At 53.4% G+C, this 69,887-nt stretch overlaps 2 protein-coding genes across 7 annotated transcripts in view; both read right to left on the minus strand.

The window, feature by feature from the left end:
• Positions 1–8,876, minus strand: part of HDHD5 (haloacid dehalogenase like hydrolase domain containing 5) — a 10,412-nt gene extending 1,536 nt beyond the window's left edge. The window contains exons 1-6 of one of the 3 annotated variants that reach the window (XM_061418426.1): positions 8,742–8,876; positions 5,049–5,252; positions 4,095–4,207; positions 3,144–3,237; positions 2,124–2,157; positions 81–255 (exon numbers count right to left, since the gene is read on the minus strand). In XM_061418426.1, the coding sequence (XP_061274410.1) occupies positions 81–255; positions 2,124–2,157; positions 3,144–3,237; positions 4,095–4,207; positions 5,049–5,252; positions 8,742–8,852 (731 nt within the window). In that variant the 5' untranslated portion in view covers positions 8,853–8,876. Of the gene's footprint in view, positions 1–80; positions 256–2,123; positions 2,158–3,143; positions 3,238–4,094; positions 4,208–5,048; positions 5,800–8,741 lie in introns of all 3 variants that reach the window. The other 2 variants (XM_061418428.1, XM_061418427.1) reach the window with 2 other exon arrangements.
• Positions 8,877–12,116: 3,240 nt separating this feature from the next.
• ADA2 (adenosine deaminase 2) lies at positions 12,117–37,636 on the minus strand. 4 transcript variants are annotated; one of them, XM_061418414.1, is made up of 10 exons: positions 37,542–37,636; positions 34,675–35,001; positions 32,916–33,141; positions 31,385–31,595; positions 21,241–21,368; positions 19,872–19,962; positions 19,049–19,157; positions 16,180–16,337; positions 15,534–15,736; positions 12,117–13,126 (listed from the first exon to the last, which is right to left on the minus strand). In XM_061418414.1, exons 1-10 carry the CDS (start codon positions 37,594–37,596, stop codon positions 13,066–13,068), a joined length of 1,569 nt encoding a protein of 522 aa, XP_061274398.1. In that variant the 5' UTR covers positions 37,597–37,636; the 3' UTR covers positions 12,117–13,065. The 4 variants fall into 4 exon arrangements, with proteins under 4 accessions (XP_061274398.1, XP_061274397.1, XP_061274400.1 ...); XM_061418413.1 differs by lacking the exon at positions 12,117–13,126 and adding an exon at positions 14,613–15,331; XM_061418416.1 differs by lacking the exons at positions 12,117–13,126; positions 37,542–37,636 and adding exons at positions 14,613–15,331; positions 37,298–37,401.
• Between the last annotated feature and the right edge of the window lie 32,251 nt (positions 37,637–69,887).

Below are 69,887 nucleotides of genomic sequence, written 5' to 3' on the forward strand. Positions count from 1 at the left end.
CAGAGCACTTGGATGGCTGAGGAGCCACCAGCAGTTGGAGGCGGGGACCCAGGGCTGAGGCGGGGACCCAGTGTCCTCACCTGGGCATCTTGGCTTCGGCCATCCAGAGGAGGTCCGTGTTGCTGGCCAGGACAGGGAGGTGGGGGTAGGGGGCCGTCGCCAGACCCGTGCCAGGGTTCCCGTCACTGAGAAGGACGTCCGTGATCAGCTGCAGGCTCGTCTCCCAGCGCACAGGCTCCCCCAGGAGGAGCACCCCTGCAGAGCACGGAGTTGTGAGCCAGGGCTCAGGGAGTCTCACCGTGCCTGGCCCCAGCCACTCCCCGGGGTGCACGGCCCTGCAGAGGGCACGGGTCCCAGGAGGTGGACAAAGCCGAGCCAGGAGGAGCTCCTGAGGGCTCCTTTGTGTGTCCACCGGGCCATCCCGAGGGTTAAAAGCAGAGGAGCAACAGCCCCTGCTGACCGACCCTTGCCCAGCACCTCAGCCACCCGGTCATGTCCCCCGAGCCCCAGGGCCAGTTGGCAACACGGTGGAGAGACAGGGTCACAGGGCTGACGCTGCCCACATCCCTCTGAGACTGTAGGCTAGTTCTCAGCATGTCTCAGCCTCAGCTTCCTCAACTACATAAGGACGACACTCACTGCTGTGCGGAGGATCAAACTGAGACCCGGCAGAGCACGCAGGCTGAGCTGCCCACAGGCTGCCAGCACCAGCTTCAAGACCAGGCACTGGCCAGTCCGCAGCCCGCTGGGCAGCACGCCCCGGGGAGCTGTCTTCACTGTCACAGGACTGACACTCGCAGTGAGGGCTGAGGGAGGGGCCAGGACGAGAGGGGCACAGGACAGCCCCCCAGGTCTACTGACAGCTGCCACACAGGAGAACAACCTGCTTATTGTGAGCTGTGCCTAAATCTTAATTCCATTCCCCACAACATACTTTTTGGTAGTAGGGTTTTCATAAACATGATTTTTTCCAAAAATGCAACTATCATGTTAGTCATGGGAAGACTGCACTTCATTTCTTCAAAACTTTACCAAGACTTATTCCCCAACTGGGAACAGCACATCACCAGTGATGACACTGCCCCTAACTCTGAGTCACACTGAGGCACACCTACACACCTGTGATCACACTGCGGTTGTCACGCCGAAGCACACCTACACCTGTGATCACACTGCGGTTGTCACGCCGAAGCACACCTACACACCTGTGAACACACTGCGTTTGGCACGCCGAAGCACACCTACACACCTGTGAACACACTGCGTTTGGCACGCCGAAGCACACCTACACACCTGTGAACACATTGTTTGTCACGCTGAAGCACACCTACACACCTGTGAACACACTGCGTTTGGCACATTGAAGCACACCTACACACCTGTGAACACACTGCGTTTGGCACGCTGAAGCACACTTACACACCTGTGAACACACTGCGTTTGTCACACCGAAGCACACCTACGTTACCTATGAACACACTGCGTTTATAGCTGTGACACTCCCGGGGATTCTACTTTTGCTATGATCGTTTTGCTATCATCATTTTGCTACGATCATTTTGCTACTTAACTATGTTCTCTTGGGTAATTATCACATACTGAAATGCAGATTACCTTACTAAAAACTGTTTATTTCTTCATACAATTCCGGCTTTAGAGTGAATTGACCTTTGTGTACAGTGGTGGTGGTGGTTTAGTCACTAAGTCGTGTCGGACTCTTGTGACCCCATGGACTGTAGCCCTGCCAGGCTCCTCTGTCCATGGGATTCTCCAGGCAAGAATACTGAAGTGGGTTGCCATTTCCTTCTCCATAACGTTTGTGTACAGGAAAGTTGTATTATCTATGAGATCACTTGGGATAGTAAGTGGGACCATACAATATTTCTGTTGCCCAGGCAAAACTGGGTTTAACAGGGCTGAGAAACACTGGGCCAGGTTACCTTAGGCACCTTTCCAGTTAGATTTTCTACCTTTACGGTTTTTCTGGAGTAACGAGGCAGGTGGCATGGGGAAGGAAAGATGAGCAGCAGCTAATGTCTGAGGTGGTGAATGGCAGATGGAGACCAGAGCCCAGCGTCCAGCACCCCGCCCACACTGCCCGCATCACGCAGGGACCTCATTACCTTCAATCGCAGGGAAGTCACTCCTTGGAAGCGGCTGCAAGAGACCAAGAAGAAGCCGTCAATGCCATGGTCACCTGGTTTCCAGGGGGTGGGACGCGTGATGACAGAGGGACCCTCGGTGTGGCCGAGGCAGAGGAGAAGGTCCTCAGGGAGAGGGTGACAGCACCCAGCGGGGGCGCCACGTGTGAAGGTCAGCCAGGGGTCAGCTGCTCCACTGTCTTCTTGCAGCAAGGATGGGAGGTGAGAGTCTGGAATCAGGCAGCCGAGAACGAGATGAGCCCAGGAGGGACAGGAGCCTGGCGTCACTCCGGGGGCGGGGCCCCACTGACTGCAATCTTGGGGCCCATTTCTTCCAGGAACAGCTGCCCAGGTCTCGGCTCTGCTAACGACCAGCTGAGACCTGGGCCGAGCACGTCCCTGGGGGCTGTCACTGCGCTGTCCTGAGAGCTGGGGCGACGCCTGGCTGAGGACACACTGCACATGGCTCAGAGGCGGGGCAGGACAGGAGCCATGCAGACCAACAAAAGCAGGCCTGTCTGCTCTGTAACAACTGTGTCATCACGCTGCAGAGTGGGAGACACAGAGCTCACACGGGGAAGGAGGGCGAAGGGCCGGCAGGAGACAGCAGTCACCCTAGAGGGTCAGCGACAGGCCCCATGACCACTGGCCAGGAGAGAAGGTTCAAGTATGAACCAAACCCAAAAGGAGCTGGGCACAGATGCTCAGAACTGCTTTCCCAGGAAGCTGTCCCACCAGGACAGCCCTCTGTAAGGGGCTCCAGGACCGCAGAGACGCGATCAACTCTACAAAGGCCAGGGTCCTCCCGGGCGACTCTGGAAGAGCTGGTAAAGCACAAAGCCGCCAGCTGGAAGGGACGAGAGGACTCTGGAAGGAGAGAGAACAGTCCTCACCCCGCGCATCTAGGGACTAAGTCCTTGGCCAGTCGTGTCCTGCGAGGAACCTGCTCTCTGGGGGCGGGGCTGCAGGGTCAGCGAGGGGGGCCCGAGCGTGTCCCGTTACCGTGGTCTTGGGCCGCCGCTGCAGATCCACCATATCCAGCACAGGGAAGGCAGCCCGCAGCTCGTCCACTGTGACCAAGTGCTTGAAACCCAGTCTGCAGCAAGGTCAGGAAGCAAAGTGGCCAGGGCAGGGTGTAGGGGGAGATGCCTTTGAAAGTGAAGGAAGCACCCCCGACCCGATCAAGCCCGCCTCAACCCTGGACAGAGCGCATGAGGCCAGCACACGCCAGGAGACACTGTATGCAGGCAGGGGGACTGGTGATGGATCCCCGAGCAGAGGCACGCAGGAAGCCCCATCCCCGAGCTCCAACTGGCCCAGAGCCCGGAGCAACAGCACTCTGAGGACAGCTGAGAGAAGACTCCTCGGTGACAGGGAGGCTGGCCAGAGCCTGGAGAAGCCAGGCCGGATGACATCTGGACGATGGACCGGCTTCAGTCCGGGGGACACACTGCAGCCTCACCCTCCAGCGCTCTCTGCTGTGGTCCTGTCCTAAGGCCTCTCTCGCCGCCTCCAGCAGGAGCCCTGATGAAGCAGCAGCCGTGTGCTGCTCTGGCCCCCAGGGCGCGGCTGCCCACAGCAGTGCTCAGCTCAGGTTTGCAGGAGCAGCAAGTGAACAGACTGCTTCAGAGCGGGGACTGACCCTTATGAGCACACTCCTGGGGGTGAGCACACGCTTGGGGGTGAGCTCCACGCAGACGCGCACCGAGCACAGGGAGCTGTGGGCCCCAAACTGAACCACAGAACTGCCTGGGCTCTCGGGCTACAGTGAGTCAGACTCTCCAGGGAGCTGCCCAGTGGGCTGAAGGCGGTGAGCTGGCTTTCAGGAACCCCCGGACGCCAGGGCTGGACACCTGGGAGCTGCCCTCCCTCCTCCCGTGGGCACCGAGCAAGCCGGGCCCCAGTTCCCTCAGCCAGGCGAGGACAGCAGAGCTGGAAGCAGCAGCAGGATACGCTCGAGCGTTTTCCACCAGGGGCCCCTGCCCAGACACCAGCATCCGCCTGTCATGCTGCTGCGAGAAGAGCTTCATGGGGCTGTGGGACAGGATCACCTGGTCAGGCTCCACCTGCAGGGCAGCCGAGAGAGGGAGAGCAGATGACACGCAGGCGAGGGCAGGCGAGGACAGCACCAGGAGCAGTGGGGACCCGGGAGGAGAAACTGGCCGAGGGGGCCCAACTCTTCCGGAGCTACCCCGACATGGGTGAGGGGCCCGGACAGCAGAGCTAGCAGGAGCTGTGGCCACCACAGGCCCCACCCGCCCCGCTCCCCACACCCGGATCTCTCAGCCCTGCTGGAGAACCACAGAGTTCGTGCACGACCTCAGTGTTCTTCGTCACTACCTTTGCCTCTGACAGTTTTCAATTCTCAATAAAACCTGGCTTCTCAGTATCTGTGCTAATGGTGACCTCAAAGCCCCACTGTCTGGACACCAGGGGAGGACCCGGCCTTGTCCCCAAGCAGTGTCCCAGCCACCCGGCAATGGCTCTACTCTCTAGGTTTCGTGAGGGCTCTTTCCAAACCCAGATCCACTGCCAACACACGCCACGTGGATGCCAGGGAGGTGGGAGCTGCCGGCGGGCGAGAGGCAAGAGCTCACGCAACTGTGCCATCCTACTCATGAGAAAAGAGAGCTGTCACCTCACCGTTCCCCTGACACATGGACACTTAGGAACACGTGACCCCGAGGCCCAGGAGGAAAGATGGAAATGGCCAAGTCCACAGTGCTCTTTTTCATAAAAGAGGACTCTGCCAATGGGGCTCTCCCCCTGAGTCTGGCCTCAAGCTTCGAGTTATTTTTCCAGCAGGTCTGGGAGGTTTACCCTGGCTCATCCACAATGTGCCCCACCCCGGGGAAAGGGCGCAGTCAGTGTTGGAGAGGGGGTTCCGTGGTGGGGGGAGGTCCTCACCTGGAAGCCGAGCTGGGCCGACAGCTCCTCAGCTTTACTGCACTGTGACATGTTCCCAGCATTTGTGACGAAGACCACAGGCACCCGCAGCTGCCCCTGGGGGTCCAGCAGCCGGCGGAAGGCCTCCTGCGCGGCGGGGATGACCTGGTGGCCCCTCACCAGTACCCCATCAATGTCCAACAGCAACCCAAAAGTGGGTGGACTCTGCACGGAGAGGAGACGAGAGCGGCCCAAGTCAGGCAGAGAGGTAGCGGGGTGGGGAGGCGTGGGGGGAGGCCTCATCCCCACCCTCGGGCCAGCCCGGGCCTTGGATTCCAGAGGACAACTTGGGGTTGCTGGCCGGGCAGATCCATCTGCAATAGAGAATTAGGCCTTTTCAGGTATTTTTAAGCATAGACTACTTGGTTAAAGTTAGCTTTGCATAACTGATATAAAGGATTACTTTCATTTGTTTATTTATGGCTGTGCTGGGTCTTTGTTGCTGCAAGCGCTTTCTCTAGTTGCAGCGAGAAAGCTAGTCGTGTGTTTCTCTAGTTGTGGTGCGTGGGCTTCTCACTGCAGTGGCTTCTCTTGTTGATGTGGTGGGTGGGCTCAGTAGCTGCAGCTCCCCGGCTCCAGAGCACAGGCTCAGCAGTTGTGGTGCACGGGTTTAGATGCTCCACAGGCTGTGGGATCTTCCCCGAGCAGGATCAAATCACTGTCTCCTGCGTTGGCAGGCAGATTCTTTACCACCGAGCCAGCAGGGAAGTCCCTAAAGGAAGTTTTTTAATTGGAAAATAGAGAAATTCAGAAATAAGCCCAGGACTTGAACACGACGGATCAGGATTTGTTTTAATCGCCGTTTTCTAGTCTTCTGTGTGTTACGTGGCTGAGACTGCACCTTATACGTATGATTTGTGTCTTGTTCTTTTGCTTGACATGAAACATTTTAATCTGTTACAACAGCCTTCATAACCACCTTTTAAGTTTTACCGTAACAACACACATAGAGCTTTTAAAAAACACTCAATTGCTACAGATGATATAGAGAAAAAATGTTGTTTCCTGCTTCCTCTTCCACCCAGGGCCAACCCCTCTCGGTATTTTCTGGAAACCCTTCCCGGATGGTGCTACTTTCTCATCTTTTCACCAACACACAATTGGCACTATGCTGTGCTTTTCTTCCCATCTTCTTTTCACTGGTCTCTCTTGGTTTTCTATTGGCATCAGTACATACAGCCTTACATCCTCCATGTTTCTGGCTACATAATATTCTGAGTGAATATTCCACTAATATAGGTTTCCCTTATCTCACTTAGGTTTTCCAATATTCTGCTGCTACAAATTACGTTATAAAGAACCTCCTCATGCTTACTGATTTTTCCATATTATGGACATTTCAAGCTAGATTCTTAAAAGCAAGAGTGGTAAGCCAAATGGGTACAGACATTTCAATGACAGAACACCAACTAACAAGATGTATCAGCTCACATGGACCCTGGAGCCCTTGCCAAAAAGGTTTTCACAATATCAAAGAGTTTGTTAAGAATCAAATGTCTTGTTAATTTCAAAGCTAAAAAAAAAATCTCCTCTCAATCTGCATTTCTTGGATTTACAAAGTTGAACACTATCCTCTTTTTAAAAATTCATCCCACCTTTTATTTTATGAACTATTAACATACAAGATGTTTTTAAATTGTCAGAAAAATCCAACCTAACCTGTTTGCCATTTTCCTTTTGTTTGCGTCAGCCAAGTCAAGCCACTCTCATCGCACACATATTGTGCTTATGTTCAGAATATCCTTATTTTCTTAGAAGTGCACAGAGAAGAATTTAGGGTTGAAATGACAAGAAATCACGGATTCATTTCAAACTCTTAGAGCCACAAAATAGAAGAGGGTGGAGGGAGATAAGCAAAGCAAGTACAGCCAAATGTTAGTAACTGCTGATTCTGGAAAATGCGCCTATGCAGTTCATAATACTGTTCTTAGATTTCTTTTTTAAATACACAGTTAAAATACAAGACAGCTTGTTTGATGACGGCAAAAGCTGACCATAGTTTCACTGCTCTTAGTGGCCATATTCTAAATAGTTACACCATTTGCTCTCTGAGACATAAGAATCCACAGACCCCACTACTGAGAACAAGAAGGTCTCAGGACAATTTAGCAATGACCGGACCCTGCCTCATCTATTCCTGTGGGTGTGTAACCTCTACCTACAACCATCGGGTGTGTGCAGTCACAGAAACAGGCATCCAGCCACCGACTGAGTCAAGGCCCCTCCATCATTAAGAGCAGGAGACGGGAGGATTGGGGTCTGGGGCTTCTCTATTCTTACTGCTCAGCTTCTCTGAAAACCTAAAACTGCTCTAAAAAATAACATCTATTAATTTTTGAAGTGAAGTTTCCTAGAGCAAAGGCAACAGGATTAGATTTTTTTCTTCTCATTCTTTTTTCTTTTCATTCTCTTCTGTATTTTTATTCTATATCACTTCATTTTTTTAAAATTAGTCCTGGGTATCAGGCTAGATTTTCTAATTAAAGTTCATATTTGTGGCAGTGCTAAAATGTGTGGATTTCTACTATACCTAAAATAAAGAAGGAACTGATATATAGCACAGGGAACTATACTTGATGGTCTGCCATAACCTATAATGGGAAAGACTCGGAAAAAACATACATATGTGTGTATATATGCATATATATAAGTACACACACACAACTAAACCACTTTGCTATATGCCTGAAATTAACACAATACTGTAAGTCAACTATACTTCAATTTTTAAAAGTGTGATTTTAAGATTAGTTTGAAATGAAGGGACAACTAAGATGCTCCTTTGTGTTTCTGCTTCTTATCTGGAACTGGTGGATGTGTTTTTCAACAGCAGCACAACCACCATTTGGGACACTGTCCACTCCAACTAGCTGCATCCCTGCAGTCCCTGTGACAGGTACTACATCACACAAAGTGCCCCTGGTAGCCTCTGTAAAAACAATACATGCTAAGGGCTAGCCCTGACGCCGACGTGCTGACTCTGCGAACCATGGACCGACTATATAGCCTGCCAGGCTCCTCTGTCCATGGGATTCTCCAGGCAAGAATACTGGAGTGGTTGGCCAGTTCCTTCTCCAAGGGATCTTCCTGACTCAGGGATTGAACCCATGTCTCCTGCATTCCAGGCAGATTCTTTACCACTGAACCACCAGGCAAGCCCTGGATTCAACCAACTGCTGATGACAAACCTCACACACCAAGTGGGTTGGTGGGTCCGCGGATGCGGGGTCCAGCTGTGGGATTCAAGCACGCGAGGGTTTCGGTGTCCGCTGTGAACACCAAGGGGCGGCGGTAACTTGCCGTAAGTCACACGGGGAGTGCGTGGCCCGGGCAGGGCTGACCCCGAAAGGAGCGGCATCACTTCCCCTCCTCCTACTCTTGCCACCAGGAAAGTGGAGAAAGTCAGGACGCGGGGGGCTGGGGTCCTGCCTGGGGTCCCGAGTCCCCAACCCCCAGGTCGCCCCCGCGAGCGACGGGGTCACGCAGCGCCCCCGGGGCTGTGCGCTTGGCACGACCGCAGGGGACGTGACGTCGGCACTCGCGGCCAAGGCGGGAGAGGTGGGAATGACATTCAGAGGTCGGGAACCCAGCTCCGAGTCCGGCACGGGAAGCCCCTCGGGCTCCCGCAGCCCACCCCGTATCCGCCGCCCTCACCTGCGTTCCGCCGCTCGCGAAACGCCGGCCCCGAAGCCACGCGACCGTGCACACCGCCCGCCGCCACAGCCCCGGCGCCCACCGCGCCGCCGCCTCGCCTAGCGCAGCCATGGGCCGCCGCCTGCGCGCTCCGCGCAGCCAATCAGAGGCCGGCGGCGCCCGAGGCACCACGGGAGTTGTAGTCTCGCCTCAGTGTCGGGGGCGTGGAGCTGGTGCGGGCCATCTCGGGAGCTGTAGTTCTGCCTGGGTCTCTGGGGACCGTGTCTGAGCTCGGACTTATTCATCAGATAATGGGAAGTTTATACCTCTTGACCGCCTCTCCCATTTCGCAACCCCACCCCGCCTCGGGCAATCACCAGTCTCTCTCTGGTTCTCTGGATCTGTGAGCTTGGTTATTCTGTTTCTTAGATTTCACATGTAAGTGAGCTCACACAGCATTTGGTTTTCGCTGATTTACATCACCGAGCTGATTTATTTTACCCTCAGGGTCCATCAACGTTGGAAGCCCTTACCTCGTGGGTCTCCCACTCTGCAGGGCTGTAGCCCATTTGGAACAGGAGCTCACAACCCTGCCACTTTCCCCCGGGGTCCCGGCCCCCTTAACCCTCTACTCTAGGCAGCTTTGTTCTATTTGGCCTTGTGTAAGTTATTGGGGTAAAGAAGGGTGGGTTTTTCTGGAAGAGCTCTGGGACCCCAGATACAGCTCCCAACATCACAGGATGGTTCGGGCGAGGGGGTCGGAAGAGGCCATTCCAGAAGCTCTTAGACCCAGACTGAACAAGGTGCTGATCCCCTCGGCCTCCAACTCCCCTCTGAGCAGTGTTGCAGAGTCTACAGAAAATTATGTCTGGTTTCTTAATTTTCCCTTCAAAATGTTGTCCATATACTTTCTTTTTTCCATTTCTACTTCTAACCTGCATGGACCCTCTAGCTTTGACATGTTAAGGAAGACGCTGCTTCCCACGAAGCACAGGTGACTGTGCACGTCCTCTGACCTGCGGAGGTGGTGGAGGTGCTGTCTATAAGCCCAGGAACTTGCCTTCAGGGCTTCTGTCACCTGGCTCTTTATTCGTTCATTGCATAAATTAGCTACTTATTATATCACAAGAGTTTTGGCGTTTTGAGTTTTTTTGTCTTATTTTTTTGGCCTGGCCAGACCTTGCAGCTTGAAGGATCTTAGCTCCTCCGCTACCAGGGATTGAACCTGCACCCACAGCAGTGAAAGCATGGAGTCCTGACCACTGGACGGGCGGGGAAGTTCCAAGAGTTTAGCCTAACATGTACTTGAAAAGAGAAGAGGGCATGGCAACCCACTCCAGTATTCTTGCCTGGAGAATCCCATGGACAAAGGAGCCTGGCAGGCTACAGTCCATGGAATCGAAGAGTCGGACACGACTGAGCAACTATCACACACACACACACACTTGAAAGAAAAGAACCCAGGTGTCAGCTAGAGGACCTTGTTTATTAAGCTCTGGTGTGTCTTCCCACTCCATCCCCAAACCCTGATTGAGACAGAGGCAGGAGGGGAGAGGTGGGAGGAAGACCCTCAACTAAAAGCAAAGCAAAGCTCCGGACAGGTGGGCAACGTGCGCGTTTCATCACAGAAAAGGAAACAGAGTTTACATGTGCATTTGTTTATTACGCAAAGAAGCACAAAAAACCTAATAAACGTGGTGGGAGAAATAGATGGAGTGGGAAAGGTCGGGGGGGGGGGGGGAGTAGAGGCGGGTCGAAACCTTTCAAAGTATCCCTTTTCGTGTTTTTTGAAATGTGATTCCATGTGTATTCGAACTTTTCATTTTAAATGTAACAAAATTTAAAAAAAAATTTTTTAATGTAACAAAATTTAACACTGCGATGGCCCTACCCTCTCCTCCCACTATGAGCTCTAAGCCGGTTCAAAGCGCAAGACGTCCACGGTAGGAGCCAGCCTTTCTTCCCGGAGTGGATGGGACGCGGGAACAAAGCAAGGGAGGCGGGCAGTGCAAGCGAGAAGGCCGAAGCCGGTGGCACGGACCCCAGGTGTGCTCGCTCACCTGCTCACCTGGAAGAAGGAAGCGCGCGGCAGCCGGCGGGTCTGAACCCGGGAGGGCGCTGGGAGCGAGCGGCGGCGCCTGCGCTACCTACGGCGGCCACGAGGGGTCAGCCGCGCGCCGCCCGCCGCGGGTGCTGCCAACGCAGGTGCAACAGGTGCGCGCCGCGCACAGCGCCTGCTTCTTCCTCGGGCCACTTCCCACCAAACAACAGTCCCTGGGGGCGGGGGAGCGGAGGACCCTGGACACAGGCTCCGGGCAAGAATCCGTTTCTCCCGGGCCACAGGAAGCGAAGACAGTTTCCGGGGCTGGGACACCGCCGAAGGCTAATCAGGGGCTATATCAAGAGTGGGTCAGGGGAAGGGTCAGACTGCCGCCTGAAGCCTGACGCGTCCTGGCCTCAGTGAACTAAGGAATGGAGCGACTGTGGGTGGGTTAGGAGCTGATTAGCCTGAACTCCACCCTCGATAAAGGAACCCCTGACAGGAGAGAAAATAGCTGCGTGTTGGAAAGTGATCACTGAGCCAGGGAAGCAGCTGTCACCCGCTGTGTGATCTGGGAGTTACTGGCCCTCTCTGGGCCCCAGTTGAGTCCCTGTCACTCAGGTTAGATAAAATGATCTTCGGACCGCTCCCAACTCTCATTCTGTGAATCTAAAACTTCCAGTCCCCTGACACTTACCCTCAAGAGGGGGCTTAGCCCCAGGGAGGTCTGGCTGGACCAAGCAGACCTATCCCCCTAACATGGTCTCCAGACAGTCCCCAGGAAAAGGCCCTTTGGAAGGTCGGATCCTGGCTATTGGCTGAAACGGCTGGACCCAGTGGAACCCAGCATCTCTGCCTGGGCCACACCATCCGGGTGAGAACTGGGAGCTATAGTTATTTCTCATCTGAAAGTGCTCGCCACCCCCACCATGCTGCCAGACCCCACACCGTGGAGGAACATGCTTCCAGACACAGAAGAAAGGACAAAGAAGGTTACATTGACTTTAGGATGACTGCTGGAGAAGGCGATGGCACCCCACTCCAGTACTCTTGCCTGGAAAATCCCATGGACGGAGGAGCCTGATGGGCTGCAGTCCATGGGGTCGCTAAGAGTTGGGCACGACTGAGTGACTTCACTTTCACTTTTCACTTTCATGCATTGGAGAAGGAAATGGCAACCCACCCCAGTGTTCTTGCCTGGAGAATCCCAGGGACGGGGGAGCCTGGTTGGCTGCCGTCTATGGGGTCACACAGAGTCGTACACAACTGAAGCGACTTAGCAGTAGCAGCAGCAGGATGACTGCTATTTAAAGTAACATATATGTGAAACATATGTAAAGTAATATATATGTGAAAATAACATTTCTAATCCAACAGTCTGATTTAATTCCACCAACAGATGCATCTACACATAGCCAGACCTCAAGGGGTCCAGCCTTGCAAGGGGCATGGCTCATATCAGTCATTCAAGCACCTCATCTGGGGAAGGGGACATTTGGGGATCTGTTCCAGGTGGGTGAGCCACCTATTTTACAGTGAGCTGTAAAAACTCAACAGGCAGGTCTTCCTGAGGAAGTTCCTGGCAGTGCCTCCCGACCGTAGAGGGTCGTTTGAGAGCCTCAGGCTCCCTTCCAGGCTGGAGGGCTGACCTCACTGTAACTTATCTCAGCTCTGCATCTGCCTCGTCCGGGATGAAAGCCCACCTGGACTGGGGCCCCTGAGGCTTCACGACGAGTTTGAAGGTCCCTCTTAGAGAAGATTTAAAATCACTAATACACAGTTTCTCTTACAAGGGGGTCAATGCCCCTGAGACAGAGCTTCAGTAACACCAGTAAATCTGTTCCCATGTTAAGTCACTCCTGAACACTGAAAGCCCATGGATTTCTCTTCTTCCAAACATTTCCCTTGTCCTCTCCCTTCCCTGGAGGCATTTGGGACCAGTGGGAAGGGCCAGTGGAAAAGGCTGCAGTGGAGGTCCAAGATGGACCACAAACAAGGGCATCAGCAAGTATCAAGATGCCTTGCAGATGCCTTGGAGGTCGTGGGTGCCAGGTTCTCACTGGTGGGGAACAGGCATATGGGAGGGCTGAGGCTGGAATCAACCCTATGGTCTTCAATAGAATTGGAGATGTGGATATAGACCCATGGTTTTTTTTTTAACTCAGATAAATTTGGAAACATAAAATGTATGTGTCTAAATATATATTGCATTCTAACATATATAAATTGGGCTTCTTCAACGGCTCAGTGAGTAAAGAATCTGCCTGCAATCTTGACACAGGAGACACGAGTTTGATCCCTGGGTCAGGAAGATCCCCTGAAGAAGCAATTGGCAATCCACTCCAGTATTCTTGCCTGGGAAATCCTGTGGACGGAAGAACCTAGTGGGCTACAGTCCATGGGGTCCCAAAGAGTTGGACACGACTAAGTGACTAAATACACACACATATATATAAATTGTATTTATATATTTCTGATTATTTTTACACACATCACTAGCAACAGGAACATCTAATGCCCAGATCAAGGCTTCTAAATATTATTCTCTATGAAAAAGAACCAGAGCTCTTTGGAGAAATGGTTGATCTTCAGCCACAGACATGGAAAGTGTAAAATGAACCTAAAACATTTTGTTGTGTCAGAAAGCAAATAAGTGCTCAAAGAATAATAGGAATTTATCCAAGAGTCTCAGGAGCCAGCTTAACAGAGTTCCCATGGCCACGTCTACAAAAGTTGGGCATCAAAATAAATAACAATAGTCTTAGATTATAATCCACTGATAGCCAGAATCCATGAGCCATACTGGTAATCAATCGATCAATGAGAAAAAGTTCTTCTTACAGAAGAATGGCAGCTAATAAATATAGAAGAAATGATAGAACCAGAAAAATCACTATGTGATGTTTTTATCTTCAGACATTTTCTATGTCACCTTTCGTGTCCTTCACTAACGTGACCTGGACCATCTTCCATCAGAAGGCAGGGTCCCTACCCTGTCCTCTTGAAACTGAGAGTGTTCAGCCTAGAGAGATTTGACCCAGGGTAGCCAAAATGATAATAAAAGAGTTTAAAAAAGGAATTTGACCTCAGTCTAAGAAATATAGACTCCTGGAGTTCAAATCAGAAAAAGGTGTTTTGTAAACAGGAGCTTCTGCTACAGATTTCCTGAAACAGCAAGCCCCCCTCCCACTGTGCACCTTGATTTTGTTTATAAGAATTCAATTAACACATATTAGAAGATCAGCATGTCAGGGCCCCTCAGGAAGTGCCAGGAGGTGTGTGTGAAACCAGCTTTCCCTTCTCTGCCAGCAGCAACCTGGTGAGTTCAGGTCTGGCCCTACTGGTGTTTCTGGTTCTCTGCTTGGACTCTGCCTGTTTAACAGGAATGAAGGCACCACAGCTGGTTTGTTTTCCCAAATCAGAGACCCTACACTCCTAGGAGACCCCCGTGACCATGGCAACGTGCTACCGAAGCCCATTCTGCTGCGTTCTGTTGTCACCATTCACTGAACCAAAGTCAGCTGAACTGGGACCTGTATGCCCCACCGTGGGACTGGTGAAGGCTGTGAATCAAAAGGTTTTCGAGAATATCTGACTCCCTCTGGGAACCAGCCTGTGGCTGAGGACCCCAGTCCACAGGCTGTCCAGCATCAGGAGCCCGAGCCCAGGGGGAGGTCCTGCAGGCTCCATGCAGGGGACGGGGGATAAGAAGAAGACTCACATCGCTGGGCCCATTGGTTCTCCTTCATACCCAGGGCCCAGCAAAGCCAGTCTGGCTCCTTGCCCTCTTTCTCCCAAGGGCCGGGCTGGGAGACGGAACTGACCCAGCTCAGCACGACAGGGCACAGGCATTCTTGCAAAACAATGTTTATTGAGGGCCGACCGGGCAAGGGGCAATCTAGGTTCCTGGCTTGCAGTGGACGTGAACTGGCTGTGAGTGCCTGTGCAGCTGAAGTTCTGGGGGAGGGAGGCCGCACAGAAATAAATCCATAATGACACATCGGGTGAAGTCAGGAGGGAGCGAGCAAGGTGCCCCAAGGGACAAGTCTTTCTGAGACTAGCCTGAGGGTGACAGGAGGCAGCAGACGGAAGTGGGGAGAAACAGCATTCCCAGCAGAGAGAGCCAGGAGGGGCCCAAGGCCAGAGGCCAGTGTGCTTGGGCGCCTGGGGTGGGATGACATGGGAGGGACCCCTGTTCATGCTGGGAGCCTGGTGGGGGCTTGGGGGGGGCGAGTTCTAAGTGCTCTGAATTGTCACAGTGGAGTACCCTGGTTTAATTTAACTTAAAACAGTCACTGCTCTGGGGAAAATGAACTGGAGAGGGCAAAGAGAAGACGGAGATAAGTTAGGGGCTCATGTGAGTCAGGCCAGAATCACAGCGGCCTGATGGACAAACAGAGGTGACTTCCCTGGATTCTGGACCATTGGGAGGAGGGAAGCAGAGGTGGAGGGTGACAGACAGCCGTCCCCTCACCTGGGGCCCCTGGCCAGCCCAGCTACAAACTTCTGCCACCTCTCCTCCCAGGTCTCCATGGCAGACTTCTTCTTGGTCTCCGACAGGGTGCTGTACCTGTGACGGGGGCAGGATGCCCAGGTCAGCCTGGGGAGGGGGCGGGAGGGGACCTAGGGTGTTAGCAGGGCTCCATGTCCCCAGTCCAAGAGCAGTAACGCCATAAGAGGCAGAGAAGCTCACAGGAACCTTCTGGACCTCTGCCCACACCTCAGAGCGGCGGACTCAGGCGGCGGTGGAGTGGACCACACAGCAGACTCACCTGATGGAGTTGATGGCCAGCTGTTTGAGCGTCCTCAGGTCAGCCGACATCCCGCCGATGCCCATGAAGGCCTCGTAGAAATCGTAGGACAGGCCTCTGGCCCCAAAGGCCGCAGGGTCGTCTGAGCTGATCACCATGGGGTACCCGGCGGCCATCATGACAGCGGCGGGGTGGTTTCTCAGGTCGGACACCAGCTTCAGGACCTGCTCGGGCAGAGACAAGCCTGGATCCTTGAGGAATCGTCATGAGGGAGGTGAGACCGTGAGCAGGATCAGGCCCTTCTCTCCCTGTGGCTGTTCCAACCATCAGGACAGCTCTGGGCAAAGTCCTGATGCAGGAAGAGCCAGTCCTATTCAAACATCTGGTCTCCCCTGGGCCAGCTTGAGCCTCTGTCCCAAGCACAGAGCCCTGAGGAGCCATGTGGCAGTGGGGGATCCCACATTCCCTGCTGCGTGCCCCCCAGGGCCCCGTTAGCTCTGTCTACAGCTTCACCCACAGTCCTGTCCCACTGGGGACCCTCGTTACTGGGAACAGTTTAGGCAAAGGCCATTCCTAAATAACTTCATGAATGCTAGTGAGAGAGAGAGAGCGGAAGGACACTGAGTCATGGAGCAACCACAGGGAGGGAGGCTGGGGAGGCCGGTACCTGGTTAGAGATGGGACAGACTTCGATGGGGATGTCCTTCTTCCAGGCTTCAGCCAAGACCGCCGGGTGCTTGCTCAAAGCAAACCCATGGCCGATCCGGGTCGAGTTCAGTATCACAGCATCCAGAAGATTTCTGTCTACGGAAGTTCCCTCCCAATCTGGGAATAGAGAGGGGTCTTCAGTAGGATGGATAGGACCCCAGACCTTTGGCAGGTGAAGGCTCCAGAGTTCCCAGGCAGGAAAAGGAAGAGAAATGAACATTAACACAAACGTGCACACACTTTTCCTTTTGACAACACTGCAGGAGGGCGTACGGCCCACCTGTGTGTACCTATGTGTGTGTGTATGTGTGTAACGGGTGAGGAAGCGGAAACCCACACAGGCTTTATAGGCTAAGGGAAGGTCCTCACGTACAGAGCAGAAAAAGTGGGTTTCAAGTCTTGGTCTGCTCAACCCATAGTCTGTATTCTTTTTTTTTTTTTTCCGGCCGAACCAGGTGGCACGTGGGATCTCCGTTCCCTGATCAAGGATCAAACCTGCAGTGGAAGCACATACCCCCCAACCACTGGACCACCCGGGAATTCCCTGCCCCTGTTTTCCCCAGATTCTTTCTTTCCATCTTATGTTTGTTTCTAGAAAGGGTTTTCTTGGAATTTTATGTGTAAGATCTTTACAGTGTGCTGCAGACTCTGTCATTGTAACGATTTGCCTTATCTGCACTTACTTTAATTTCCATCTTTAACAAAACTCCTGGGACAACCCAGGGCAAGGTAGCCACGGCCAGCAGGAACCAGCCACCCCACGGGACCTTCCCGCTGGCAGGGCCTCCTGGTTAGAGGTGAGAAGACTGTTCTGACTCCGCCAGCCTTCCCAGCAGCCTGGGGTGGGTGGAGGGCCCCTGCAGCTCCCGCCCCCTCATTCAGGGAGTTGCCCTGGAGGAAACAGCTGTTTTTTGGCTTCACTGGATGTGGTCACACCCGGATGTGACTTCACTATCTGTGACTGAATGGGGAGAGATCCCAGGCCCAGGAGGACGGCAAGGTTGATTACGGTGAACGATCACAGCAGACCTGAAAGCAGGGCCTACAGGGTGTGTGGGCGCCGAAAGCATCCTAACTGCCCCACATGTGAAATGTGAAAATTCCATGTTTCTCTTGGGAACGAAGCCCAAGAATTCCCAATGCTGGTAAGAGCATGTGCTTTAGAAGAATTTTCACTGGTTTCCTAGCAGTTTCTTTTCAAAGATGTTTTCCTTTTTTTTTTTTTTTTTTTAAGGTGCACACTAGGTCACTTCAGTCATGTCTGACTCTTTGCAACCTCATGGACTGTAGCCTACCAGGCTCCTCTGTCCGTGGGATTCTCCAGGCAAGAATACTGGAGTGGGCTGCCATGCCTTCCTCTAGGGGATCTTCCCTACCCAGGAATCGAACACTAGTTCTCCTGCATTGCAGGTGGATTTTTTACCTACTAAGCCACCTGGATTTTGTTCAGTTGCTCAGTTGTGTCCGACTCTTTGCAACCTCCATGGACTGCAGCATGCCAGGCTTCCCTGTCCTTCACTATTCCTGGACTTTGCTCAAACTCATGTCCATTGAGTCAGTGATGCCATCCAATGATCTCATCCTCTGTCATCCCCTTCTCTTCCTACCCTCAATCTTTCCCAGCATCAGGGTCTTTTCCAATGAGTCCACTCTTCACATCAGACAGCCAAAGTATTGGAGCCTCCTGGGAAGCCCATTAAATATTCAAGTCCTGGCAAAATCTTCTCCTAGGACCATGTCATGGCATTGAGTTTGTTTCAGAGATGACTATGGTTTCCCAACCAAACCTCAGGGCCTTCAAGGCTAATAACTGCCACGTCCCCTGCCCTGCCCTGACCCATCCCAGCTTCCCATCCCCCACAAACCCTTCTTTACATCTCCTAGAATAGCTTTGATCTAAATTGGCTCCAAATGGACTTAAAATGTCCAGAAAAAAGTGATAAATGCGCGGGAACCCTTGCTTTGGAGCCTGTGTGAGATGCCAGGTTTCAGCCTGGCTGTGAAATCCTGACTCTGCCCTTGGCTCCTTGGTCCTCTCAGGTGGCCGGAGCTGTGGATGCTCTGAGGGGTGGGGTGCAGCAGGTCTAAGCCCCGCAAATCTTCCCCGAGATGTGACGTTGCAGCTGTGACCTGCTGCTTCTGCTGAGGGTTTACATGTTTTGAGGAGCATCTGGAGGCTGAGCAATGACCAGTGAGCCCACGGACAGAGCTTTGAGGGGCAGAGACCTAGCCGTGCTGCTTGAGCAGAGCTGGGCCCCCTCATCCTGGTGGGTGCAGACTAAGGTCCCCCACCTCACCCTGATGGACGTGGACAGGCAGCCTCCCCTCAGCCTGGTGGGAGTCGACAGCACCCCCCACCCAGCCTGGTGGGGGGGTACAGTGCCTCCCAGTCACAGAACTGGCCTGCTGGTCCCTCTCCCCCAACCTCCCAGGGTGTGACTTTACACATGAGTCCACCTGGAAAGCAAGGTTTGCTCGTTATGAAATTGACATCATCAGAAAGGGTTCCCAGCTCCTTCTGGTTGACCAGTCACCCTGTTTGGCTGGAGCCTCGGGTTCCTTGCCTGGAGATTGGGGTGGGGTGCCCTCCTGGCAGGACCAGGTGAGAGCCACAGGTAAGGTGTGTGAAGCACAGCTGCCCCAGCACCACCATGCCCCCTTCTCTGGGCGCTGCTATCAGCATAGACTCAACAATGTGCGTGAAGCGGACACGCGCCGTGAGCCACCGTGGGGCTGTCACTCTACCGGCTGGGGTCCTATCTGCGGCCCCAGAGATGTTGAGGGGGCCCTGCCCATCAGCCCTGTGCCCAACGGTGTCGCAAGCTCACCAGTCTCTCCTGCGTGGAAGAAGTAAGGCAGGTGAACACCCCGCGAGGCTGGAATCATCAAAGCCTCCCTGTAGTCATACAGGGTGTAGCCCGTGTCCTCGCGCCCCACCTGCAGGACAGAGCAGGCACGTGGGGTGCCTGCCGGCCCCCTGCCTCACCTTGCTGGAGTGCCCGGGACCTGCCACCACTGCCAAGGCCTCTGTCACAGCTGTAGAGACCAGTAGCAGGACTGGGGAAGAAAAGAGAGCTGTGTGGCCCTGATATAACCACCTGCCTTATTTGAGGGAGGCTAGATCCTGTGAGCAGCCCCCAAGGACCCCAGGAGGACACCCTGGTCCAGAAAAAATAAGCCCTTGAGATCCACTCCGGGGCCCCAGTGGGTCTGAGAGCAAGAGCGTGAGTTCTCTTGGGTAAGATGTGCAGATTCCGGAAGGGGGGTCAGGTGTATCCAGCTGGTTATACTAACTTAGCTTCTTCATGAGATTTAAGAAATTGTGACCTGGAAGTATGGCCCGGCTGTTATTTAGGGGAGGGGGGAGTGGGAGGAGAGCAACACCACCCAAGGATGTGCTGGAATCACCCAGCCACACCTCAGCTTCCAGACACCCGCACTGGGCTGCGGGTTGAAGATCCAGGTGTCATGCCCAGTGTGGAGATCAGGGAGTGGGGACAGCCCTTCCTCGTGGCCCTTCCTGTTTGGGAACTACCCTTTCCAGCCTTCTTCTGACCTCTTCTGCTCTCCCTTCACCACCCAAGACCCCAAGGGAGGGTCTCAATGGTGCCTCCCAGCCCTTCCCTGGGGGCTTCACGCTGTGCCCATTACCAGGTCAAACCCCGCCACTATCCCAGGGAACTTGACTCGAAGATCCATGGCTGTCTGGATGGATTTCTTGATGAGGGACTCGTTTTTGGTTCTGCGGGAGAGACAGAGAGAAGCACAGGCATCAGCTCCCACGTGGATGGTCAACCACATCCGGGGCTCCCAGCTGCCACGTCTCAAACCCTCGGCACAACTGCACATAACCCTACTCCATCCAGGCTCCTGAGTCCTTCTTAAACACAGAAATTTTGCCCAAATCCATTCCTGTCGAGGAGTCTGGCTGCTCCAGAGGGACCTAAGTCTCTGGAAAGCCAGTGGGATAGAGGCCCACAGGACAAGTTTTACTTGTCTGCATTTGGATGAAGAAAAGTGGCCATGATCGAAACCTGTCCTGTGTCCCTGAGAGATGGTCCTGGAAGCATCCAGCTCTCTGCTCTCTGGGCACCTGTAAAATGCCATGGACACCCAGTCCCTGTGGGGCACATGGGCCTGGCCCCTGATTCAGTCAAAAAGGCCAGAGTGCTCTGGAAATCAGATGACCAGGCTGCCTCCTCTCCCCCAAAGCTCTCTCCTTACCAGCCCAGGGCACGGACCAGGCAAGAGCATCGCCATAGGAGCACCAAGAGAAAAGGTACAGGCCATGATGGGGGAAGGTGTTGGCCCACCCACTCTGATCCCTAGCTCTGCACCCCCACACCTGGCCGTCCCTCCCTGCACCCGCAGCAACTGGCACTGTAGCCCTGCCCTGGAGCTCCTGCCACCAGCCCCCAAGGAGCCTTCACGTCCACTACTGCCAATCCACCCTGGCCCACCAGCTCCAGCGGCCCCAGGTCTCAGCGGGAGGGGAGGGGCTCCAGGGAGGTCTGATTGCCCTCCCACCTTCCATGGCTTAGCAGGTGGGGCAGCTGCCCCTCCCCAGCCCTCTAGCTGGACATGGCACAGTCTATCCAGACTGACTGCCCCTCAGCAAGAGGGAGACCCTTCCTTGGTAAAGTCAAGTGAATTCCTATAGGCTTTCTGCATTTGCTTGGAGCAAGGGTGGGTCTGTCTTCGCAGTGAGTATTCCATACAGATGGGGCTGCTGTGAGGCAGGACCCGGCCACAGATTGAAACAAAACCATCAGAACATGCAGGGAAAAACACTAACCCCATAACTAACCACCCAGGCCAGGGTGGGTCACATCCTGGAATTCCATGGCACATGGAGCCCATGGTGCTTGGATCCTCAGCTGGGGGGGATCTCTGCCCCTGGCCACAGCCTCCCTGCCCCGCCTCACCCCTTTCTTCTCCTGTCCCATCCCCTCCCATCCCCATGGCTCTGCCCACAGCCTGTCTTCCCAGTTCCTTCAGGCTCAGCTTCACTCACTCTTACCTGTGATCCGAAAAAATGAGTTTGATTCCAATAAACCCAGGATGCGTTTTTGCAAAATTATGAGCCACTTCTTCGTAAGTCCTCACCAACCACTCTTGACTGTAGATCGTCCCATCCAGTTCATACACCTGTGAGGGAAGCAGGGTCCCAGCCAGATGTCAGAGGTGAGTAAGGCAGAACTCCATTCCCAACTGCCAACAATCTCCAAAGCCTGGTTGATGGCCTGTGAGGTTGACAGCCTCTGAGGTTGACCAGAAGTCCCAGCCCTGAATGAGATGATGCTCTTGGTGTTGTGAGGCTGGAATGTCTGTTTCTCATTCAGGCCTGGGTCCTTCCACCTAGAACAGTGTCTGGCAAGCAGTCAGTACTCAGGAAGTATTTGTGCAGCAAATGAGCAGCAGACCAGCTGAGGACAGGATGCCAGCCAGAAAGAGTGATCCGAGGACCCTCTTCATCTCCCCACTCTCCCACCCCCAGGCGGGGGATCCTGAAGTAGCCAAGCCACTTAGGGACACCAAGGTGACATGGCCAGAGGCAGAGTGGGAAGATCCAGGGATGCACAGTAGGTTTGACAGAGTAAAAAAAAACACAGTGGAGAAGAGCAGGCTTTTTGCTTCTCCATCTCTGGGGGTCCTGAAGGGTATCAGAATGTGCCACCCCCAAACCTGTCACTTTTTGCAGGACTATTTTGAGCTAAAGGCAAATAAGAAGCACAAAGGCAAACAGATCTCTGTGCCCGCCCGTCTGCCACAGAGCAAGACGTATGTTTCTGTCCAGAAGGCACCGCTTTCCAGCTCCTATTCCAGGAGGAGAGACACCCACCCTTACCAGCAGAGACAGAAACTAGGCACCAAGCTGGGTCTGAACAAACAAACCTAACTAAATAGCCCCTATCTTCTATCAATTCCCCCATACACTGACCATCCCACAAGTTCCTACTCCTAGAAGCCAAACCCCCTTTCCTTCGTCTTACTGCTTCTCCACAATTTATCACCGTTTGTTAAAATAGTATATGAGAACCTGGTCTACCCACTTCTTTGGGTCTTTACTTCTTTTCCATGAAGGTGTCCATGCACACAGTTAAAACATTAACATCCAATAAAATTGCTATGCCTATCCTTTTGCAAGTTGAATTTGCAGTCCCCAAGAACAGAACACTGTGGAGTGACTAAGCCCGTGTGCCACGACTCCTGAAGCCCGAATGCCTAGAGCCTGTGCTCTGCAACAAGAGCAGCCACCGCAATGAGAAGCCCACGTACCGCAACTAGAGAGTAACTCCCACTCTCAGCAACTAGAGAAAGGCCCTGCAACAAAGACCCAGCATCGCCAAAACTAAATAAATAAATACAATTTCTTGAAGTGATTTAGTAAAAGGGTTAAAAAAAGAAAAATATTGGCCTCTGGGACTTTCCTGGCAGTCTAGTGGTTAAGACTTCGTCTTCCAATGCAGAGTGTGAAGGGATGACGGATCCCTGGTCAGGGAACTAAGATCGCACGTGCCTTGTGGCCCCAAAACCAAACCAAAACATAAAACAAAAGCAATGTTGAAACAAATTCAATTAAAACTTTAAAAAACGGTCTACATCAAAAAAAAAAAAAAACACACATTGGATTCAATTCAGATTATCTCAAGCCTTAACTATAGTTTAATTGAGGAACTGTAAATTTATGGAGAAGTTATTCAAACTACATACAACTTTCATAAACCAGTGTAAGATTACGAATTTCTATCATCTATGAGATCATGGAATTAGAGAATATGAAGCTGAAGGAACAAAGGGACATTTGGGGTCAGAGTTGCTCAAGGTCACACAGTCCATTTGTGTCAAACCAGAAACTGGGGCCCAGAGGTTCTGACTAGAGACACAGGCAACTTTCACCTGGAGAGCCTGACTCTCTATACAAGCACCGATGGAGTTCTGCCTGTCACTGTCAGCTGGGTCTCATTCTAGAGACCAAGAACCCTGCTGGCTCAGGCGGTAAAGAATCTGCCTGCAATGCAGGAGATCCAAATTCAATCCCTAGAATTCAGCAATGGCATAAAACATGGTCACTACAAGAAATGGTATTTATTTATTTATTTCTGGCGGTGCTGGGTCTTTGTTGCTGCGCGGGCATTTCTCTAGTTGCTGAGAGTGGGAGTTACTCTCCAGTTGCGGTGCATGGGCTTCTCATGGTGGTGGCTTCTCTTGTTGCAGAGCACAGGCTCTAGGGATCAGAAGGGATCGAAAATTTGAATCCCTAGGGTCCGGAAGATCTTCTGGAGGAGGAAATGACAACACACTCCAGTATTCTTGCCGGAGAATCCCAGGGACAGAGGGGCCTAGCTGGCTACAGTCCGTGGAGTTGCAAAGAGTTGGACACGACTGCAGAGACTTAGTACACACACTCCCCTAGTAAACGTTTTAGAGATGAGGATTTTGAGGTTTAGAAAGGATAAGAAACTCGCACCTGCTCCCAGGCTGGAGTGGGGGGTTGGGGTGGCAGAGTTTACTTGGAGGCATGGTGGGGGGTGGTCTCAAAGTCTCCAGCCACCCAGGGAGAAGAAAATGCCTGAGTCCTACCCTAGGTTAATTAAATCAGATTCCCTGGGGTAGAAGCTGGTTTTTTAAAACCTTGTCCAGGTGATTCTCCTGTATCATGGGCCTCTAGGTTTCACAGTCTTGTGAGGAGCACAGTCACAGAATAACATCATAGAAGGAGCTGCCCTCAGGATTCCCCAGAGCAGCAGCAGTGATATGAAATACCGTCACTGCAGCAAAAGCCAGGTGGAGTTCCTAGGAAAGGAGTCTGCTGAGAATCCAGGACAAAACCCAGGGGGTGGATAGGGGGAGCGCTAGGACCGCTGGTCACACTGCTGACAGCATCCAAGCCATCTGGGAATGACCATCCTGGGCTCCCAGGCCTGTCCCCTCAACCGCAAGACCGCCCACGGGTCAGGGCCGAGGATAAACCCCTGGGAGCTCGGCTCAGAAGCCTGGCCCGATCCAGTCGGAGCCTCCAATTCCAGCCGTGGGGGTGGGGATGGGGCCCAGGGAGATCAGACCCGCCTAGCAACTGTTGCTAAGGACGAGTGGCCTTTGTGATGGAGCATTAGTGACACAATAGGAGGCTGGGCCGGCGGCCTGGTCCATCAAACCTCGTCCCAGGCCCTGAGTTAGCCCCACGAGCAGGGAGGGGAGGCCGGGGCTCAGCAGAGAATTCCAGGGCAGACGTCTGGGGTGGCAATGTGCTGATGGCTCCCCTACTCTGGGGAATGGGGGCGTCAGCCCGAGAGTCTCCACAGCAAGGGGCCTTTGTTCCGGGGTCAGGCCAGAACCTTGAGTAGATCCCACGCCCCTGGGCCTCCACCTTCTAGGAATCCTGGCTGGGTCCGGAGGGGGTTGGGAGAGAGGGGAGCTGGGCGGCTCCTCAGGGGACACCCTGGAGCCAGTTGTCCCCAGGGGGCGTGGCATGAGGGGGAGGGGGTGAGGAAGCCGACCCTCCATGCAATTCCTCAGCAACTTCCCCTGATGCCCTCCACAGGCTCAGACCCTCTCTCCCCGCCATCTCTCCCCTCTTCCCCTCCCCCTGGGGCCCAAGGCCCCTCCCTGTGTGGAGGCCTCCCTCCTAGTCCCTACTCTGAGAAAGCCGGCAGGATGTGACCACAGGAAGCGACCCCCAGGCCGGACCCCCTCAGGGAGCGCCTCTTGAGATGCCGTGTGGACCCGCAAGTCTCAAAGCCTAGTCCCTGCTCACTGCCCGTTTGGCCTGGGCCAGGCCCCTCGACCCTTCCCCACCTCATTCCCACGGCAGTAAGGGCTCAGATAAGACAGTGCAGATGAAGCGCTCGGAAAAGGTCTCAAAGTGTGGTCTGGGTCGGAGAGCTTGAATCAGAACCTCAGGGTGGGGGCTGGGGTGGCTGGCTAGTTAAATGGGCTGCTTCCTGGCCCCACTCAAGACCTCAGATTTGGGAGCCTGAGAGGTCAGGGACCAAAGAGCACCTCCAGATTAGTCCCATGTACACCCACCACTCCTGAGTGTGATGACCACTCCTGGGGCTTCTGGAGGACCTGGGTGGGGGAGGTGGTCTGGAGTGACTCATAGTCTAACTGGGGATCCAGAGCTGGGAGGAAGCCAGTTCCAGGAAGAGGGAGGGGGAGGCGGGGCTTAAGCCAGACTCCGGAGGAGGTGGACTGGAGGTGGGGAGCTGGGGCTAGGGGAAGAGATGGGGTTTCAGGACACACTGGGCATGATGGCTCTGGGAGCTGCCCTGTCCTCCGCCCTGCACAGGCCAGCTCACCTCTTTCCAAAATTCTTCTCCTAGTGGAAGGTGGACTGGACCCTCTCTTTTCTGTTGAAAGGAGCATTTGTACTTATTGACTGCTCACAAGGCTAGCAAAGGTTCTCCTGGGGGCAAGGTCAGTCCCACTCCCACTTCCCAAGAATCAGAAATAGGAACAAAAGTCTACTCAGCATTAAACCATCGAACAAACACCAGATTCTGGTAGAGATGCCCACCCTCACCTGGGATGGCCTGGAGGAGGATGAACATATTCAAGGGAAAGGGGGCCAGTCCAGGATGCACAGGAAGTAGAGACCTGGAGCGCGGGCCGGGGGGCGGGGGTGGGGGGGGTGCGGGGCGCGGGGGTGGGGGGGGCGGGGGGCGGCGGGGGGGAGGGGCCCTGACTCTGGAATGACTGGTTCTCAGGGCAGGATCAGCCTCCACGACAGGGCCTGCCAACTCAGCCAGTCACACTAGGGCAATAGAGTCCCTTTAGGGATTCCACCCAGGATTTAAAAATGTATCACATTCTGAAGGAGAAAAATATCAGATAGTTTGGCTTCAGTAGAAATTAAGATTTGCCTTCAGACTTCCCTGGTGGTCTAGTAGTTGAGAATCCGCCTGTCAATGCAGAGGACACGGGTTCGATCCCTGGTCTGGGAAGATTTCATGCTCCATGGGGCAACTAAGCCCTATGCCACAGCTACTGGGCCCAAACTCTAGAGGTCGTGCTCTGCAATAAGAGAACCCACCATGATGAGAGGCGCTTGCGTTGCAAATTAGAAGGTAGCAACTGCTCACCACACCTAGAGAAAGCCCACTTGTGGCAACAAAGACTTAGCATAACCAAAAATAAATTTAAAAAGTTTAAAAAGATTTGCCTTCAACCCAAGGCAATAGAAATAAAAATAAACAAATAGTACCTAATCAAACTTACAAGGTTTTCACAGCAAAGAAAACCATTAAAAAAAATGAAAAGACAACCTATGGAATGGGAGAAAATATTTGCAAACGATGCAATAGACAAGGGTTTAATTTCCAAAATATGCAAACGGCTCATACAATCCAGCAAGAAAAAAAACTATAGAAAAATAAGCAGATGACCTTAATAGACATTTCCCCAAAGAAGACATACAGATGGTCAGTAGGCACATGCAAAGATGCTCAACATCACTCGTTATTAGAGAAATGCAAATGAAAACCACAGTGAGGTATCACCTCACACCAGTCAGAAAGGCTGTCATTAAAAAGTCTACAAATAATAAACGCTGGAGAGGACATGGAGAAAAGGGAATATTCCTACACTATTGGTGGGAATGTAAGTTGGTACAGCCACTATGGAGAACAGCATGGAGGTTCCTCAAAACACTGAACATAGAGCTACCATATGATCCTTCAATCCCACTCCTGGGCATATATCCAGACAAAATGAATTCGGAAACATACATACACCCTTATGTTCATAGCAGCATTATTTACAATTGCCCAGATTGAAAGAAACCTAAATGCCCATAGACAGATGAATGGATAAAGATGTGGTGTATACATACAATGGAATATTGCTCAGCTGTTAAAAAGAATGAAATAATGCCATTTACAGCACATGGATATAACTAGAGATTATCATACTAAGTGAAGTGAGTCAGAAAGAGACACATCAGATGATACCACTTAGATGTAGAATCTAAAATATGACGCAAATGAACTATCTACAAAGCTAAACCAGACTCACAGACGTAGAGATTAGACTTGTGGTTGCTAAGGAGGGTTGGGAAGAAGAGCAAAGGGCTGGGACTTTGGGTTTAGCATATGTAAACTATTATATATAGGATGCATAAACAAGATCCTACTGTATAGCACGGGGAACTATATTCAATCTCCTAGGATAAACTATGGTGGAAATGAGTATTTTAAAAAGATTGTATGTGTGTAAAATGCTGTCACTTCACTGTACAACAGAGACCAGAACAACACTGTAAATCAACTATATTTCAATTTAAAAGAAACAGATTTGCCTTCAAGAGAGAATTTACCGATCAGGAAGCCTACGTGTCTGGTCTAATTGACAATTTTCTCCGAAAACTGTATTCTGACTTTATTGTGTATACATCTGTCACTTGTCACTTTGGTCAATGTGTGTCAGTCTCTGCAGCCCTTTTACTTCTGGGTGTACAAACAGTAGAATTTCTGAGCCTACAAAGACTCATTTGGTAACAAAACCGAAATACTGCCCTTGGAGTCAGTCCCCGAGCCCTTGGTTTACTCAGTAATTTGGAGGAATGGGGGCAGACAGTCTGGAAACTGTCAGCTGGACATCACAGCCGTTCCCATCAAACACTCGCTCCAACATTCTGACCTTTATAACCTTGTCTACCCTCACACCCCTAGTCAGCTCCACTAGTGGCTTTGGTGCCACAACTCATGGGGCCCCAGCTTTGAGGAGCTGGGGGAACTTCCTTCCACTAGTCTTTGCAAAAGGCTTTAGGTCCCTAGCCAGGGATCCAGCCCAGAGACCCAAGCCTTCCTGTCAATCTTTAACTTGGTTAAACAGCCTGTTGCCCCTGGTGATCACGGGTCAGCTTACTGGCTATCATCTCTGCATTCTGGCTTTTAAACTTCTCCAAACTGGGGTAAAGAGTGGGGAGGACTTGTTTGGGGCCCTTTCATGTTGGGGAAACTGGTAGAAGGTCCCTTTAGCCTGTCCAACCTAGGGAGTGCTGTATCAAAACCTGTTTTAATCCCATCAATGTCCACTGTTCTCATCCCATTTCTTAACAACCATCTGAAGTTTCCCAAGCTGCTGTGACCAGTCCTGTGGTCCCCTACCCCCGTGACCCTTTACAATTCTCCACCTTGTTGGGAAGAGTTCATAACAGCTCCCCTCTTCCCCTTTGCTTTCTCGAGGGCCCTTCTTCCCACTGGCTTGCTAATTAACAGAACGTCTTTATCAGCATCTGAAAGACCCATTCCATTCTGCTTCTCGAACCATTCTGTTTGTTTGAGTTAAGGTTACATTTCTTTGTATCCACCTTTTGGTCTTAACATTGGTACCAATAAGACAGGTGTTTACAAAGAGAGGTTGCTAAAAAATCTACCAATTTAGAAGTTTTTCCAGTTCAAAGTGTCCACCATGGACAGTAGGATCTTAACACCAACACACACCAATCAGGCTTTCTGTGGCTTAGCCGTGACCAAGAGCTTTCACAGGAGAGGGCAAAGAACACGGCTGCACCAGATCCAGAGAGTTCACTCCCCGAAGATGGTCTGAGAAAGCAAAGGCTGTAGTGAAGGCTGAGATGACAGAGTCCCACGTGGATGGAGACCCCTTGTGATAAACCCTCCTGGGAGCCGGCACGATTATGTGCTTCCCACCAGCAGTGACAGCCCAGAATCCCACTGGATCCGACTGGCCACCAAATGCCCTGGTGCCTGCACCTTCTGGATGGCAGGACCAGGGCGAATTTTCTCACTGGTCCTGAGGCTAAACTCTCAAAACAGAATGAGAAAAAAGGAAAAGGCATCCTGACAAAGGTTTTCCTCCTTATGACACAACAGACAGAGACACAGGAAAACAGACACCATCTCTGGGAGGAAAAGGATTAACAAGCCCAAAGCTCTACCAACTTCACGGGCCCAGAGGCTCTGAGCCCCAGGAACCAGCTCCACAAATATTTTCTCCTGCTGACCTAATTTTAGAAACAAGAAAAAAAACTCTTAGCACTCCTGCTTCCAAAAGCCCTGCAGACAGAGATCCGGGGACTGACTGATGGATAAGGGTCTCACCTTCTGCCAGGGTTTCTGAACTGGCAGCCTGGGGCCACCTAGGCAACTGGCCAGCTGTCAAGGAGGGTGGAGGGTGGAGGGCACATGGGGGTGGGGACTGGCGGGGGGTGGGGTAGATGGGGAGCGGGGGAGGCATTTCCCTCTACCCCTCTAGGTTCTTCTGGCTGGTCTAAGAATTAAGCTGACATAAGACAGATTAACAGGAGAAAATTAAGCACAAGCTTCATAACACCCGGAGAAGGCAATGGCACCCCACTCCAGTACTCTTGCCTGGAAAATCCCATAGACAGAGGAGCCTGGTAGGCTGCAGTCCATGAGGTCGCTAAGAGTCGGACACGACTGAGTGACTTCACTTTCACTTTTCACTTTCATGCATTGGAGAAGGAAATGGCAACCCACTCCAGTGTTCTTGCCTGGAGAATTCCAGAGACAGAGGAGCCTGGTAGGAGGCCGTCTATGGGGTCGCACAGAGTCGGACACGACTGAAGTGACTTAGCAGTAGCAGTTCATACTGCATACTTAGCAGTAGCAGTATGTGGGAGAGACCCAGGAAGAGGGAGCCACTCACCCAAATGGCTGAAGCCCTCGCCTTAAATATCGTCTTCAGCTCAAGACAAAGAGGATGTTGGGGGTGGGGGTTTGGGACTTCAAAGGGGAAGAAGGGGTGATAAACAGCAAGTGTTTGGTGAACACACGTTTTCTGGGCCCGCAGGGACAAGAGACAGAGAAGACTCTGGTCTCAGGCCCTGAAGTCTCTGTACCACACCTGCCGTATTCTCTGCAGAGACTGGTGACAGCTCTATTCTGGGCATGGGCCCTTCACCTAGGTTCTTTAAGAACTTAGAGGAGGACCCCCCTGGTGGTGCAGTGGATAAGACTCTTCTTGCCAGCGCAGAAGACATGGGTCTCTCTTCCCTGGTCTGGGAAGATTCCACATGCCGTGAAGCAACCAAGTCCATCCATCACAACTACTGAGCCTCTGCTCTAGAGCCCAGGAGCCCCAGCCGCTGACGCCTGCACACCTACAGCCTGTGTCCGCAACAAGAGAAGCCGCCGCAGTGAGAAGCCCTCATGCCACAATGAAAAATGGCTTCTGTTCACCGCAACGGGAGAAAAACCCGGCCAGCAGTGAAGACCCAGCGCAACCAAAAATAGGTAAATAAATAAAAGTGCTGTTTTTTACTTAGGGGGAAGGTCAAAGGCTCTTCCTGAGTCCTATGGGCCTTGACTATTTCTGATCAAAATAACCCACAGGCCGAGGGACAGCTTGAGGGGCGGCTCTCCCCTGCATATAAAGCGTTCACACTCCTGAGTCCCCCGGAGGGAGTCAGTCAGAAGCCAGGACACCCCAACCCCGCCTGCCCCCAGAAGTCCTCTTCAAAGACCCACCAGGAGCATTCTCGTGGCTGTACTTGGCTTCCCTGGGCTCCTCATGGGACGCCCACCCTGCCCCCAGCCTGGAGTCCGAGACCCCCCCGCAAAGCTGAGGTCGGCCCAGCTCGTGTACCTGAGACTGTCACCCTTTTCCACTGGCCAACATGCAAGGTCCTACTCAGCGAATTTTTTTTTTAATACTTTAACACTTTGGGATGTTTTGGGGCTTCTCTTAATCTTTTCCGTTCCTTTCCCTTTGACCTTCCTTCCTCAAAGTCAAATCAGACATCTTTATTGCCCACAGAAGAGACCAACCCCCAGGGACTTCCCAGCCCCCACTCTACACGCAACCAGACCCGTGTACCAGATGGCTCAGCGTCCCTGCACTGAGGTCATCATCCTGCAGCACGCTTTGACAAGAAAGCAGACGGTCGAGGACATCCAGGCTCGAGGCACTGCCCAGAGTCCAGGGGTAGGTGTCCAGGCACCAGGCCCCGAGTGTCTGTGGGGGTCACGGGGGAAGGGAGGTGACGGGCAGTGAGGGCCAGCCCAGCGCGTTCCAGGGCTCCACACTCACACGGCCCCTGGTCAGGCACCAGACCCCTGGGGGTGAAGCTGGTGCTTGGTGCTGCGGGGCACCAGGGTGGGGAGCCAGTGTCACCCTGTCACTCTGCAGGGTGCAGCAGAGCTTGGCCCAAGCAAAGGTGAGCAGAGGTGGCTCACCGGGTGCAGCGAGGCTCTGATCTCCAGGTGGAGCACGTTGTCCTGGTAGAACTCCTCCAGGCCCTGGGACAGGTAGTCCCGGAACACTGGTGCGTAGCTCACCAGGCCCCCCAGCACGAAGAAGATGGTCTCGAACTTGGCCCAGATCGCATCCTGGTCTGCGTAAGTCACGTGGGGGTTCTCGGTCATCAGAGTGAGATTTCTCAGCAGGCTGTCAGGACACAGAGGGTGGGTGTAGGCGTGCCACAGGCCATCACCCCAGCCCTGCAAGACCCTTGCCCCGGCACCCTAATGGAGGCCCCCCACCCCAGGACCTGCACTTGCTCCCCAGGAGACAGCAGGCAGGACACACACCCCCAGCCAGGCCCAACCTGTTGCCTTCCGCCTCTTAGCCAGGCTGACCCCACAGAACGAACATCCCAGGTCAAGCTCTCCTTCGAGGGTGTTGTGCACTGAATTGCATCCCCCAAATTCGTATGTTGAACCCTAATCCCCAGTGTAACTGTGTTTGGAGATGGGGCCTTTCAGGAGGTGGTGGTGGTGGCTTCCCAGGCGGCTCAGTGGTAAAGAATCTGCCTGCCAATCTAGGAGACACGGGAGTCGAGGGTTTGATCCCTGGGTCGGGAAGATCCCCTGGAGAAGGAAATGGCAACCCACTCCAGTATTCTTGCCCAGAGAATCCCATGGACAGAGGAGCCTGGCGGGCTGGAGTCCATGGGGTTGCACAGTCGGACACGACTGTGTGACTAGACCACCAGTACCAAAGGCAGAGACCTGCATGAACAGGGCCAGCATCCTAGACCCTAGGGTTGCAGAGAGAGTGAGAAGACGGCTGGCCACCAGCCCAGGACAGAGGCCTCAGAGAAACCTGCCCACACCTTGATCTCGGAGTTTCAGCTCCAAGAACTGTGAGAAAATACATTTCTCCCCTTTAAGTCACTGTCACTGGCATCCCACTGGGGCGGCCCCAGTAAGCTCACCCCGGGGGTCTGATGGAAATGACTGTGGACTTGGCAGCCCATGGCTCGGGTTACTTCCCTGTTCAGCCATTTGTTCATCGGCTGTGTGGCCTTGGGCAACCTCTTTGCCCAGGCTGAGCAGCATTATCTTACTCATAAAGGAAACAGTTCCAGAAAGCCCTCTGTAGATGGTTCTCTGATTAGAACAGTTATTATAGTAATTCTTTATAGGTCTGTTAGGAAGATGCTCCTTATGTTTTCAGGCTATCTCGTCCACCTGGGACCCTCTCGGCTCTGGGAATGGGGAATTTACTTGTCTCTACCCTTGCTGAGAGTCCAGACACAGCAGCAGTGTTGCTGATCAAATCAGGTCTACACGTACCAGGAGCTTGCCTTGGATGGGAAAGGCGTGGAACGCTGTAGTGAAGCAAAGTATCCCATACAGTTAAGAGAAAAAGACTCCTGATTTTTTTAAGGTCAGGTGTTTCTAGAAAGGTCCATAGCACAGGGACACTGCACGCCACCCCCACCTGTGCAGGTGCTAGACAAGCTCTTTGCAAATGAACACCCACCTGTTGTCAAACTCCGAGACGTTGCGCAGCCCCTTCCGAAACTTCTCCAGCAAAACCCACTGGGGACATTCTGCTGGCTTCGGGGTGGGGGTAGTCGGATGAGCAAATCTGAACTGCGGGGTCCCCCTCCGGGTGAAGCAAAAATAGCAGTGGGGCCTGTACGTGGCATTTTTCACCAGCCAGTCCGGGCTGGTGATGCTGAAGTCATGGACGTGAAGGGCGGCCCCTGAGGGAGAGAGTGGGTGGGCTGGGTTTCTACGGGGTGAAGTTCCTGGGAACCCAGGGCCCTTTCCCTCTGCAGCTCAGAGCTGGCCACAGCCTCCTGGTTCCCTGATTCCCTCCCTCACCAGGAGGGGCCCTGGGTGGTCTCATTCAGGAGGCAGCAGGCAGGCTCGGAGTTAGAAGACTGGCTTCCAGCTCCTGGCAGGAGCCTGACCTCCAAACAAGTCCTCAAGTGGCCCAGCGCTATGTGAGGGGGTTTAAGAAGAGGAGCCCCACCTGCCCCCTGGCCTGTCTGCCCAGGACCCTCAAGTCCCCCATCCGATTCCCCATCACCCCATCCGCTGCCTGCCGGCTCCCTGCTTCCTGCCAGCATCGAGCAGCTTCTTTCAGACCTCACCCCAACTCGAGGCTCAGTGTCTACCTCCTCTGCTCTCTGGTCTTGACGCTCACCCCGTGACAGGCGTCACACTGTATGAGCTCTGCCGTGTTCCCTCCCTAAACAGTGAGGCGACCTTACCGACCTCACAGTTTCTACATTTTTTAATCTCTACAAAAAAAAAAAAAAAAAGTACAGAGAAGTCCTTACAAGCTGCAAACTGCCATTTATGTGTGCGTTTTACTGTTCATAGTGACGACGCATTTCTGTGGTACTCTCAGCTACACATTGGCACTTGCCATCTACCTCTGCTGCTGCTGCTAAGTCATTTCAGTCGTGTCCGCTACAAGGATTAAATTATACGCTGCTGCAGCTGTTGGCCTTCAACACCCCTGAAAGGAGTTCAGGGCGAGGAGCAGAAAAGAGGCCCTCTGTGCTCTAGGAAAAACTGGCTGGACAGTTTTCTGATAGTTGGATATTTTCAGGAGATGAGCTTATGAACCCACTTCTTGCATCTCCTCATATCTAGAAAAGCACTGAAATCCTTCATGGTGACATCCGCTCCTCGTGACTAGCAGTGATCTACACACGACTAGCAGAAACCTGTAAAAAATGTGTGCGTGATTGCAGGAACTCCCCTTCACCAAAATCGCATATGGACTAACCTCCCCTCTCCCCCACCACCACCTCTTTGGAGCAGTTTCTCAGAATTATCTGAGATGCTATAGTCTTCATTTTGCCCCAAATAAAACTTAACTACAACTCTCAGGTTGTGCATTTTTTCCCAGTGGGTGGTTGCAATGAACTACGAGAAAGGTGTTTGTCTAGGATGTATCCTGTTCGGTAACTTGGCCCCTGGAAAGGCTAGAAGAGCATATGAAAGGAAGGATGAGGTTCTTGTGGGGGACAACTTGCAGGCCCACCAGGGATGCCCGGTGACACCCAGACCCCCTCCCTGTCTGACATTGAGTCCCCTCAGAGCCGGGATTTTGGTTTCCAGGGTGGACAGAAGCCATGTGGACCCCCGGCCACTGTCCACCAGTGAGAAGGAGCACACAGGGCCCCCATGGAGTTTGCGCTCCACTAGAAGAGAAACCGCCAGCTGCAATTTAGTTCCTCCAAGACCCCAGGGCCCCAGAACCCTCCCTTCCAGGCCCTTACCTTTAGGCATCTTCTTCAGGATGTTAAACACCTCGCTTTTCTCAATGAGGCTCTTGGCCTGGAAGAAGTGCATGCTGGGCAGGATGTTCCCCGTACTCAGGGCCTCATGCATCTCAGCCTCCTTGAGAGCCCTGAGCCTCTGGTTGGCCAGCTCCTCCTCCCATGTGAGCACCAACTGCCCCCCAACCCGCATCATCTTCTCTCTCGTCAACAGCTGGTTTCGTGTTTCATCTCCAGACCTGGACGTGGCCGGGCAGAAAGAAGACACGACCAGGGCCAGCAGCAGGGAGGGCGGGGCCAGCCGCCCCGACATTGATGCTAGGATGCCTGGAAGAGGAGATCACTCAGCTGTAGACTTGAGTGGGGAGGGGGCAGGAAACTACAGATCTAAGTGTTTAAGCCAGAGGAGGTTCAGTAGATTACCAGGAGGCAGCATACAAAAAACTCTTCTCCGAGACCCCAGAGAAGAGACCCCTGAAGACAGACAAGGACAGTATCCCCACACAAACACTTGTCATGACGCTCCCAGATGGGAGCTTATCCTTAACGAGCCCTGCTCACATTCAGAGGAAGACACCATAGACTGTTTGGGTTTTACTTTCAAATATAACCCTGGTGGCTCAGCTGGTAAAGAGTCTGCCTGCAATGCAGGAGACCCTGGTTCGATCCCTGGGTCAGGAAGATCCCCTGGAGAAGGGAAGAGTAGCCCACTCCAGTATTCTGGCCTGGAGAATTCCATGGAATGTACAGTCCATGGGGTCGCAAAGAGTCGGACACGACTGAGTGACTTTCACTTAATAACCAGAGAGCAGAAGGTCGCGAGGCTTATGAAGAAAGCCCACAACATGAGAAAGGAACTCAAAAAATAGCACGGAGAAGGAACTAGCACAGAAAAATGAAAGCAAGTCCAGAAGAACCACAATTAACCTCCTTACAAGAACGAGGAAGCATGCGTCTATGAAACAGGCAAAGCACAGTGTGAAAAATACACAAAACAGGAAAGAGCTTTCAGAAGTTAAAAGCCTGAGTGCTGAAATGTAAAGCGTTTACCAGCAATATTAAAAGATGAAACTGAAGAGAAGATTTTAAAAAGCAGGATAAAACAGGAGCAAAGAAAAGGAGGAGAATATTGGGTTCAGGAAACCCAACACCCCAAAAAACAGACATTTCAGAAGGAAAAAGAAAGAATAGATGGGAGGGAAAGGGGAATAAATAATAAAAGAAACTGTCCCAGGGGCTCGCCTGGCAGCCTAATGGTTAAGTCTTCGCTTCCCAATGCAGGGGTTGCAGGTTCAGTCTCTGGTCGGGGAGCTCAGATCCCACATGCCACCACACGGCCAAAAACCCAAAACATACAACAGAAAGAGTATTGTAACAAATTCAGTAAAGACCTTGAAAAAATATTTAAAAAAAAAGAAATCATTCCAGAAGTGAAGATCTGCCCCGCTGGGAGCGCTAGACTTGCTGAGCACGCAGCACAGTCACTCAACAGCAATATCTCAGAAACTGAGCGCTGAAGCTTCCGGCAGCTCCCAAAGAGCAGCTGGCCAGGGTGGCCAGTGAGCGGGGGCTTGTGGGCAGAATCAGGGAGCTCCCCGGTCGGGTCTGCCTGCAGCCCCTGAGCTGGGCTGACTCCTGGAACCACATAAATGTGAAATTCCTAATGCACACTTGAGGGTATGCTCCTTTCTCCCAGGAAGTATCAAGGCTGTAAATGAGGAGACCCCAGGCCCAGCCCCAAATGAGCACATCCTGGTGAGACGTCGGGCTCATCGCTTCATGTCTGCGGGCCTGTCTCCTCACTTGCAGCAAGGGTGAACTTGGTGAAACCAGTGCTTCTCAAAGCGGGAATCGTGTGTCAACCTTGTTCAGGTGGAATAAAACACTTATAAGAAGCCATGCTCCCCATGCAGGGGGCCTGGGTTCAATCCCTGGTCAGGGAACTAGATACCACAGGCTGCAAGTGAGAGTTTGCGTGCTGCAACTAAAGAACTGAGAGTTAAATGCAGCAATAAAGATCCCGGGTGCTGCAACTATGACCAGATGTAGCCAGACAAATAAATTAATTAAATAAATTTTTTTTTTTAATTAAAAGTTTGGTCATCATCAGGACGCCTTGTCCAAGATCCTTTCCGGGGCCGGCTTTCAATTATTGTAGGTGTTTATTCAGTGGTTAATCAGACTCCAGCGCGGCAGGGCTGGACCTCAAGTCTGAGAGCAGAGCTTTGGGAAAATCCCTGCTTCTTCACTAGGTCCTCAGATCTCTCCCCAGATAACAGTGTTTGCCGAACCTGAAGTCTCCAGGCAGGGGACAGTGACGCTGCCCCTCACACACCCCTCCCCATCACAGAGCCGTCTTATTCCACCCACGTCCTCCACCCAGGACCCCACCCCTCATCTCCTCTCCCCCAGTGACATTAAACAGGAGCCACCACCCCCAAACCTCCCACTCCATCCTCCCCACGGACCCCACAGCATCCATGTGGCCGGCACCCAGGGCTCCTCCCAGCCGGCCAGGCGGAAGTGTGTCCAGCGCTGGTCAGGAGCAGCCCAACGGAGCAGGACGAGAAGTCGTCCCGTCCAGGTGCTCACTCACCTCCTCCCTCTGGGGCCTGGCACTTACACTTTTAGAAGAAGTCGCAGAAAAATGCTACAAAAACAGCTTGTTCACAGACTAAGAAAGGAACTTGTGCATCTGTGAGCCTGAGTCACGAACTGGGGCCTTGGCAAGTGGCGCAACCCCAGCTGCCCTGCCCCTCCCACCCCCAGTATCACCCCAAGGGCAGACCCCCACCCAGATGAGTCCCTAGTGCCTCCAACCACCTACACGCCTCGGCCCCAGGCTCCACCCAAGGGACCCCAGTTACCTCGGGACAGCTCCAGAGACAAGTGACTGCGGGCTCCGTCCCCACAAAGGCCCATCGGAAGCTGGGGCTCACAGTCTTTCACTTCCCTGGGGCAGGGTTTCACTTCCCTGCAGCCTGGGGGTGGGGTGCGGCCTGCTGAGTCTGTGTGTGCACACATGTGTGTTTCTGTGTGTGTGTGAGCATCCATGTGAGAGCCACACAGGTATGTGCTATGTATGTGTGTCAGTGTGCAGGGGGGTCATGCTCATTTGTGGGTGGGGTATAAGTGGCTGTGCCCCCAGGCTGGAGGCACTCGAACTGGCTCATGAACGTTGGGAAGCGTTCCTCCTCAGAAATATGGGGTGAAGCATGGGCCAACCCACTGGACAGTGGGTGAAAAAGTAGAAGTGACAAAAGGTGGAGTGTGGGAATTCCCCTGTGGCCCAAAGGTTGGGACTCGGCGCTTTTACTGCCGAGGGCCTGGGGTCAGCCCCTGGATGGGGAACTAGGACCCCACAGATCTCCAGTGCAGCCAAAAAAATAAAGAAAAAGTAAATGCTTTCAGAGGAATCATGGGTATGGGGGCAGGACAGTGGAGGATGGGGGTGGGAGGTGGAGGGGCTGTGAGGAAGGGAGGTGGGAAGGGGCACCCTTTCAGGGAGGAAGGCAGAGTGGACACAGCACCGACGCCCCATGGCTGCAGCCAAGCCTAGATCCTCACCAGCCCGAACACTCACAGCCTTGTGGCCTCGGCGGGTCATTTCAACGCTCTGAAATCGGTTTCCTGGCCTGAGACTGGAGGTTGTAGAAACAGCGCTGCGCAGGGTGCCGTGGGGTCAGAGGGGAGGCCTGTGACGGGCCGGGAGTCCCGTGTGCTCCCGACACTGTCAGCGTCACTGTCGCCAGAGGCAGGGCTGCTTGGAGTGCTGCGGTTCCCAGGGTCTGCAGCAGGAGAACCCTCTGTGGACAGTGCCCAGGGGAAGTTCTCAGCTCAGACTAGACCGCCCAGGGCTGGTTCAAGCAGGTGGGCAGAGATGGGGAACAGGGCTGTCTCTGACTCAAAACAAAACCCAGAAAACGCTGAGAACAAATCCACAATGATGATTACTTCCCAAGACCCGCCAAAGAGCCCCTAGTGTGTCTGCTCAGCCTCTCAGTCAGCAGGGGGCCTAGGTGGGCTCCCAACTGGGGCATGGGGTGGTGTGCCCAATGTGCAGCACCCGTGCAGCACCCTCAGTTCAGTTCAGTCACTCAGTCACGTCCAACTTTTTGTGACTCCATGAACCGCAGCACACCAGGCCTCCCTGTCCATCACCAACTCCCGGAGCCTACTCAAACTCATGTCCATTGAGTCGGTGATGCCATCCAACCATCTCATCCTCTGTCGTCCCCTTCTTCTCCCACTTTCAATCTTTCCCAGCATCAGGGTCTTTTCCATTGAGTCAGTTCTTTGTTGCAGGTGGCCAAAGTATTGGAGTTTCAGCTTCAGCATCAGTCCTTCCAATGAATATTCAGGATTGATTTTCTTTAGAATTGACTGGTTGGATCTCCTTGCTGTCCAAAGGACTCTCAAGTGTCTTCTCCAACACCACAGTTCAAAAGCATCCATTCTTCGGTGTTCAGCTTTCTTTATAGTCCAACTCACATCCATACATGATTACTGGAAAAATCATAGCTTTGACTAGACGGACCTTTGTTGGTTAAGTAATGTCTCTGCTTTTTAATATGCTGTCTAGGTTGGTCATAGCTTTTCTTCCAAGGAGTGAGCATCTTTTAATTTCATGGCTCCAGTCACCATCTGCAGTGATTTCCGAGCTCCAAAAAATAAAGTCTGCCGCTGTTTCCACTGTTTTCCCATCTATTTGCCATGAAGTAATGAGACCGGATGCAATGATCTTCATTTTCTGAATGTTGAGCTTTAGCCTAACTTTTTCACTCTTCTCTTTCACTTTCATCAAGAGGCTCTTTAGTTCTTCACTTTCTGCCATAAGAGTGGTGTCATCTGCACATCTGAGGTTATTGATATTTGTCCCAGCAATCTTGATTCCAGCTTGTGCTTCATCCAGCCCGGCATTTAGCATGATGTGCTCTGCATATAAGTTAAATAGGCAGGGTGACGATATACAACCTTGACGTACTCCCTTTTCCTATTTGGAACCAGTCTGTTGTTCCATGTCCAGTTCTAACTGTTGCTTCTTGACCTGTATACAAATTTCTCAGGAGACAGGTCAGGTGGTCTGGTATTCCCATCTATTTAAGAATTTCCCACAGTTTGTTGTGATCCACGCAGTCAAAGGTTCTGGCATAGTCAACAAAGCAAAAGTAGATGTTTTTCTGGAACTCTCTTGTTTTTTCGATGATCCAGAGGATGCTGGCAATTTGATCTCTGGTTCCTCTGCCTTTTCTAAATCCAGTGCGCCACCCTGGCCACCCCCAACCTGCTGAGCACCTGCATTAGCATCTGGAGTTGCTCCTAGGTGTGCCCACGCCAGCGCCCCGCCAGGCTTCCTCTCCCTCAACGCAAATAGAAAGATTTGGGGTGACTCCACCACAAACACGGAACCTGGCGAGGCATGTATTAAAATGCAAATGCAGGTGTCTTAAATATTTTAAAGTTGCAACACCAGAAACAGTCTGCCCCGGGGCTACCGGGATTACCTTTTAAATGCAAACGACAATAATGAATCTTTAAGTGCAGTTATTGTCAGGGTGAAGAGCTGACGCAGGCTGGAGGGAAGGGACCGACTGGGTGGGCTAGCACTTTATTAAAAAAACAACAAAAAAAAATCCATCAGGGCTGAGAAGAAAGAGACCGAAAGGGGACGCAAGATCCCAGGAGAGGAGATGGAAAGTTCCCGGTACAAGCCAGGGCTTCGACCGAGGACAGGATCCCGGGGTCAGTAACTCAAGGTGACACGGAGGACTTATTTCACCAGAAAACTGGGGTGGGGGGGGGGTTGGGGGAGATCCATCAGGGATAGAAACGGGCACAGAACTGCAAGCTCGACCGAGGATAGGAACTCAGATTAAACAGGGGCATAGGGAGCACCCTCCCCACCAGAGTTCCCTCCCCATCAGAGGCCCTCTTTCCCCACCAGAGCCCCCCTTCCCCACCAGAACCCCTCCTTTCCCACCAGAGGCCCCCTCCCCAACAGAGCCCCCCCTTTCCCACCAGAGCCCTCTGCCCCACTGGAGCTCCCCTTCCCCACCAGCATCCCCCCCACCCCACCCCACAGGCTCCATGTGGGTCCTGACCGCAGGGACCCCGAGCAGAGTTTATTTTGATGTTCCCAGCATCTGGCTGGCTGAGTGCTCACTGATGAAGCAATGTTGAGCCTCTGAGTCTCTCCTGCTCTTCTGTTCATTCACCGAATTGTTCTGAGACCTGTTCCATGCCTGGCCCTGTGCCAGAGAGGCAGTCCTTCCCTCTGCAGCCTGTACAGAGAGGAGAGCACAGGTCAATGATTCATGACTTACACGTGTGGAAAAAATCGTATCTAGGGTCTGGAGGAATGAGACCAGTGTAGGAAGCAGAACCACCCAGGGCAGGGGAGCCGGGCAGTGTCCACAGGGAGTGACGTTTTAAATGAGACCGGGTAGGGGGGTAGAAGTGACAGAGGGAGGAGGAGCATCCTCACAGGGTGGGGGTTGTACCTGCAGAGACCTTGGGGAAGAGTGAGGAAGGGAGGGAAGGAGGGAAACAGAGGGTGTCTGGCTCCAGGCTGGACATGGCTGGGCATCCGGGGCCAACAACCCCGTTTCAGCCCAGCCTCTGTGGCTACCCAGCCCCACACCAGCTTGAAGAGCAGCCCTCGGCCTCCCTGGCGGTGCCCCCCTCACCCCCAGAGTCCCCAGGGGTGATAGTAGAGTTGTGTCACCAGATGATCTGTAGGAAGGGACAGCCCCCTCACCCCTTCAGGAGCCTGCAGGGCACTTGCGTCATTTCTGTGTAAGGAGGCCAAGGGGGCCGAGGTTGAGAAGGGCCTCAGGCTACAGGCTGATGTGTGCGCCCTGCTATAGGCTGAGCTGACCATTTTAGGTGAAGGGGAATCTGCCTGTGAACCTTCTCCAGGCAGCTGAGAACTCAGAAGAATCAGGAGAGGAGGGGGACCAGGCAGAAGTGGTCAGAGGCGGTGACCCCGTGAGTCAGAGTGTTATCGAGTGCAGAGTGCACGCTCACTCTGCTTACCGCATGACAGGCCAGGAATCCGAGAGACGAGGTGTTGAGGCAAGGAAGAGACTTTAATCAGGGAGCCGGCAGACCAAGAAGACAGCAGGCTAGAGCCTCAAAATAACCATCTTATTGGGGTCTGGATGCCAGGTTCTTTTTATAGATCAGAGAGAAAGAAGCAAGGAGGAACTAATGTCAAAAAGCAGAATAAAGAGGGAGATGCAGTGGGAAGGAAAGGGAAAGCGTTTTCAGTCTTGCAAAGCATCTCCAGGAGTATGTCCAGCCTTCAGAAGGGGTGTGTTAATCTCTTCTATTCACAGGTGGGCAGAGACAAAATATCTCTCCAGGAGCTGAACAAAAGCAGTTTGGTTTACAGTCAAGCAGAGGGGCAGGGTCCTCCAGGCAAGCCATTGAGGATGGTTATAATAGTAAAAGCAAGTCAAGGAAAACAGTTTCCAACATGGAGTCAGAACTGGCTTCCTCCCTGCAACAAGATCAGGGCACCACCTGGTTGGGAGGGGGTCAGGACTGCGGCTGAGCTGGGGCCTCCTTCTGGGGCTGGGGATTTGGCTGCAGCTCACACCACCCTGGGGTACATGGCTTGGAGGGCCTGGGGATGGGCAGAAGGGCGGGCTCCTACAGAAAATCCGAGAGCACTTTCAGAGGCGTTGGGACCATCTCTCAGTCCAGCTGTGAGTCAGCTTCAAAAATTCCAGCTCGAGCCTCCATACCTGGAATAGACTGTCACCCAGCCAGCTGGTCACTGGCCTTAGAGACGTTAGAACTGGAGAGGAATCAATGGTCACAGGCAGGAAATGACACCATGGGAAGCTGGTCACTGATGGCCATTGAGCACACGGCCGAATGTTGGAAAAGACCAGCAGGCCCCCAGCAGAGACAGGCTGGGTGCCTGATAGACTGTTCAGGGGGTGCTGTGCTTTATCCAGACCAGAAATCCTTCCTTCTCTGCAAACTTCATTCACATCAAGAGAAAAAAGAAGGGTGCAGAGAGGCATACTGGGCCACCCCAGGCTCAGAAAGGAAGAAGAAAGAGTAGAACATCTTTACGGCCATCTGCAGAAAGCCCCTCTGGGAGCACACCCAGGAAGCTGGTGGCCTGGCTCCATGGGCTGGATGCTCAGGATCAGGTGGGAAGGACAGGGCGTGAGAGCGGGATTTTTCTGAAAACACGTTCATGTTATTCTGACTCCTTTCAAGCATATGACTTTTTTGGGGGAGAACACAGATGTCCTTGGACCTGAGACTGTTCTGTGTTCTATAGCAGAGGGCACTCTGCCGATGTCACTAAGGTCACAGCAGGCCATGCAGGCTCGGTGTGTAGCTCTGCAGTCACAGGCCAGCCGAGAAAACACTGCTTTTTTTTTTTTTTTTTTAAGATTTATTCATTTTTAATTTTTGGCCACACCTTGCAGCATGTGAGATCTCAGTTCCCTGACCAGGGATCGAACCCACAATCCCTGCATTAGAAGGCTGAGTCTTAACCACTGGACCACCAGGGAAGTCCTGAAAACACCGTCCTTGATTGCACAAAAGGCCACCTGGTGAGCCGAGCGTGCCTGCAAGGATCCCTGCAGAATGTTTTTAAACACCGTAAAGGGGTTGTATGCTCAAGAACAGATCCTAAAGGGCTGGGCAAAGCTGGGCCAGGGTGACCGACACACAGCTGACCCTGGGCAGCGGGGACTCAGGTGAGTACACAGCCTCCCCAGGTGCTGGCAGGGGGAGATGGAAGAGCAGCCAGCAGACACAGGACGGCCTCGGGTTAAATAAATCATGGGGCGTATGCTCACCCACGGCCCAGGGCCCAGGCCTCAGCTGTATCTTATAAACAAATAGGTGATGGTCCACATGGCCTCCCCTGCCTCCCCTTGTAGCTGCCTTTCCGTTCTCTGCCTGCTCCTGTCTCCCTGTCTTTCCCCAGGACTTGTTTGGGTTCACGTCTCTGTGGCCACCCCCAGCTCCAAGTCACAGCTTCCTGGCTGGGGCCCAGGAGACGGCCTAAGCTGAAGGTGGTGACAGCTCGGCAGGTGGGCTGCCTGGCGCCATCCACCTGGCAGAGACCTGGGCCCTGGGAGGACATTCCTAAGACCCCCTTAGCCACAGTGTGAGGTGACACTCCAGGGTAGCTGGGTGCAACGTGGGGGTGCAGCGTGAGGGAGTAGGGGGGACGTGGGAGGCCTGGAGAGGGGAGGACTCTGATGGACACACAGGCATTTTGTCTGCAGGGGGAAACCCAGGACGCAGGTGGACCACAGCTCCTCGGAGAACCCTGCCCTCCGGGAACCCCACCTGCAGGCATAGGCCAGAGGCCATGGGGGATTTCCAGAAGGAGGGCACTGAATCTGTGACAACTTCCTTCTGAGGGTCTCAGGCTCTCTCTCTGCAGGAGCTTGCTGGCACTGCCATGACCAAATACCAAATGGGGGTGGGGGAGGGGTGTTACATGATGGAGATGCATTCCTCCCAGTTCCAGAGGCCGGAAGTCCAAGGTCAGGGTGTCAGAGGTTTGGTTCCTCCCTCCGCGGCTTGGAGGCGGCCACCTTCTCGCTGTGTCCTCACCTGGACCGCTGGTCTCTCTGTGTCCAAATGTTCTCTTCCTGTAAGGATGCCGGCCAGATTGGATCAGGACTCCCCCCAGGAGCCTCACTTACACTTAATCCCTCTCTGAAGGCCCTGCTCCATGTACAGCCCCTGACTCCACATACAGGAGACTCTCATCTCCATGTACAGCCCCATCTTGGGTCTCAGGGTACGAATCTGGGGACATGACCCAGCCTGGAGATGACACTATCTGGAATTCCAGCCCCAAACCTAAATGGGATGAGGAGACAGAAGTATCGACTGAGTTCGGAATGAAGCACCCTAGGCTTCCAGGAAGGGCTATCTCGTCCTCTGCTTACAGAAAGGGTCCCGTCCACGTGATGAACCCGGGCCCCTGGCAGGGCAGATGTGTCTGGTCTGAGCAGGAGGAGCTTCCTGGGAGTGGACGGTGGTCAGACACCTGGACCCCGGGCCTGAGGGAGCTCAGATTGTTGCTGGGGGCGGAGAGGCGGGGGAGGAACGAACGGACAAATTCGTAGAAAGCAACAGGAGCCTCCCGGCCATGAGTGACCCAGTTCCACTGGTGGCCAGACTTCAGGAGCTGCTGGAATCCGAAGGAGGTGGGCCACGAGGCCGGGGCTGAAGCAGCCAGGAGTCTCCAGCTGCTGCTCCTGCTATAGGTCTTTCTGTTCAAAACAGTGAAAGCTGTCAGAAGCCCTGTCACACAGATGACTCAAGATCTCAGAGTTTCATTTCAAGTTTCTAAAACCTCCAGAAAACTGCCGGGCTTTCTCTGCTCACCATCATCCCCCACTCCCCAATAACAGGTGTAAACTGACATTTTCCACCCCCAGTGTGGAGAAGAAAAGGGACTCCCTGCCACCCTGCCTTGTCTGCAGGACTCCGGAACTCATCCCTGTAGCCTACCCCAGCCCAGCCTGCCCCTGGCTTTTTTAGGGGCCCCAGGCTCCCTCCTGGCCACACTGGCTCTGGTCCACAGGATGAGGGCAGAGGGGAAGGAAGAGGCTACAGGATTCAGGAAGGACAAATGGAATCAGACAGACGGATGAGAACTAAGGGAACTGAGGACCAGCCAGGTGGGCTGACACAAGCTTCTTTCTCCCCTGCAGTTTCCAGGTCAAGGGTCTGACCTGGCCTGGTTCCCCCTGCCTGCCTTCAACCTCGCATACCCCATACTGCCCTCTGGAAGGCCCCTGTGTTCACTCCCAGTCACAAAGCCCCTCCTGGGTCCCCAGGTGTTCTTGGGCCCCTTGATCAGGATGGGGCCTCCCTCTTTGTGGCTGGGAGTCCAGGGCAGCAACCTGGCCCTGGCGGTGGCCAAGGTGCTTTCATTTCAGGAACTGCACAGTGAATATAGACCTGCCTGAACCAAGATTAGAATTCACCTTCACTGGGAAGGTGAGGGTCCCAGGGCCCTTTTAGGGGCCATGTTGGTGGGTGGACCTCAGATTAGTAGGGCAAAATCAGGCAGGGGTCGGGGGTGGAAGGAAGGGTGTGGGGAGGGGGGGTCGGGGAGAGTGGGGAAGCGTGGTGAGGGCAAGCTTCCCTGGGCCTGGGAATCCCAATGCACTGATGCTGGTGGGTCATAGCCTCCACACATAACGTCCCCTGCGTCTCTGACTGTGACTCCAGGGCACCGTCACTTCTGCAGACATCTATCTGGCTTTAACAGGAGCAGAAGGTATCCATCAACCCTTCTTATATTTCCAAAGAAAAGGAGCCTAAATCTGACTCCCAGGAAACACCTTCAACTCGCGCCCTTCCTCAGCTGTACCCACAACACCCAAGGCCCCACAAGGTCCACACCTAAACCTCTCTGTAATGAAACTCAGGCTGTAATCTGGAGAGCCTCTGGACCCCTAGCGGGTGGGGGAGCCCCCTCCTTGGGCGCAGTGGAGCTTAGTGATGGAGTTCTGGAGAGCGGGCAGAGGAAGGGGGCTCCCACTCTACAAGATGAGATCTCCCAGTGATAAATGTATAGTCCCCAAGGACTTCACTGTGAGGATATGTCACGTATCATCTCATTTAATCCTCCAGGAGCTATTCCCATCACAGATATGAGGAGACCAAGGAGCTGACCCAAAGGTTAATGTGCCCAGAGTCATAGGGCTGGCCAAAGGAAGGGGCCAGGTGACCCCATGGCCCTCTGGTCACCACCAGGCTATCCTACCTCCTCCATGGATAGATGTCAAGTCTGAGGAGTTGGTGGACCACCAGCAAGAGTGACCTTGGCAACCAGGGAAGGTCGTCCTGATCTGCTGTCAAGAGCACCCAGAGCAGGTGGGAGAAGACCCAAAACCAGGTCAGGGGAGGACTTTGGAAGAATACGCCTCCAGTCCACAGGCCAAATGTTTTCATACCTCATGGAGGCATATTGATGTATCATATAATTCATCCATTTCACTATACAGTTGAATGGTTTTTAGTAAATTTATAGTCAGGTTGTGTAATAATTAACATAAATATGTTTGATAACAATCTTCATTATCCCAGTAACATTTCCCCATTTTCCAAACCTGTTTACCTGCAGGTCAAAATCTAACCCACAGATGTATTTAAGCCACCATATTTTATTTTTTAAATATTTTATTTATTTATTTGGCTATGCTGGGTCTTAGTTGTGGCTATGTGAGATCTAGTTCCCTGATCAGGGATTGACCCCAGGTCCCCTACACTGGGAGCATGGACCACTGGGGAAGTCCCAGGGCCACCAAATTATAATTTTTTTTTTAATTTGTAGCTTTTTGAAGCAAGACAATTTCATGTAGCATTTTATTTTTATTTATTTATTTTTTGTTTTTTATTTTATTTTATTATTTATTTTTTTATCTTAAAAAATTTTTTTTTTCATGTAACATTTTAAAGTTTGAACTTCTATTGAAAGATCTGCAGATTGGGCAAAACTGGACCCTCCATTCAAGGCAAAACCAGCTGCTCCTCTCAGACAAGCGTGTGACCGCCTCTCCCTCCCAGATCCTCAGCATGGGGCCCAAGAGGGTCTCCAGACCACTGCCTGACACCTGGCTCTGGGTTCAGGCAGCTGGCACAGCCGTTGTGGCTGCCCTGCTGTCACAGGATCAGTTCTCGGTTTTCTCTTAAAGGTGGCAACCTTCTCACTTGACGACCTTCCCCGAAGGCCAGGCCACCCCGCAGTTGGGTCTGTCTTCTCGCTCTCCTGCACATGGGTTTGCTCTCTGCACACCGGGGCCTTTCTCGAATCTGGCTTCTCTCCCCAGGGACCTCGTGACAGTGGCTCGGGGGACGATGCTCCTTCGTTACCATGGTTGACCTTGCTGGCCCTCCACCAACTTCTGCTCGATTCCTTTGGTTTTGTACAGAGGTAATACCTTCAGGGATTTCTTTGGAAGGAATGATGCTAAAGCTGAAACTCCAGTACTTTGGCCACCTCATGCAAAGAGTTGACTCATTGGAAAAGACTCTGATGCTGGGAGGGATTGGGGGCAGGAGGAGAAGGGGACGACAGAGGATGAGATGGCTGGATGGCATCACTGACTCGATGGACGTGAGTCTGAGTGAACTCCAGGAGTTGGTGATGGACAGGGAGGCCTGGCGTGCTGCGATTCATGGGGTCGCAAAGAGTCGAACACGAGGGAGCGACTGATCTGATCTGAATACCTTCAGGGGAAGTGGGCCCAGCCCCAGGGGGTGAAATGTGATTGCTCAGAGCCACGTTGGGGGAGGGGGGCCTGGCTTCTTCGACGGTGACTGGTTTGGAGCAGGTGTGTGACCTGCTCTGATCAGAGCACGAGGCAACCCTGACCTTGACAGAGGGTTTTGGAGCAGACACCACCCTGCACCTTTGCCATCCTTGCTTATTGTCATAATGGTATGTTGTGGAGTTGGTGATGGACAGGGAAGCCTGGTGTGCTGCAGTTCATGGGGTTGCAGAGAGTCGGACACGACTGAGCAAATGAACTGAACTGAATAATGTGTGTAACAGTGGGCGCTGCAGCAGCCACCTTGGGTCACGAGGGCTGAGCTGAGGGGACCACAGAGAAGCTGGGACAGAGCTGTGAGAGTGTTGAGCGCCTGCCTGTCTGAACGCCTCTTCTGGACTCTTGTCGTGGAATTAGACGCCCTGCCCTTCAGGCCTCTCCTAGCTACACGTTCTGTCATTGGAAACCAAAATGATTCTGGCTGGAGAGTCAGATTCTCATCCTGGTTCTCACTGCTCGCTCAGCTCATCACCCACATTTCAGGGTGGGTTTTTCATATTTAAGACCACAGTCACCATTTTATGTTTGAATGTTTATTTATTTTTAAATCTCAAGAGCTGAGTTCTCCCTCGTCTTAAATTCAGAGTTCGTCTATACATGATAGGCCCTAAAACCCAGATCACAGAGGACTATGGGGTCAACCCAGGACTCAAACAGCAAAGGCAGGGAACCTGTCCCAGCAGGTATAGCCCCGTCAGCAGCAAGCGGGCGGAGAGGGCCTTGGCCCTGAAGACATGTGACATGACTCTGCCCTGCCAGCCTCCACCAGCTCCTCATAATCAGAGAATCCACAGTCCCTTATGTGGCAAAGCTCCAGCTGCTCCAAGCCTCACCTCACCCAGCACCTGGGGCTCCCTACTGCTGGGAGGAGGGGCAGCCCCACCTACTGGACCCAGCCCATCACCGTGTCCACAGCTCTCTCCACTACCATGAGCTCGTCTCATGGGCACCCTCTGTGCCCGTGTCTCTGTCCATGGGTGCTAGTCCCTAAAACTCTTTTGTTGTTGTTCAGTCACTCAGTCGTATCCAACTCTTTGCGACCCCGTGGACTGCAACACTCCAGGCTTTTCTGTCCTTCGCCATTTCCCGGAGCTTTCTCAAACTCACGTCCATTGAATCAGTGATGCCACCTAACCATCTCTTCCTCCATCATCCCCTTCTCCTCCTGCCTTCAATCTTTCCCAGCATCAGGGTCTTTTCTAAAACTCCTCTGTTACGTAGGATAATTATGGTGCCAGGGAAACCAAGGCTCAAGGAGTTTGAGTCACCTGCCCAAGACCAAAGCCATGGCACCCCACTCCAGTACTCTTGCCTGGAAAATCCCATAGACGGAGGAGCCTGGTAGGCTGCAGTCCATGGGTTTGCTGAGAGTCGGACACGACTGAGCGACTTCACTTTCACTTTTCACTTTCATGCATTGGAGAAGGAAATGGCAATCCACCCCAGTGTTCCTGCCTGGAGAAATCCAGGGACGGGGGAGCCTGGTGGGCTGCCATCTATGGGGTCGCACAGAGTCGGACATGACTGAAATGACTTATCAGCAGCAGCAGCCCAAGACCAAAGAGCTTAGACCCTGCCACACTGGGTCTGCCTGTCTCTGCATCGGCCCTGTTCCTTTGCCCCACTGCACTCAGATCCCTAGGAGCTGCTGGGAGGGGCCTTGGGCCGCAGCTCAGGGCTCTCTGGATGGCTGCTCTCTAGAGCCCTGAGTCTGAGCTTGCCTCTTAGGCCCCCAGTCTTAAAGGAGGACCCTCTGCCCTGGCACACGTCCTGAGATTTGTCGTAGGAACCTGTCTTAGGAACCAGCCCTTGTCTGCCTCCTTCTTGCCTGTCCCCCTCCCTGGAGACATCTCCCCCTGTGATAAGCCCCACCCCCTAATGATGCCTCCGTTGGTAATAGAACCAGAGGCAGCACATAGGCTGCGTTCTTGCCAAGAAGCTTTAATCAGAATCTAATCAGGCCTTTAAGGTCTAACTTTCAGCTTAAAATATATAGATATATATGATTGCAAATGCACTTCTGCTTGAATCAATTTCTAGTTTCCAGTTTTATTCTTATTTTTTTTAGTTATTTTATTGGAGTATAGTTGACCCAGTTTTCTTAAACATAAGGAAGAAATTCCACCCTCACCTTTGAAATACGTTCTTTGGTCAGTGTAATGATGTCCTTTCCCATGTTCCCTGAGATTGTGGGGCGTGATGGGGGACCCAGGACAGATGTGTCCTCTGAGGACCGGGCCATGTGTATCTGCTGTAATCCTTTGTGTCCAGCAACAACATTGGTAAATTGACAGGAATGCCATCCGAGGCCCAAGAGTCCTGGCCTGGACTTCCCTGAAGTCTAGGGTTTAAGACTATGTGCTTCCACTGAAGGAGACACAGGTTCAATCCCAGACGGGGCAACTAAGATCCCACAGGCCACATGGTGCAGCCAAAATTTTTAAAAGGGTAAAGGGGACTTTCAGTAGCTAAGACTCTGTGCTCCCAATGCAGGGAGCCTGGGTTCAATCCTTGGTAAGGGAACCAGATCCCACACGCTGCAACTAAAGATCTTGCTGGCCTCCATGAATATGGAGAATCCCGTGTGCAAATACAAATAAAATTTAAATTAAAAAGGCGAAGAGCCCGAGCCTGACTTCAGTCAAGCTCTGTCAAGCAGAGCTCAAGGATCGTGCCCGGAGGGAGGTATAGTGGTGTAAGGGGTCTGGGGGAGGGGCCCTTGTTCCATAGAAATAGCACAGGAAACGCTAAGGATTATGGTATCCTGGCCCTTCTGCCCTTTGGAGCCCCTGACCCGACAGAGGGAAGCTTCCAGAGCTCCCCAGTGATCAAAGTTTTAACCGGTCTTCGCTAGAGCATCCGGGCTCAGGGAAGCAGGCAGTCATCCACGCCAGCTGGGTTACCAGCACCATTAAGCAGGGGTTTTATGGGGCTACCTGGTCTCTGGAGGAGGAAATGGGCTATAGACAAAGAAATTAGCATTCTAAAAGGAGAAAATCCGTAAAGCAGAAAAGGACCCAGAGATCAGAGCCCCAAATCCTGCCTTTAAGCAGGATGCCCATGGAGGGGAAGTGTCTGCCCAGACCACCTAACTCGTTAGCGGCCAAGGAGGGCCTGCTGATCCTTGCTCTCACTCTCCCATCCTCAACCTCTCCAGAGAAAGGACCCCCGCCCTCCACCGACAGACCAACAGTCTCAGGTTCGTCCTTCCTCAGATTGCTCAGCCTGCTCTCTCCTTCCTGCCCATGGGCACCACGCAACCCCCAGGGGCCTTATGTCCATAGCAGAGAGCTGGGCCCTGTGGGCGTTCTGGCCACAGGAGTCATCGGGAATGATGTCCAAGCCTCTGCAACACTCACACCGCCCCAGCTGCCAGGCCCAGGGCCCGAGCAACAGAGCCTCTGTCAACAGAGGGGCCCTGATTTTGAGCTCCAGAGAGAGACAGAAAGTGTCCTCTGCCACCAGACTCGTCTTGGGTGGGGGTGGGGGGTGGGGAGGGAGTTCCAGCCATGTTCTCATGTAAACAAACAGCAAGAAGGAAATAATAAGGTGGAAAAAGAGCCAAGGGGAAAAACAAGAAAACTGTGGAAATTGCACTGTGATTACAGCCGACTCTGCTGAGAGGACTGGTGTGTTTACTAACCTAGTCAAAACCAAACAATCTATGAGCCCCTGGGGAGGGGACCAGTGGGTGAGTCTGCCAGGTCTGGGGCAGTCAAAGAGGTAAGCAGTGGGGGCTTTGGGGAGAAGGAGCAGGGTTGGGGCGGTCCTGCTGGAGACTATCTGTCACCGGTTTGGTCCAGCTGATGCAAAGTCCAGGACCTAGCGGCTTTGGCCCCCAGGGACTTGGCAGCTCACAAGGGAGACAGAGCAGACAGGAGCCTGGGAATGTCTGTGCCAGTGCTAACTCGGGGGTGCTGCCCTGGACGACTCTGCCCCCAGGGAGAACCCTGCTCCCCGGTGAGGATCCTGCCTCTGGGGAGGACGCTGCCCCCATCGAGAACGCTGCCCACGCCCGCCCCCGGACCCTGTCCCCGGTGAGGACCCTGCCCCCAGGGATGGCCCTGCGCGCCCCCCTCAAGAGGACCCTCCCCTCCCCTGCCCCCCAGTGAGGATGCTGCCCCCGGCGAGGATGGCACACGGGTGTCTGCACTGTGAAGACAAGCATAAGGGCCCCAGAGAAACCCTTCTGAGGTGGGGGGAGGGAGGCCCCTTCCCGTCTCTCCTGGGCTGGCAATTCTGCTTTGGTGTCAGGACCTGCGGCTGAGGTAGAAGGACCGCGGGCCCCGCCGGGCGGCTTTTTCTGCTCCCAGCTGCTTCTGTCTCTCTCAGGCTCCTGGACACAAACAGCTGAGCAGATAAACAAGTCTGCAGCTGCTCCTCCTCCTCCTCCCCCGACAGCAACGGGGACGCTGAGGTCCCCAAGCCCCACCCCTCCTCCCCTTCTGCCTCCATCCTCAGCAGCCAGGCTCCCTGCAGAGGCAGCTGCTCTCTCCCCCACCACCCCCGCCAGGGCTGGGGAGGAGCCCTTGGAGGAGCCCTGCATTCCCTGCTCCCCCACCCCAGGGTTGGGGAGGAGCCCTACATCCCCCCCACCCCCAGCAACCACTTCCAGCAAAACAGCTGTGCAGCCCCTGGTCCCTGAGGAACAGGAGGCTGCCAGGCCCAGGAAATCCACGAGGAAGGGGTCCGCTTATGCGGGTGCAGGGGAAGGTGTCCAGGGTGGAGGGGCCCCAGAGGCCAGGGCCCAGGGGAAACCCTGAGAACAGGCCACCGTGCTGGTAGCACTCATGTGTGTGCACACACACACACACACACACACGCGCGCGTGCTCTCATTAACAAACTAAACGTTGTCACAACAGATTCTGGGCTGGCAGTCAGCTCCGGGCGGCTCTGGGTAACAAGCCCCCAGCGCCCAGGGCTCCACCACTGAAGGCCCGTCCCGGGAGAGCTGGTGGGGCCCCCAGAGGTTTCCTCAGCAATTTGAGTCTAGGTTACTCCTGGCTCACCTGAGTTCTGAGAAGCTGAACAGGACACCCAGGACAACGTCAGCCTGTCTTACCCCGAAGTGCCCGCACTCCCTCTGTTTGAGAAAAACAAGCTCCTGTCCAGGTGCTGACCCTGTGCCCTTCGTCCATACAGCCTGACGTCCATGCAGCCTCTGTGGGAAGCAGCAGGAGGGCTGGGCTGCAAGGCTGGGAGCTGGTCTCAAACTCTGAGAGCTGTGTGATCCTGGACAGGCTACATAACCTCTCTGAGCCTTCGTGTTCCCAGTGGCAAAGTGAAAACACAATCTGCCTCACAGCCTCAGCTCCTCTTTATTTTCCAGGAGACATGAAGGTGATGTATGTAAAACACCAGCATTCCGGTGCTTCCCCTGCTGGGGAGCGGGACATGTGGGAGGGGGTCAATCCCTGGATGGAGGCCTACGGAGAGCCAGAAAATAAATCAGTAAATACGATCATGTCCTTTTCTGTAAATTCCGTGGGAGGCAAGGTGGAAAGGGGACAGTAGAAGTGGGAGGAGCAAAGGGCCCCACACCCATTGCCCCAGGAGGTCCACCTGACGCTGGCGGGTGGTCCCTCCTTGCTCGTGGGGCAGGGTCCTCAGCCGCTGTCCACGCAGTACTGACGCTTGGGGCCAAGCAGTTCCTCTTTGTGGCCCCAGTTACAACAATCAAAATGTTTCCAGACCCGGCCCAGGGTCCTGGGCGTGAGGAGGACGCGGGGGCCCTGGCTGAGAGCCTTGGCCGCTCCAGGGAGGCAGGGAGGCCGCGAGGTCAGAAGGAGCCTCCCCAGCCTCCCTCAGTGAGAGCAGAGGACCACACCTCGGGGGAGGACGTGGCCGCGGAGAAGGCTTTGCAAGGGAGACACGGGCCTGCCGTCCACAGGTCGGACCCCCGACCCTGGCCTGGTGGGCCTCGCCTACTACTGCACCTTCTTCTCACCTTCGTCTTGTTTGCAGAACTGGGGTGAAGTTTTAATAAACAGGAAAATGACAAGGAGTAGGAGTTGGCTCTGCTCCAGCCATTTGCTCTGTGGCCTGAGAGGAGCCCCGCGTCTGTGCGTCTGGGACACTCCACTGTGACTGTATCAAACCGACTGCTCACAAAGGGTCATGAAGTTCCCTCTGATATTGACAAAACTACTCCCCAAACTCTCCTGACACAGCAAGCACCGTGGACGTGAGGAGAGGCCTTTTCCTGTTCCTTCCAGGGCGAACCATCTGACTACAGAGAAAAACCGTCCCAATAAAAGGCTCTAAGCAGAAAATTCCCCACAGTCTCCAGTAGTGTGAGTTAGGAAGCCAGTTCCACCACTGGGAGCCCTCAGGCCGGACCCCGATCTCAGTTTCCTCATCTGTAAAGTAGACATAATGATAGCACGCATGTCACTGGATAATTACCAGACTCACAGGACAGAATACACATAGGGTAGTTAGTGAGGTGTTGGCACATAATTTAGGGCAAAAAAGAAAAAAAAACTTGTGGGCAGCAAATACTTCCTGGGTTCCATTCCCCAGGCACTGCGCTGGCTCAGGGCACTTGGAGGTGAGGTCTGCGGTCACCTAGGGCCTTGGCAGGGCTGCTGGACGGACACTGTGGAGGCATCTGGCCCAAACCATGGATGCTGACGGGGATGTCCAGGCTGGGTCTGGAAGCAGGGCCAGTGGCCTTCAGCCTGGTGAGGGAGGCAGAGCCCTGCCAACCGGCTAAACTGAGTGCATCTGAGCAAGGCTGCACATTGGGTAGGGGTGGGAAGGGAGCCCTCGCCATCAGACACAGTTTCCCTCTCTGTCACCACCACCAGGCAGGGGGCTGGGAGTGGCTCCTCAGGCTCAGATGTCACAGCATTTCCTAGAACCTGTGTTTTCTGCTGGCATTATCCTCTCACCAGCCCTCCTTCCCCAACAGCCTGGACCTCAACCCTTCACCGGCTCTGGATTCCTGGAGCCACATCATCACCTAGAAACGGCCTGGAGTCCCTTCTGAACACAGATGGCACATAAGCACAGAGGTAAGTGAGCTGTGAAGTACAAGCGTGTGGATGAGAAGTCAGGCCCTGCAGGGTGCCGAGCTTGTCTCCAGGGCAGCATCTTCCCGAGTCCCCGGCCCCCATGGACACTCTGGGGGCTGCGTTGGGCCTCCTGGGACGGTCCTGTTTGCTTGCCCCTGAGATACCCTCACCTCCAGGCAGGGGCTCTTGCACAGGCCCTGAGCTCCCCGGAACCCACCTGCCCAGAGCAGCCTATCCAGCTCCTGGCCTTCAGCCTAAATGCCCACGATTCTCCATCTCCAGACAAGGCTGACCAGCCTCAAGGCTCCAGCTCAGGCCTTTGGGAAGATTCACTGCAAACGAGAGAACCGCCCCTATCCGTCCCACCAAGGCCTCTGCCCACGGTTTCTCAGCAGTGTCACCGGCCCACGGGAGGCAGAGAGGCCAGGAGCTGCCCAGGGGGAAGGGCCCCGGGCTGGGTAGGGGGATGGCTCAGGCACCCGCCGCTGCATCTCCGAAGACCGCAGACCATTTTCCACAAACACCCACCTGGGGGCAGAAAGCAGAATGTGGTTACTTGTGACCCGCCTGCCCTTTGTCCAGGAAGAGGAACATTCCACAGCACACACATCCAGTTGTTGTGTTGTGCACCTTAAATTCACAGTGTCACGTGTCAGCTGTTTCTCAGTAAAACTAGGAGAAAAGAAAGAGTAAGAAGAGGCCCAGAGAATCGACGGGAATTGAGAGTCCAGAGAGGAGACGAAGGGGTGGAGAAGCAGGGACCCCAAAGACTCCCTGTGGCCGGCCTGGGCCCTGGTCCCGGAAGGCGCAGTGAGGAGCCAGGGCTCTGAAGACTAGGCCCCAAACAGGATGGATTTAGGAAACCAGGGAAGCAAAAGTGTCAGCTTTGTGTGTAGGGGGGTCCTGTGTCTCCTGCCTTCAGTGACGACCCAGTGGACACAGCTCTGCCCCGGGTGGTCAGGGCAAATGCTCACCAGGCTTCCAGTCTGAAAGGCCTTTCGAGGGGACTGGGCGTGGGCACCTCCCACGGCCAGCCCCGGAGACAGTGAAGGCCATGGGTTCACAATACACTCGGCGGGGGGCACCCACCAACCCTCTCCTTACTGATCGGAAGGTGACAGCTGAGTGACTGGATGGCCAGCTCCATGCTATCCCCTGGGCACTGACCAGTGAGTACAGAGAGATGGACAGACAGACAGATGGACAGACACCTGTGCAACACAGAGGCTGTAGCTGTGGAGCAGGGGTTCTAGCTGTGGGCACAGGTTGGGATGGTAACAGCTGACCTTTGGCCTGTGATCAGCCTCCAGTCCCCCAGGGCTCCTGCCTGGGGGCTCCTGCAGCCCACCAACCGGGTGCCTGTGCTCCAGCTCAGATTTCCTCACTCTGAGCCTGTGGTCTTAGGAAGCCGCCCGTGGTCTTAGGAAGCCGCCCCTGGCTCTGCCATAGCATCAAACGAAATGGGGTGACATGTGGTGGTCGCCAAGGACGCCCCGGCCTAGGGGGAAGCCAGGGCCTGAGCCACAGCTTGGACCAGCTGCTCGCCCAGACCCGAGCCCCTCAGGACCCCCGCCAGGTCCCCTTCTAAGACCCAGCATTCCCTGGGCTTGCTGTGGGAGCGGCAGGCAGCCCCCCCAGGGTTGTGAGAACTGACTTCCCCGAGTGTCACCAGCTGCAGACGCCCATCGTAAACCGTCCCAGCTTCCAGCCACCCAGGGCTTTCATCCCCCCACCCCAGCTGCTCATTACCCTGCTTAATTAGGCCAGGAAGTGCTCTGCAGAGGACACTCTCGGCAGGAGGTGAGGGGGGTGGGCTTGGGGGGAGGTCCCTAGCAGCTCCACTTCCTGAAGTTCCAGTGGGGGCTGCTGGTCGTGGTGGGAAGATGCTTGTTTGCTCCCCGGCCCTCAGAGCTGGTCTGAGCGCTTGGAGAGCCTGCCTGCCCCCAACCGCTACCCTCCTCCCTGCTCTGCAGAGCAGCCTCCCACCCCACCCCCACCCCGCCCCCAAGCTCCCCACCAGAAGAGCTGGCACCTACAGGGTTTCAGAGAGAATCGCTGCCAAAGACAGGGCCCGAGATGAGACCACCTTCCATTCCCAAACAGCCTGACCTTCACCCTGAGCCGCTTTGGTCCCTGTGAGGCTGGCTAGACCCCCACCCCCACCACCCGCACGCCCCCCAGCAATGTAGCAGGAGTGCTTCAGACTGGGGGTTAACTGCATGGATGGGCTGACGGCTCCATGACCTCCAACAGGCTGCTCCATGACCTCCAACAGGCTGCTCCACTCCTCTGAGCCTCGGTTTCCTTCTCTGAAAAAATTGGACAGCGTCTGTGATTTCGAGGGGTGTCCCCATAGCAGAAGACCCTCAGGAAGAAGCAGCTGGTGTCCAGTGTCAGATGGCGGCCGGGGTGCGGGTGGGGGTGGGGCGGGGGCAGCATCCTTACCCTTCCACCCCTCCCTCCCCAGCTTTGCTCTGGGGGAAACTTGAGGAAGGGGAAACAAAAGTTCTGAGCAACCCCTGCCTATGGGGGCATCCATGCTAAACTTACCTCACTTCAACCGTAAAAGTATCTGCTGAGGCTTCGAATAGGAAGGAGTAAACTGAGGCCCAGGCGGGGGCGGGGAATAGCCAGGAACACACAGCAGACCCTGTGCCCTAGTCATGGGCGGATGCCTGGTCTGTTTCATTGCCTGGAAATGCCTGGAAACGTCAGAACCACGGTGGGAGGGAGGCCTCAATCTCAGCACCCAGCAGGGTCATGTCCTTCAGGGGAAGTTGTCCCAGGACGACTGTCCAGAGTAGCCACCTTCCTGGCCTGAAGCCCGTGTCCGCTGGCCTGGAGCTCCGGAGCTCTTGGCCGGATAGTCCTAGCCCACACTCCATCCATGCTTCATGCCGGCTGCTTCCATCATATCAACATTTCTGAGAAAACGTGCATCTTGAGAAGTGGCCTCTTTTCCCTCTCCTGTAGGAAGACAGAAGTGAGGGTTGGTTCTTCTATCCATCCGCGCCGCGATACGGGTTTCCAGAGTAATTTTGAAAAGAACTCTGCTTTTATCTCATCCACCCCTGGACGGCCAGGGCATGGAGTCTCCCCAACCCCACCTGAGGAGGGTAGGGATCCCTTCATCCCCAAGGAGTACCCGGGACCTGGAGCCCAGCCTCCCCAGGACCTCAGAGGAATCTGAACTTCTTGGACACATCCCAGAAATGTACCTGCCCTCCCATATCTCCAGCCCTGCTGGTCGTGGTGCTCGGGAACTTCCATGGTTGGAAATCCATACCATCAGAGAGAGTTCCTAGCTGAGCCTCCAGAGCCGTGAGCCCTGTGGACCTAAACCTGGAAGTCTCTGGCTTGGTCACTCTGGGCTGTGAGCTAAGTAAGGGAAGTGAAGCCAGCAGAAGAGTCTGATCACTTGGGGAATGCAGGCTGGGTCGGGGCACAGGAAGGCGGCCTGCACCCCACACACTCGGGGTCCCGGCCTCGGCATGGTCAGCACGAGAACGTGGAGCCCAGGCGCTGCCCATCCTGTGGGGCAAGAAAGGTCAGACCCTCAGCCAGCATGCTGACGGGAAGATGCTATGAAGGCATTTCTCCCACCCCTGACCCCCTTCTCTCCACCGCCAGGAGACGCGGCTCCTGCACGCTCTGACTCCCACACAGAGGCAGGAGCAGCCGAGGGCAAACACCTGCGGCTGCCATTGTTCCCTGACCTGAGGAGGTGGGAGGCCCTGGGGAGAGCCTAGCCCAGTCTCAGTCACAGGCCCACTTGGGGCACTTGGGGTGCCTCCTCCAAGGCTCCCAGGAGAGGCTCCAAGAGGGGATTTCAGGGGTCCTGCCCGAGGGCGGGGCGGTCACCTTCCTTGGTGACATCCTTGTTTGGTCCCCGGCTCCCCTGAGCCTGGCCAGGCCGGGTCCCCAGTGGCTCTCCCTGCCCTCTGGTCTGCCTGGGCCATGACGTCTAAGTGCTGGGCGGCAGTCCCACCAAACAGCTGGGTGCACCCAAGCAAGATGTGGGTGGGCACCTGCAGACCTGCCAGGACACGTGGGGCTGGTTCCAGGACATTCCTGGCCACCCATCTACCTAGAACCCAGGTGCCGATGCCGGCTGGGGACAGAGGGGGCTGCGGGAAGACTGGGCTCCCCATCCAGGTCGCAGGTGTGTTGGGGCAGGCATGGACCCTGCAGGTGACAAGCCCAGTGCAGACAGGAAGGGAAGGTGGGCTCCTGAGAACAGGGGGCAGCTGGAGCAGAGAAACAGGGTGGAGGGGAGCTCTGAGGACCAGGTTCCCAACTGAAAAGCAGAGGTGGGGCGGACGGGGTTCCCAGCTGGAGTCCACAGTCGGCATGGGCCCCAGGGGTGGAGAGCAGCACCGAGCCTGCTCCACGCCCCTCTCTTCCTGCTCCTTCCTGTGATTCATCCTGCGGCCTGACTGCCAGCCCCTGAATTCCCCATGGACGATGCTGTCATCCTGGCTCTCGAGGATAAGAGCAGGTGTTTTGAGGTTCTCAGGTGTTAACAAGCCCAGCACGAAGTTACATCACTTACAACACATCGTTTCTCATTTATACCTGCTCATGCCCGTCCCCCTCTTCCTTCCATGACCTTCAGGTCCCTCCTCCCCTCCTGTGCTGACCTTGCAGATTTAGAGCCTCACGTCTGCCTGCTGTCTCTGCTTCCCTGTCACCTTCATTGTGGCTGTGGGTGACTTTTTCCTCTTTTACAAGTAAACAAATATAACACACTCAGAACAAATCAAGTCCCCTCCTCCTCCTCTGCACAGTGGCTCCTACCCCCTGCCCCCAGCCCGTGGCCTCTGCCCACATCTGGGGTGCACCATCCAGGGGTCACCTCACTCAAGCACACCCACTTGCCTGCTGGACCCAGACTTCCGCTCTGGGTTTCTCGTCCAGGGTGTATGCTCAACTGTTGTTTTCAGCTGCTTCACAGTATGACTTAGTCTGGGGGTCATGATTTGTTTAACTTTTCCCTTATCGATGGATATTGGGGTCCCCTCCTTTTTTTTTTTACTCTGAGACCTTGGGTAACTTCTTCACAGGGCGGATAAGTTTACTCCTTAGAAAACCTTCTTCAACAGGGCAGCACAGGGCTTCCCTGGTGGTCCAGCGGTTAAGGATCCACCTTGCAATGCAAGGAACACTGGGTCGATCCCTGGTCTGAAAAGATCCCACATGACTCAGAGCAACTAAGCTCGTGCTCCGTAACTACTGAGCCAGCACTGTAGGGGCCGTGTGCCTCAACCACTGAAGCCCATGTGCCTGGAGCCTGTGATCCACAAGAGAAGCCACCCTAAAGAGAAGCCCACACACCACAGTGAAGAGTAGCCCCTGCTTGCCGCAACTAGAGAAAGCCTGTTTGCAGCAACCAAGACCTACCATAGCCAAAATAATAATAATAATAAATACATAAATCTTAAAAAAATAGCATTAAAAAAAAACAGAAAAAAAAAACCTGGGGCAGCAGGAAGACTCCAGCACCGCTAGTGCTGCCTCACTGGCTCCGCCTGACAGCCTCGTGCCATGTTGACCTCGGCCCCTGCCCCCCAGCCCCACCCTGAAGGGGGAAGGTGCCACTTCTCTGTTTCCATCTGGGCCGGGCCGGGCTCCTGTTTCTGCCCACCCACTTCTCTTGGGCACCCTTTGGACAAAGCAGCCGGGACGTCTCCTCTTCCCATCGCCAGCCAGCCCACCAGGCTGCTCTGGACTATCTGCTTCTCTGTCCTACCCCTCTGCTCTGCATCCTCTGAACCTCAATTTCTGGGGGACTGTCCGGGGCCCCGCCAGGGCCTCTGTCACGGTTCTTTGGTTTGCAGCCCTGTCCCCTCACACCTGTGGAGTCCCTCCACCATCTCCTCCCTCCCGCCCTGCTGTGTTCTCACCCAGCAGCCTCTCCTCCAGACCTTTACCAGGTCTGGAGACAGAGTGGAGAGGCAGCGATTATCTAATGAGCCCACACAATGCGGACGGCCAATTAAAATATCCCTCAGTTGTTTCAGGCCTAGGTCTGCCCTTCACAAGATCTGTCATGCCATCTACATGATTGGGTGACAAGAACTGATGTTTATCTCACTGACAAGCGAGAATTTCAGCAACCTCTCTGGCTCCCCAGATAGAGGATATTTAAATACACTCACATATAATATACAAAAACAAAAACACACAGAGTTACTGTCTTGGCTTTGTGAACTGGAATCCATCCTCAAAATGGGGATTTCTGTGGAAAAGGCTGTTTGCACAGAAACTAAATCTCAGCATTTTATTCACAGATGGAGCCTTTGCAAAATACAGAGCAGAAACGAGTGCAGCAGCTTTTGCGACTCCAAAGACCTTGACATTCCTCCCTTCTGCCTTGTTACAAAAGTGCAAACCAGAGGAAGCCTATGGGATGGGAGCTGGGGTTGGTGGAGGAAACCTCAACACATTCCTATTTTATTTGCCGATACCAGTCAGAAAATACCCAGTGCTCATGACAGTTTTAGAAAACACTTAAATGATTTCTGTTGTTTTCCTGAACCAACAACTAGATGTATTATTTTTGGAACTAAAACAATAATCAGGTGCTTTTATTGATTTCAAAAGACTTGACCATTATTATTGAACTGGATTTAAAATATCTTTGGGGGAAAGCATGCATTTAAAAGGGCTTCCCTGGTGGCTCAGTGGTAAAGAATCTGCCTGCATTTCAGGAGACATGGATTCAATCCCTGGGTAGGGAAGGAAAAGGCAACCCCCTCCAGTCTGGGAAATCCCATGGACAGAGGAGCCTGGAAGGCTGCAGTCCACAGGGTCACAAGACTTAGCGACTACACTATCACCTCCATACTTTTAAAACATTGACCATATCTTTCTTGAGTAAGTAAAACAAATAAAAGCACATTTGAGGTTTTTCCGACATTCATTCTCTAGCCAGCATCCTCTATCTTCCCATCCCTGCTCTCCCCCCAGGTTGTCAGTCCTGAGGGTGGGGTATTGTGAAAACTCCCTCAAAGCAAAACAAACACCATTTTTCCCTCCCTCCGCTTAACCTGTCCACTGAGGGGCTCCTGGGGAGACCGTGGGATCTCGGGACAGCAGTGCGTTGCTTATTTCTTTCACTTTAAAACAGTGTTCATGGGACACCTTAGGAGTGTGCAGGGCATTTGTTAGTGTCACAGTTTTGGGACTGATAGAATGAAGGAAAGCAGATCTACATCCAGAACAAGTGTGCAACGAGGACACAGAGAGGAACCATTTCCTTGCTGGAAGGGGTCTGAGGAAGGGAAGCTGTCTCCAGACATCTGGCTGGTCTCTCAGGGAATAGAACCCTGGTACAGAGCCAGGGAGCTGCCAGGGGGGCTCGCAGTGGCTGTGGGGCCAGGCCAACCGTGGCCAGAGGGAGGTCATCTGTTGGGATTATCCGTGATGTCCACTTCTGCACCAGGGCCTCCGCTCCTGGCCCAGTGTGTATACCTGGGGTGATGGGAGGTGGTCCTTGAGGTCCTGACCACCTGATTTCAAGACTTGTGATGAGAATTCCTGCGGACACAGCGTCCTGCAGAGATGCTCTCCTCCCAGGTTACTCAGAGGGACCACTGAGGCAGTAAGGGGCTTGCACGGCCCACGGCTTGTGCACAGGACACGGCAGTCAGCATCGCTAAGAGCAGACTCTGCACCCTGTGCTCACGTGTCCTGACTCTGTGCTGAAAACATTCGGTAGAGATAAAATAAAAACTCCCACGTGTACACTGTGTACAATGCCTAAAGTAGGTCAAAACCGATTGGGAATACCGAGAAACATGTTTCCTTTCTGGGAAAATTGTTACTTAACTTTGATAAAATCCAACCCTAGTTACTTTACCCAGGAAAATAAAAAAGACATTTTCATTTTGGAAACAAAATCACAACATCAGGTTTAGGTGCTGTGGGTGTTGTTTTCATGGGGATACATAAATTAGAGTAACCTTTATTCACATGATACAGAAAACCACAAAGGGAAAGTATTGACAGGTTTTTTTTTTTTTGTAAAAGGCAATTGTTTTGTAAGTTAGTAATTTGTTTTCATTTGACTCTTTTTCCCCCTAACGATCTAAAATGGCTTAGTAGGTAACTGTGATGCTTACTTTACAAAATGGGCAATAAATTTTATTCCTAATCCAAGTGGCGTTTATTGCATAGGACGTGGTGTGGGCTGTGGGTCCAGGGCAGAGAGGAAGGACGTTCCAGCCTCTGCAGAGCAACAGTCCTAGGTGAAGAACAGTGTGATGCTGGGGAAGGCTCTAGAACGAAGGCAGCGAAGCCCTGCGTGTGTCAGGTATGGGCGAACACCCACCTCCTTCCCCTCAGTCCTATGAAAACAGCCTCATTCCCAGAGCCAGAGCGGGGAGGACCACGCTGAGTGCACCAGCAGGAGGGAGACCTGGATGCAGGTGGAGGGTGGGGCAGGCAGGAGGAGGCGCTGGTCACCCGCATGTCCAGATCTAGGCCAGAGCTGGTGACGAGCCCCGCCAGTCAGCACCCCAGGCTCCTGGCTCCACGGCAAGACCCGAGTCCTTGACAGCTCACAGACCATGGAATTTCTCAGACAAATAAACTCACTTAATTGCCTTCGCAGATCATCCAAGTTTCTCGTGGACATTGGAGGGGCGAGATGAATGGCCCACTGCACAGAGTCAGCCTGAAGGCCCACGATGTTGGCACTGTTCCTCCGGCATTCAGAGCAGCCCTGAAGCTCTGCCAATCACACCTGAACCCTGAACCTGGCCTCCATGCACCACAGCTTCTTTCCCACACCACCGCGTGTATTTGTGTTCACGTGTGTGTGTGCCCTGTATGTGTGTACCTGTGTGTGCTGGGGGCCGAGGCTGGCGTGTTTCACCCCCCATGTTCACGATCATGGCATGCCCCTTCTCTGTGCCTGTCAGCGGTTGGATGACGTGGGATGCTGGGGGGTGGTCTCTTCTGAGCTGCTCTTCCCTCCCACTGTCACTCCATTCCTACCACAGGCTGCCAGAGGCAGACCCACACGTCCGAACACAAAGCCAAACCCCTCCCCAGGGGTCCAGAGCAAAGGTGGATATTGTCTTCCTTCTCAGGACCCTGGGAGTGACCACGTGGTGAGGCTGTGCGTCCAGGCCCTGGAGGTTGAGTTACTAACCACTTGGCTGAGACACTGTCTTCAGGCTCCCTTGGCCTCACCAGCTGCTACTCCCAGCCTCACTTCCCGTGGTGCACCTGTGCTTTTCTTGTGTTAATATTTGCCCAGTGTCCTTCCTTTGGGGGAACTATCTGCACCAATGCCCCTGTCTCATCTAATTTAGATGGGAACTAACCCCAGGGGTCCGTACCCCGACCACACAGGGCACTTGACAACCCCCTCCAAGCCCATTGGTAGCTCCCTTTTAGTAAATACTGAGCAGAAACCAGAGGCTGGAGGTAAGTTGGAATCAGTGCCTGAGAGCCGGCTAACTGCTGAGAATCCTTTCAGAGTGGGTGGCTTGATCCTTGCTTTGGTTCTCTGGGGCTTCCCTTGTGGCTCAGCTGGTAAAGAATCCACCTGCAATGTGGGAGACTGGGTTCGATCCCTGGGTTGGGAAGATCCCCTGGAGAAGGGGAAGGCTACCCACTCCAGTATTCTGGCCTGGAGAATTCCATGGATTGTACAGTCCGTGGTTTCGCAAAGAGTCGGACACGACTGAGCGACTTTCACTTCAGTTTCATTTGATTCTCTGAGCTTGGTTCCCCACTCCCCTCCTTCACCCTCCCCCACCCCCCACACCCCCACACCTGCCTCCAGTTAGCAGAAATCCTTTGCTGTTGTTAATAAACAAAGCATCAGATGCAACATTTTAATCTCAGCTTTGCAAAAAGGGAAAAATTAAAGACGGAGTATATATTCATTTGATTTGTGTCATCCGTAAGCATACACATGTATGTACGTATAATTTATCTTTTTAAATGACGCTGCTATAGGCTGTTTAAGGTTAGCAACTAGGTTTGTTTGGTTTCGTCTTTTGAAACAAGGATCCCTGGGAGCGTTCTGTGCCTCAGCGAACTCCAAAGTCAGTTCCCGCCTCAGTGATCACACCACCTGCCACCTCCGGGCTCAGCGGCCAAGTGGCCGGCGGGGTCCTGGAATCAAGAGGCCACCTCGGCAGTCAGCCCCGCTGGAGAGGCCGCTTCTCACTGCAGCCTGCTGCCCGTGTCTCTCCGTTCCCTCTGCTGAAGGATTGAATTTTTAATGTTTTATTCCCCCAGGAAAACCAGCAAAAACGGGGACTTCCCTCGGAGTCCAGTGGTTAAGACTTCACCATCCAACGCAGAGGGCGTGGATTCCATCCCTGGTTGGGGAGCTAAGATCCCATGTGCCTCTCTCGGTGGAAAAACCAAAACATAAAACAAAAGCAATACTGTAATAAATTCAATAAAGACATTTTAAAAAAATGGTCCACACGCAAAAAAAAAAAAAAATCTAAGAAACCTGGAAAAAACAAATGGCTGATGAGGTGACTAATACACTCTTAGGATAAAGATACCACACTCGAGTATTCTTGGTGCTTCAAACTGTTGTGTGATGTGAGCACTGGGCGATCATGGGTTTCTTTTGCTTTGGCGCGTTTCCTTGGTTGGGAGGTGGGGAGAGGTAAATCCCCTTTATATTTAATGAAGAGTATGAAGGACTATACAAATTAACATTCATTCAACCCACTCCTCACATATACATAAGATACCTGGAATGAGCTGGGGAGAGTTGGGGAGCATTACACTGATTCTCAGATGGTGCTCACTGCTCTGTAGAAATGTGTGTCTATAGAAACCCTGTGCTGAGTTAGTTCAGTCGTGTCCGGCTCTTTGCATCCCATGGACTGTAACACACCAGGCTCCTCTGTCCATGGAATTTTCCAGGCAGGAACACCGGAGTAGAATGGGTTGCCTTTTTCCTTCTCTAGGGATAGAAACCCTGGTCTTGATATTTTGGTCAAGAACAGAAAAACAACCACAAAAAAAGAGAAACTTCGACTCAAGTGTGAAAGTAGGCTATGTCTGATGTAACTGGGGCCGCAGAGGTTCTCATCTTTTTGTCTTTGCAGTGCCCAGGCAAAGATTTGTGCAAGTATTAATACATAACAATAACATGTATCTACTGAAATACAGGGCATTATTGAAATGAAGGAGAAGGGGTAGCAGGGGATGAGATGGTTGGGTGGGATCAGCAACGCAAGGGATGTATACTCTGAGCATACTCCGGGAGATGGTGAAGGACAGGGAAGCCTGGTATGCTGCAGTTCATGGGGTAACAGAGGCGAACGTGAGTTAGCGACTGAACACACATATTGAAACACAATGACTTTAAGGGACTGGGTCTGTGATGGCCTGAACATGTGTGTCCCTCCAAATTTCACATGCTAAAATCCTGATCCCCAGGGTGACGGCAGAGCCTTGGAGAGGTGATCAGGGTGTGGGAGTGACCAGGCTGTGTACAGGATGAATGCCCTCCCTCCTTCCCACTAGTGAGGGCACGACAGGAAGACGGCGTCTCTGAACCAGGAAGGGCCCCTCACCGCACTCGGACTCTGCCCTCATCGTGGACGCTCATGCTCAGCCAGACCGTGAGAGCTACTTGCAGGCTCTGGTGTCTTGATGAAGCAGCCCAAGTGGACTGAGACAGGGTCCCAGCCTCACACTCCGTGCCACTAGAGTCTGAGATGTCCTGCCCTGTGCTCCTGGCTGCAGGTGCCACGACCACCCGCTGGTCACCACGGCGTTAGTTATCACCAGAAGCAGATCATCTGTCTGCTTCCACTCCAGCAAATTCAAAACCTCCCGTCTGCCTGGCAGGAGAAAGCCCTCCATTCTCAGCTCTGGACGAGGAGACTCCTGGGTGTTAGGGACCAGAAGGGAAGGTCAGAAAAGGAAGGTCCAGTTTGCTGACAAGCTCAGGCCATCGGAGAGCAAGAAAACAGAGAGATTTTAGCCCAGAGGATGCATCTGTGATGGGGCACCTGGTGTCCTTTTCTTGACCTGCTGGGCAGCTGTCAGCGATTGCATCACCCCTATTTTCCCGTTTCTATAAAACGAAGGGACTGAACTAGATCCCTTTGAAATCAGTTTCAGATCTAAAACTCCGATTCTATAATTAAGTCCTCCAGCTTTCAGTTCAGTTCAGTTCAGTTCAGTCGCTCAGTCGTGTCCGACTCTTTGCGACCCCGTGAATCGCAGCACGCCAGGCCTCCCTGTCCATCACCAACTCGCGGAGTTCACTCAGACTCACGTCCATCGAATCAGTGATGTCATCCAGCCATCTCATCCTCTGTCGTCCCCTTCTCCTCCTGCCCCCAACCCCTCCCAGCATCAGAGTCTTTTCCAATGTGTCAACTCTTCGCATGAGGTGGCCAAAGTACTGGAGTTTCAGCTTTAGCATCAGTCCTTCCAAAGAAATCCCAGGGCTGATCTCCTTCAGAATGGACTGGTTGGATCTCCTTGCAGTCCAAGGGACTCTCAAGAGTCTTCTCCAACACCACAGTTCAAAAGCATCAATTCTTCGGCGTTCAGCTTTCTTCACAGTCCAACTCTCACATCCATACATGACCACTCGAAAAACCATAGCCTTGACTAGACGGACTTTTGTTGGCAAAGTAATGTCTCTGCTTTTGAATATGCTATCTAGGTTGGTCATAACTTTCCTTCCAAGGAGTAAGCGTCTTTTAATTTCATGGCTGCGGTCACCATCTGAGGTATAATTGACAAGAAACTTGTACGTATGTGTGGAATCCACCTGCCACCTCCCCAGCACCTCCGTGTGTATGGTAAGGACACCCCAGATCCACTCTCAGCAAAGTTCAAGTGTACAACACATATTATTAACCAGAATCACCCCTTTGGGCATGACATCTGATGTGAAACTCTAAGTTCACTTAAGCCAACTTAATAATGGCCCTGATTAAATTGTTTTTAGGTTTGCTTAGTTCAGCTCACAGGAAAGCTCTAGCTAAGACAGCAGCACGTCTTGGTCACTCAGAGCCCTCGCCAGAGCCTGACCTGAACCCCAACTTTCAAGGTCACGGCTCACCTGCTCTCCCCTAACCACCCTGCAGGTGCCGTGTACCACCTGCAGAGAACAGACGGGAGGAGGATGGGGGAGATTAAGCCTCTCTTTACTCTGATCTAAGTTTCCTCCCCAACCCACTGATCTGTTCCTAGCATTTGATCACCTCTTTGGAACCAAGTTAATTGCCTTTTTTTTCTTTCTTTCTTTCTCTTTTTTTTTTGCTTGTTTAGATAACAGTCTATATCATCTTCAAAGGCCAAATGTCTGGAAGAGAAACAGAATGACATCTAATAATTTACTGGCCTCTGCTTCTAATTAATAATTTTGGACACTTTAACCTGTAGGGCCTGTTACTAGGAAGCTCAGACTTTTAACTGGAAAAGACAGGGACTTGTGTATTAATAAGGGGTTAGGAGTCCCTCTTAAGTTTTCTCTGCAAACCTGCTAATGTATAAGGAAAAGAAAAATAAAAGGACAGAGAAATATCTGACTGGGTGGGTATTGTGTTTGTATTTTAAGTTGTTTTATTTATGATAGTTACTCATTTACTTGGCTGCACCAAGTCTTCATCGTGGCCTAAAGGATCTCAGTGCTGGACCAGGGATCAAACGCGGGCCTCCTACACTTGGAGTGCAGAGTCTGAGCCGCTGGACCACCAAGGAAGTCTAAGTCATTTTATTTTTAATCAAAGACAATTTCTGATGGCTGGCCCATCACTCCCTTTAAGAGCTGCCTTGAACAGTAAAGAAAGCACCAAACTCGCCCAGCATAGGACGAGGTGTGAGATAAACTGTCTCTTGTCCTTGGTTTGAAAACATACATCAGAAAAGCAAGCTGGAGAGTAAAGTGGTTGCTCCTCTGATGGGTTCTGAGGGGTGCCCCAGAGCCCCGCTAGGGAATAACTCTGGTGAAGCCTCAGAACAGCAAGGCTCCCTCCTGTCTGTAGGAGGGTAAACTGGGCCGGTCCGTGGGGACCGGCTCCTTCCCAAACTGTGTGGGCTCAGTCACCTGCTTACAAGGAGGGCTGTGAGGGGTACCAGGTACGGAGGAGACACACAGCAGGGGCTGGCATGCGCCGGGCCTACCCTCCTTTTGGTCTGTTCGCTGGACCCCGACCTGTCTCTCCTGCCCACGCCCGAGGCCCCGCGCGGTCACCTGGCCACCCTGGGCCTTGGGCCTCTGAGTGCTCGCTCCTCTTGCCGCAGCTCTGCATGTGCCCATGACTCTATGTGTGTGCGTGTGGCTTGCGTGTGCCCGGGCCTGTGAGCGTGTGCCTATATGCGTGCGCGTGCCTGTGCATGCCTGTGTGCCTGTGCGTGTGTGCATGTGGGTGCCCCCCGCCCACAGCGACCCCTGCTGTAGAAGCTCTTCTGTCCCTTCTTGCTCTGCCTCCGTTTGCCCGAAGCCCAGCTCCCTGCAGCGCCCCACCCCCCGCCCAGGCTTCTCCTGGGCCTCGGTCTCCTCATGACCCCAGGACGGGGGCCACCCCCAAGCCCTGACCTCCTGCCCCCTCCCCTGAAGGAAATCGTGTCCCCACTGTAAGGGCCTGAAGGCTGCTTCTCCACTGCAGCTCCACTCAACTCAACCTACAGTTTCTGGAACAACTGTCCTTTGCGAGGACCTACGAGGTGGGAGGTCCTAAAACTGGTTTAAGGAAAAAAAAATACCAAAATCATGGCTCTTGAGCTGGGATTGGAAGGAAGGTGGAGATTTCTCTAGGGTGAGGTGGGTGGGCAAGGTAGACTGCAGTAGGTCCATTTGGTTGGATTTGATTTTTTCAAGACCCTCTCCCCAAATGCCCCCCACATAG

The sequence above is a fragment of the Bos javanicus genome, chromosome 5, assembly GCF_032452875.1.
Source record: "Bos javanicus breed banteng chromosome 5, ARS-OSU_banteng_1.0, whole genome shotgun sequence".
NCBI classification, from domain to species: domain Eukaryota; kingdom Metazoa; phylum Chordata; class Mammalia; order Artiodactyla; family Bovidae; genus Bos; species Bos javanicus.

What these genes read in the sequence shown, in the direction of transcription:
- ADA2 (XM_061418413.1), bottom strand. Translation starts at nt 37,596, where the DNA reads ATGGGCCTTTGTGGGGACGGAGCCCGCAGTCACTTGTCTCTGGAGCTG. An exon ending in GTCTCTGGAGCTGTCCCGAG is followed by an intron (nt 35,002 to 37,541) that starts GTAACTGGGGTC and finishes CTCCTCTTCCAG; the next exon opens with GCATCCTAGCATCAATGTCG. An exon ending in GTCTCGGAGTTTGACAACAG is followed by an intron (nt 31,596 to 32,915) that starts GTGGGTGTTCAT and finishes GTGTCCTGACAG; the next exon opens with CCTGCTGAGAAATCTCACTC.